The sequence below is a fragment of the Sceloporus undulatus genome, chromosome 3 (assembly GCF_019175285.1).
Source record: "Sceloporus undulatus isolate JIND9_A2432 ecotype Alabama chromosome 3, SceUnd_v1.1, whole genome shotgun sequence".
Lineage (NCBI taxonomy): Eukaryota > Metazoa > Chordata > Lepidosauria > Squamata > Phrynosomatidae > Sceloporus > Sceloporus undulatus.
In genome coordinates, this window is record NC_056524.1 from 114,573,760 (window position 1) to 114,645,848 (window position 72,089).

General features: G+C 40.5%; 1 protein-coding gene across 1 annotated transcript; it reads right to left on the reverse strand.

The window, feature by feature from the left end:
- Nucleotides 1-13,578: 13,578 nt before the first annotated feature.
- On the reverse strand, nucleotides 13,579-59,738 carry IPO5 (importin 5). The gene is made up of 26 exons (XM_042459146.1): nucleotides 59,578-59,738; nucleotides 53,698-53,778; nucleotides 51,253-51,445; nucleotides 49,494-49,596; nucleotides 48,528-48,624; nucleotides 46,267-46,371; nucleotides 44,540-44,662; nucleotides 44,320-44,440; nucleotides 40,831-40,918; nucleotides 38,937-39,043; nucleotides 36,789-36,913; nucleotides 36,619-36,708; nucleotides 36,175-36,348; nucleotides 35,863-36,081; nucleotides 35,404-35,487; nucleotides 34,034-34,166; nucleotides 33,826-33,947; nucleotides 33,013-33,109; nucleotides 31,813-31,985; nucleotides 30,242-30,353; nucleotides 29,710-29,765; nucleotides 26,845-26,967; nucleotides 21,675-21,894; nucleotides 20,127-20,355; nucleotides 18,859-19,000; nucleotides 13,579-14,316 (listed from the first exon to the last, which is right to left on the reverse strand). Exons 1-26 carry the CDS (start codon nucleotides 59,674-59,676, stop codon nucleotides 14,230-14,232), a joined length of 3,303 nt encoding a protein of 1,100 aa, XP_042315080.1. The 5' UTR covers nucleotides 59,677-59,738; the 3' UTR covers nucleotides 13,579-14,229.
- Nucleotides 59,739-72,089: the final 12,351 nt, after the last annotated feature.

Consider the following 72,089-nt stretch of genomic DNA (forward strand, 5'->3'; position numbering starts at 1 on the left):
AACCTCAGTTGGAACAAGTATCTTGATAGCAGGATGAGAAGGCCTTGGCCTTCTGCTCTTGTTTGTCCACTGGAGATATATAACTGTTTCTGAACATGAAGGCTCCATTTAGGTGTAATGGATAGCAGCCATTGAAAGACTTGTCTTCTATTAATTTATCTAATGGCGTCTAAATCAGTGGTTCTAATAATATCTTCTGGCAGTTAATTTCCTAAATTAATAAGACATTTATGTGAAGAAGTATTTTCATTTGACTAATGCATTGTAAATCAGCTGTACTGGGTAACCTCAAGGTCCAGTGGAACAAGGGTAAAAAAAGAAAAACCACACTTTCAAATCATTATAAGTGTCTGTCACATTCCCTCACTTTTCTTTAGTTGTCTCCCTGCCTCAGACAGAGTCCCCATATATTTTAGTCAGACTTATCCTGTTTTGGGAAAATGTTCCAACTTTTTATTTATTTCCTATATAATCCATACAGACCACCAATATTTTCAAAGGTGTCCAAATTTGTATGTAATACCACATTACTAAATATGATGAAAAGCCATAAAAAGTCTGCAAAGAGCTCCAAATAGTGTTTTCAAATTACTTGAGCAGATGACAAAATGACAAATGAGTGTTAATGTAAGTGAAGTACTGTATATGTAAAAGGATAGTTTAAGTGTTGTATATTGGGGTGAGTGGGGATATGGCTTTAAAGATAAATCTATGAAATGTGATCAGTGACTAACCAACAAAGATATTTTTAATTACGTTAGATAGAAGCTTGACACATTTTAATTCAGCTGTCCATGGTGCGGAAGAAAGCATACTTGGGAATTCATTCCATCTGTCTCTTGCCTTTCTCACCTTGAGCATATATGGGGCATTCACAACTGGTTCTGCCTGTGTGTGTGTATATATGCACATATTTGAGTGTGCATGGATGTGCAGTACCCTTTCTGGGGGGGAAAACCCTAATGCATTGATAATGTTTCAGCTTATTAAAAACAACAGGTACCAGAGACTTTAAAGATATTTGACATTTTTCATAGGGTGAGGGAGAGAGAATTTTTCTCAGAACCAGCCTGTCTTTAGTTACTCCAAATAGTTGATGTGAGGTGTAATGGAAGAGTAGTGTTGGTATTTACTGTCAAACAGAGGGAGAGGTGGTTATTTGAGAGAGAAATTAATCACAAGTAGCTTAAAAGCTTGGCTTGCTTTGGAATCTATACACCTTGAATATGGAGGGCAGGGGCACCATTTGCTATTGTACCTCCAACAGCAAAATGCCTTAGGCCAGTCATGCCTCCTTTCTTGTAATACTAGAATGATGAGTTCTTGTGACAATCATTTTAAGGTTATTTTTGGGACCAGTGTATTATATAATTGTAAGGCATTTTGTAGACTGCAAAGTCAAAAGGCAGCTAATACAGTCCGGATCAAAATAGGTGGTGATCATTCCATGGCATATCACAAGGAGGGAAAACACCACTCTGGGGTACATAACAGAAAACAGTGAAGATGACAACCAAGAAAATATTTTCTGTAGCTTCATTTTAGGTTGCTGTGTTGTTGCATACTCTAGAATCATCATCCCTACACATGTCACATACAAAATAACAGGTATGTCAAAAACTGGTATTCCTTGACAAAAGAAGATATTAAACTAAATAACAGTATGCTTTCTTATGTTTCTCACAATTGCCCCAGTGATTTAAGTGATTTGTAACACTGTTGTTAGTACTGTATTTTCTGAGCATTCTGCAATAAAAATTACTGTTTATCTCTAGCTGATGTACAAGTTCAAAGATTGTAATTACAACTTGTCCCAGAAAATTGATATTTCTTATTGCAAAGCAATAGAAATGTTATTTTGCAGCAAAGGTAGTGAAGATTAGAGACTGATTTTAAAAATGACATCAGATGTGTTCCATCTAGTAAAAATAGTACTAAACAAATAATTTGTTTTCATTTTATTATGAAATGTATAGCTTCTTGGATGAATTCGTGTTACTGAAAACCATTTTTCAAATGGGCAGATATCTGAAGATACTGCACTGTCTTTATCAGTGCAAAGTAGAGCTTTATAAGTTAGGGGACAGATATGTATGTAAAACAGACTGGCAATTTTATGATACAGAAAGATGTTATCTACATACTGTCCCAATTGCTTTAGCAGTTATTCATAAGATTAGCAGTTTGGGAGATGCCCGAGCATTTACAGATTATTTAAATAGCTACATGTTCTGTTTCTTAGGAAGGAGGCTAGCCTCAGAAGTGGAACAGCAAATCCCAATCTCTCACCCCAGTCAAGGGACATAGTATCCAAAGCCAATCCAGTTATTCTGGCACATGAGAGAGAGAATTTCACAAATGACTCTTTTTGCACCCCAGCAGCAAAAATATAACAATTTTCAATTCACTGACCTCCCTGGAGACCCCAAATCTGCTGATTGAGGTGACTGCCTCACTGACTAATAGTGTTAGAATAACAGTTTTCTTATTATACTATTAATTTGTACCTATGTGATACGATATCAGGAAAGTCTCTTTCCATACTTCCATAAGAAACCTCCACATAATATTGATAATACTATAGTATGGGGAGTATGTGTACAAACCTCCACATACTATTGGTAGTGCTTCTGAACACTTGCAATTCAACAGAACAGCACATTTAAGCAAGAGGGCCATCCACTGTCTATGTATCTGATTGATAATGGATGGGGAGCTCCACCAGATTTAATTATTATTATTCTCACAAGGCCTCTCAATCACAATTTGATACTGTCAGAAATCATTTCCTCATTCTGTTTTACTGGGTATGTTCTCTAGAACTCTCCATCTTTCATGAGTGGGCTGAGACAAAATAGATCTTCCTACATCCCTTCTTCCTTCACAATATTTCCTATTCGTCAGTGTCAAAGCCTTTTAAATATATTAACTACAGTGCAGAATGGCACACACTCAAACAGCTGCTTCACAGGAGTATGTACAAAGTGACTAAGGATGGCATCTCTCCTCTGAATGCCTTTCTTGAGTCGGTAATGGGCTGGATGAGAGAAAACAAACTCAGGTTGAATCCAGAGAAAACGGGGGTACTCGTGATAGGTACCCCAGGTCGAGAGAAAGAACTCTGTCATCCTGTCCTGGATGGGGTCACACTTCCTCTAAAGGATGGAGTTCGCAGCTTGGGAGTACTCCTGGATCCGTCTCTACAGTTGCCATCTCAAGTAGATGCGACGGTCAGGAGTGCTTGGTACCAACTTCGGTTGATACACCAACTGCGTCCCTACCTGTGGTCACTTCTCTCCAAGATAGAGGAGCCATTGCTGAGCACCCTTTGGGTTTGACCAGTCAAACAGTTACAAACCCACCTAACAGTTTCATCTAGCCCATATGTTACTAGCATGCTTGCAAGCATGTCATGAGGGATCTTGTCAAAGGCTTTACTGAAATCAAGATACACTATATCCACAGCATTCACTTCATCTACCAAGCTGGTAATTTTATATAAAAAAGAGAGACCAGATTAGTCTGGCATGACTTGTTTTTGAGAAACCCATGTAGACTTTTTATGATTATGATTCCTTTTTAAATGTACACAGTCTCTCTGTTTGATGATCTGCTCTAGAATCTGTCCTGGTATTGATGTCAGACTAACTGGGTGGTAATTGTTGGGATCCTCTCCCTCCCTACTGCCCCCCCCCCCCTCTTTTAAAGATGGGGACAGCATTTGCCCTCATCCAGTCTTCAAGGACTGGTGGGAAGGGGAAGCCAAGTATAGTCAGACACACATTCTAGAATTTAGGAAAACTGATTTCAGTAAACTTAGGGAAATACTGGGGGTGATCCCCTGGTCAGGAATAGAAAAACAGAAGGAAGTTCAGGATGGATGGGAGTTTCTTAAAAGTGAGATACTAATGGCACAAACTAAAACTGTCCCAATAAGAAGCAAGAATAGGAGGTGCCCAAAGAAACCAGAATGGGGAAAGCACAAAAGAGGAATTCAAGCATATAGCCAGTATATGCAGGGAGAAGGTAAGACAAGGTAAAGCACAGATTAAAAACAATAAAAAGGGCTTTGTTAGTTATGTCCATAGCAAAAGTAAGAACAAGGAAATGATAGGGTCGCTGCGTGGAGAAGATGGCCAAGTACAGGTAGCATACCTGCGGGGGATCCATTCCAGATCCCCCACGTGGATAATAAAAATACGCAACTTTAAGTCCCGTTCTTCTCAGTGGGTGCTTGCTCCTGCTCATGCCACTGCATGCATGTGCACCCATTCAGAAAGCCAGGGCTTGCCATCTGCGGAAGCTCAAGCAGTGGATGGCAAGCCTGCGCTTTGTCTTTAAAGCATCAATTTTAAGGAGGAAATTCTGTAAAGATGACAATTAGATTTTAGAAAAAATTTGAGCATAAGAATGCTTGGATTCTAGCTTTGTGAGGTAATGCAATGTATTGTACTGTATCTTATCTTTGTGTTTATCTAGTCTGATTTGAGCTGATAAGAATAATGTCTTTGGATGATTTTAGCTTTGTGATGTAATGTAGTTTTTTTGTAATGTATCTCATTTTTTTGTTTTACTTGTTTTCTTTTCTTTTCTTTTCTTTTGTAATGGCTTATGCTACACAAATAAATTTGCTTGCTTACTTAAAAAAAACAAGTCATGCCGGACTAATCTGGTCTCTTTTTGATAGTCACAGGCTTGATAGATGAAGGGAATGCTGTGGATGTAGCATATCATTTCAGTAAGGCCTTTGACAAAGTTCCCCATAATATTCTTGCAAAGAAGCTGGTAAACTGTGGCCTAGACAGTGCTACTGTTAGGCGGATTTGTAATTGGCTGACTGAATGAACCCAAAGGGTGCTCACCAATGGGTTCTCTTCATCTTGGGGAGAGGTGACTAGTGGAGTGCCACACGGATCTGTACTGGGCCCTGTGCTGTTCAGCATCTTTATCAATGACTTGGATGAAGGTATAGAGAGCATGCTGATTAAATTTGCAGATGATAACCAAAGTCAGAGGGGTTGCCAATTCCCCAGGGGACAGGATCAAAATTTAAAATTACTGTGACAGAGGGCTGGGCTAAAGCTAACAAGATGAATTTCACCAGGGAGAAATGGCAAGTCCTGCACCTAGGCAGAAAAAAAAATGAAATGCACAGACACCTGGGTAGACAACAGTGAAATAGAAGACACCTGGATAGACAACAGCTCATTTGAAAGGGATCTACGAGTCTTAGTAGACCACAAGTTAAACATGACTCAGTTGTGTGATGTGGCAGTCTAGAAAGGCAACACAATTCTTGGTGGCATGAACAGGAGCACATAGATCAAGGAAAGTGATAGTACCACTGTATTCTGCTTTGGTCAGGCCTCACCTGGAATACTGCATCCAGTTCTGGGCACTTCAAGAAGCATGTTGATAAGCTGGAGCATGTCCAGAGGTGAAAGGACTGGAAGCCATGCCCTATGAGGTGTGGCTTAGGGAGCTGGGAATGTTTAGCTTGATGAAAAGAAGGCTAAGAGGAAACATGATAGTCATGTTTAAATATTTGAGGGATGTCATGTCGAAGAGGGAAGAGGCTTTTTTCCCCATGGCTCAAGAGACTATGACAAGGTGCAATGGATTCAAACTACATGGAAAGGGATTCCACCTCAATCTTAGGAGGAACCTCTTGAAGGTCAGAGCTGTTTGACAGTGGAACACACTCCCATGGAGTGTGGTGGAGTCTCCTTCTTTGGAGGTTTTTAAACAAAGGCTGGATGGCCATCTGTTGGGGGTGCTTTGATTAGTATTCTGCTTGGCAGGGGGTTGCACTGGATGGCCCTTGAGGTTTCTTCCAATTCTATGATTCTATGATTTCCTCATCTCGTTTCACTCACTGGCATACAGCTTTCTGAAGCTCATGTCTGAGAGAACTAATGTACTAGTGTACATTACTGGTCAGAAAATTGCAGAGACCACGAAGAAGAAAGGCAGGTTGTTTATCTGTAACTCAATTTCTTTGAGTGGTCATCTGTGAATTCACACAAATGGGTTATTCTGTGCAGGTGTGTAATTCACAGAGACCACAAAGAAGAAATAACATTACATAGATTAGGTCAGGTCTGGGTAGACTTCAACTTTGCAGATCTATTTTGCTTTTAGAACTAGAACCCCACAGTCCAGTAAGGTAAGCAGGAACAAAACAATGGATATTATCACACCAGGGGAAAACTGGGAAGGAAAGGGGAGAAAACTGTCATCATGCGATTGTGCCCAAGCGTTTCATATGACGTTGTGTTCTATTCGGAATGCTTCTGTGAAGTACCCAGCATGCTCTAGCAACAAGTCATTCCCTGTGAAGTACTGTGAATTAGATTCCAATAGCTGGACTGAAGCGCAATTTAGAGTTTCTGAAAAGCAATTGCACTTCAATTGCACAATTAGAGAAGGAAACTAGGAGGTTAAAACTTTCCCTGCTGGCACAGCTTTACACACAAATGGACCAATGCCAAGGCAGGGAGAAATGGGAGCCCTGGGCATCTTCCCTGCTGGCATGGCTTCACACACAAGTAAACCTGTGCCAGGACAGGGAGAAAGGGGAGCCCTGGGCTTCTTCATTGCTGGTGCAGTTTTAATTGCCAATATACCCACACCAGGGCAGGGAAATTTTAAACTGTTATGGGCAGCTTTGCACATGCTCAATGATCAGTAACAATCTACTAATGCTTCATTTACAGATGTATGTGGAAAGCAATAACTCTATTATTTGGGTTTGTCGCATTCTTGTGCTAAAGCACAACTGTGTGAAAATATTGAGCCCTATAGTGCTACTGCTGCATTTTGTTTTCATTAACACGATAATTGCTGAATTGGCCCTGGTGTGATAATCTCCAATGACTCAGGGGAGAATAAGGAAGAAGTAAGGAATACATGGCTCTGAACAGAGGTTCAGCCCAGGAATTTACATCTGATAACAAAATTCGCAAGATGATTCACATATAAGCTTGTCCCTGGATTCCCCATAATCATTAATTTTCAGCAATCTAATTGAGGAACATAGGAAATATTTTAGTTGCTTACACTGTTAGACAACTGGAGAATCTTGACTACTTGCTAATCCAAAGCAAATCACACCAAGATCTGCCTTCAGGACTAGATAATTACTGAAACTCCTATTTCTCAATGTATTTTGTTCATCAAGTTATATGTGCTGCTCCTAATAAGTATTACCACTGAACCAAGGAACAGTCATGTACTGCTTTGAGCATAAGCAGATAAGGATTTGGCTTGCCAAGGGTAATACACCTCCACTCAATCATACCTTAAGCATCTGTCTGAATTGCAGAAGTTTCAAAGAAGCAGAAAAGGATGGATGGGGAGGTTAATGGTCTCATTCTGTCAGCTGTTGGTTAGTAACCTCTTTTTGCCCCTCATTATACCATCAGCATAGCCCACAGAGTTGTGAAATGTGTCTCATTGCACGCTTTTCTAAGAACACCAATGTCCTCATCTATAAGGGCCTTTAAATGGCATGAACCATTTAACCACACAGCTATTGTAATTCATGATTTGTGTGCCCACGTGCAGAAGATAACTTCTTCAGAAACAGAAAGTATTGAAAAGAATTATTGCCCACAAATATACAGAATACATTTCTGTCTCTTACCAGTTTGTGGTCTCTGACCAAATCTAGTTTTGTAATTTTCTATAACATTGGAAGCAGTCCCTGGGGGAAAAGCTGAATCAAGTGGTGCCAAGACATTAGCCTTCCTTTGATATTAGCACCATTTATTCACCCATGTGGTCCTGAGAATCCAGATACCTTTTCTCCCAATTTTACATGAGTTTTGTGTTAAGTAGTGGTTTGTAGCAGTTTTTAGAATTTAGGTTGTAATTGTGCCACTGCCACATCTTTTTGGAGATGAACTAACTCTTTTGTGTGACTTGATCTGAGGATATAACTTCTTATGTGTTGGGTGAAAGTGTGGACCATTGTCTGCAGGGAATTCCTTTACACTTTCAGTGAAAAATTAGATTATAGTTTAGAATGTTATTGCTTCATTTTTGCTTGAAACAGTATAGAATGAACATTGCAGAGACTGTGTATGTATATATGTATGTTAGTATGTGTGAGAGAAGGAAGGAAATTTTACTTCAGTGGTATCTGGTGCCTATCATGTCAGCAGGAGACATCCAAAGCAGTAAACCTATTTGGAATACAGAGTTGAGGCTGAACAGTCCCTTCAGGCTGATGGCAACCTGTGATCGACATCTGCTCTTGTGGAAAACTCCCTTTCTGGCTGCCATTGTGATTGCTAGGAGAGCTGGTGATTTCTACGATAGTTTGTGCCCTGTAGCTGGATCACCCGTACCTTCAGTTCCATCCAGAAAGGACTATGCTGACACCTGACATCATTTTCTTACCCAAGGTGGTGCTCTCCTTTCATTTGAACCAGGACATTGTGCTGCCTTCCCTGTTCCAAAACCCCACTTCAGACTGTGAGAGGCGGTGTCACCACCTTGATATATGGAAGGCTTTAGCCTTCTACGCAGACAGAACTGCAGCCTTCTGCACTTCTTCCAGACAATTTGTTTGCTACTGAATGTCAAGGAAAGGACTGCCTGTTTCCTTGCAACACTTCTCAAAGTGGGTGGCATTCACTATATGCTTATTTTATGAACTGGCTTTTATGAACCAGCATGGGTCCAAGATCATTCCACTAGGGTGGTTGTGGCCTCCTGTGCTTTCCTGCCTGGTGTTTTGATTTAGGACATTTACCGTGTGTCTCCTTGGTCTCAGTCTATGACTTTTATTTCACATTACAGGGTAGATTTGAGGTCTCGAGCCGATACTGTTTTTGAGAATGCTTTACTTTGTTGTCTTTTCTCACTCTCAGTGATGTCCCAGATTGTGAGGGAACACTCCCAAGGGCATGTCATTCACACTGTCAGCTTAAGGGTTTCCAGAGGGAACCGTGGCTGTCTCAGCCATCACAGTGTTATCAGGACAGTGTTTGCCTCCTCAGCCCACAAGTTCAACACCACACTAATAATTAGTGGAAAAGCCATATACCTTTGGACACTTTCAGTTGAAGAGGAAGGTATTGTCACATGAACCATTCCAGTGAGTCCTGAGTAGAATTGGTGACATTGCTTTTTTTGCAGGCTGATGTAGAACTTGGCATCTTCTCTTTACCTCTTGCTTTTGATGGAAAGTCTGTTCAAGTGTGTGCCCCAGCCTTCCAGAGACACATCTGTGGTGATATAAACTTGGCTGATGAGGGGGAAAGGGCATACCTGCTTTGACATTTACCAGATTGAGCCACAGAGGAACCACAACAGTAGGGGTCAGAACCAAAGGCAGTCTAGCAGGGTAGGAGTGTACAGTGGTGGATGTCATAAGGCCAGGCAGGACCTGGAATGATCGGGCAGACATTCTGCAAGAATGCTGACAACTTAGAAAGATGCACACCAAGGTCAAAAAGTTCTCCTCCAGAAAGTAAGCAGAAGTGGAGTCAAGGATGGCACCAATCAACTTCACTTGCTGAGATGGATTCAGATAGTACTTCTTGAAGCTGACAGTCCCAATGATTCAAGAAGATCGAGAGTGTAGAATATGCACTGATGTAATCTCCCCTTTGACCTGGCAATAAAGAGCCAGTCATCTATACAGGGAGATACCACAATGCCCTTATGTCTCTGTCTAGCAGTGACAACAGCCATGCATTTTATGAACATGCAAAACACCACAACCTGAAGGGGAGAATTTCCACCACAAACATCAGGAATTGTCTGATGGAGAACCTTTTACAGACTGAGTACCCAAACTGCAACCCAAAATCCACTTATTTATCACAAAGTGCCACATTCCTCTGGCATTCTAGTAACAAACTCTGGTGAACTCTGTGCTGAGGTGACAGAGCATGTGCCCACAGAGAGGGCTCTGAGTGCCACCTCTGGCACGCGTGCCATAGGTTCGCCACCAGTGCAATGGTTGAATCCCTATGAAGAAATAAGCACCTTTGAGGTGGAGCATAGCAAACCGTTCTCCTCTCTGCAAAGGGAGAAGATAGAAAATAAGAGTGATCATTCAAAAAATGCCTGGGTGGAATGAAGGCACTGACATGTCTTAAGTCCAAGATCAGATGAAGACTCCTGTCCTTCTGTTAATGATGAAATAGAGTGAGAAGAACCTCCAGTATATAGATGCTATAGGGATGGGCTTGATGGCTTACTTTCCAAGTAAGGTTGCAACTTCGCTCAAGAGACACAGATAATCTGTTGAGGGATGTTCCACAAAGTCAGTGGCATACCTGTTCTGAAAATTTTGAGAACCCAAGAGTTGGTGGTAATTGCATCTAAACATGGTAATAATAGGCTAGCCTATTGCTGAAAGTGAGAGAGTAGGAGAAGAGTCAAAGAAGCCTTTCGCCCTTGTCCTGGCCTTTTATCTTGAAGGAAAGATGGTATCTTGATGGTATCTTCCCAGAGGATGCAGAATTTATTTTATTGATTTATTTACAGTATTTATACCCCACCCTTCAGCCCAAAAGGCTCTCAGAGCGGCTTACAATTATTATTATTTTTAATTAGATGATTCCCTACCCTCAGGTTTACAATCTAAAAAGACACGACACAAAAGGAGAAGGGAATGGTGGTGGGGAAGGAGATCAGGTCCAGCAATTCTTCTCTCCCTCTGAAGCCTGGACCAAGGCAGATGGACTGGAGGGAGAGCTCTTCTTGTTAGTTCAGGCCAGGCCTGACGCAACTGGACCTGTATCTCTTCCCCCAAGGACGGATGGCACCAGATGGACTGGAGGGAGGGTTCTGCTTCTTAGCTCAGGCCAGGCCCAATGGAGCTGGGCCTGCATCTCTCCTTCCATGGCCGGACGGCACTAGATGGACTGGAGGGAGGGCTCTGCTTCTTAGAAGGCACTTGGAAGGCAGAAGTCCAAGTAGCAGTAGAACCAGCAGTCTCTTCTTCCCCCTGGGCCCAGATAGTCACTGCGGTCCTCCCATTCTCAGAAGACTGAGATGGATTATGAGATTGACAGGAGGCAAATGGACTGTAGGAATGCCTTGCTCCCGAGGGTGATCTCTGCCAATTAAAGCAAGGCCTGATGGATTTCTGCACTGTCGACCACATCTTCTGCATAAACTCATCTCTCATTTGCTCCCTTATTGAAGAAGCTAGGCTCATCAAATGGCATGCCCTTTATAGTAGACTTGGCTTGAGTGAGAGGCCAGACCAAAGCCACACATGATGCCTAAGTGCCACATCACCAGCAAGTGCCTTGGCAGAGCAGTCTGTGACATAGCAAGCAGAGTTGATTTGCTGCCTTGCCAGGGAATGGGGTCTTGGCCTGGAGAGCATTTGCCAAACATTTCTCTGTATCTGGGAACTTACTGAAAAGAGGCAAAACCCCTTCCTAAAGGTTTCATTGGTATGCTCCCATACATGTGGTATAGTTGGCAATGTGCAGAATAGAATTTCTTTGCCATCAGATCCAATTTCCGACCCTCTTTGTTACCAGGCATGGAATGGGACTTCTGCAGTGATTTAAATTGGGCAGCTCCCGCTACCACTGAAATTCATCTTGATAGAGGAGCACATCACATTCTGAAGTTGCCCTTGGAATCATTGGTATGGAGCTGATGCTCAATACTGAGGTCAAAGGCTTGTGTTTTGAGGTTCTGGAAGGCATTGAGAGGCTGCTTGGTAGCGAAATGGCTAGAGGTCGCTCTAGGCAGGGTGAAAAACACTGCTGTTGGTGGTATTATGGCTTGTTCATAAAAGAGCCTTCAACCAAGATTTTCTGGGCTTGGGCCACAAATGCCTTGCAGTGGGTGCATGGCCCCATGTTATGTCCTTTTCTGAGGCACAAGCACCAGAAATTACCATTGTGGCTGGAAGTTTAGCCCCACAATCATCACAGCTCCTTAAACAGGACAAAGACACCACTACCAATGGAAGAGACAAATCATGGTCAATGTGACAAGCCTGGTCAGTTACTAAGAATATGCCAGTAAAAGAAGCCAAAGCTATAGGAAGCTTGAAAGAATAGTCATCAAATGTAGCCAAGATCAATATAATGAATTTTTTTCTGGGGGGCAGGGGGGAAATGCTAACCAGAGAGGTTCCTTAGATGTTGCTGATGCAGAGGATGAAAAGGTGAATGCAGAGGACGAAAAGGATAGAGCTGAGGGTGGAATCATAGAATCGCAGAGTTGGAAGAGACCACTAGGGCCATCCACTAGGGTGGACAGTGATTACGTCAAAAGGGTGGATAGAGCTGAGGGTGGACAGCGATTACGCCAAAAAGCTTATTCTAGAAGGTTGTGTATGGTTTATTGCGCGGGAACAGACAACCCAATTATATGAGAGTCACAGAGACCTTAAAGAACTCATTTCCAACAGCTGTTGAAAGATGTAATGGATGAATGGAGAGTATCCCAGTCTGTACAGAATAGCTTGAATCCCAATGAAGATCACTGTCAAAATACATTGGGCTGATCCAATGCATTTATTACAGCAATGATGGTTTGATAAAACAATAGTTGCTTCTCAGAATTTATAATTTACCTGAGCTCTCACATAATTCTTATTGTTTATTATCTGCTCTTTTAGATTTTATAGCTTACATCTGTGAGACCCAGCCTCGAACAGAAAAAATAGAGGTGAAAAGACTGTTAAGGGGAGAGGAGACATTTCTTTCCAAGATACTAAAATACAAAAAAGTAAAATATAACAGCCATAAAACTAAACAATTGAGGAGATAAATGTAGGAACCATTAGACTCATTAATTAGACAACAAGGATATGAGAGAACACAGATGCTATCTTGTCTGAGGCTAGGAACAAAACTGGATAGAGGCAGCTCTTCATTTAAGAATCAATACAGGTTCTGTTATATGTCTGGGAAAAGGAGGGATAACATTATTCTGAAGGGCTCTTGGGAACAAGTTCATACTTGAGGCTTTAAAATAAACTTAGTATTGTAGGATATCTCTTCATTGGTCAGACTCTATTTCAAACATCTCTTCTTGATATGGAGCTATTGTTGTTCCTTTACTGCTGCCAACTTGGATTCAATTTCAATGTATTTACATGTTTCTAAAAAAAAAGTCAGTTTGTGAAGTGGTAATTTATAATAAAATCTTATACATGCTTTCTCATAAGTCCCATTACCCTTTAAGGCACCAGCTTCTAGTAAAGGTGCATAGGGTTGCCATGTTATCCATTTACTGTCAAGGAAAGCTCTCCTTTAATAGCACCAACTTCCAAGTAAGGGTGCATAGAATTGCCGTATTATTGTCAGAAAAAGCTCTCCCCTTCTTTTGGATAATACAAAATGAAGTACTCACACCAAAGCTCTCATAATTATAAAGCATCAACTGAAGCATTAGTCAAGGCTGCTGAGGTCACAATCCTGCTATAAAATATGCTCTTAAACCAATTAGAGATGAAGTACTGAATGTGTGCTTATTTTTAAAAACTGGAAAAATGAATGATTGCAGGCCAAGCATTTAAAGTCTGAAACACAGAATTTGGAAACACAGACTATTTTCACTAAAAACAAACAAGAGACCACACAGCACTGGACTTTTACACAAGCTTTGACTGAATTTTAATGTCATTTATTGAGGAGTGAATGAGATACTGTCAGACATGCCAAAGACACTTCACATTCAAGGGCTGCGAGCTCAATGGCTTTCTTCATCAAGTCACTACACAATCCGGTTTCAGAAAACTGAATGTGATATCGATGAAGTCTTCATGCTTGATGTTGCCATCACTTTATAGTCTCTTAATCTACTGGTTTGGTGGGCAGAAGGGTGTTCTCTACCCTACAAAAATACACTCCAATACATGTTAACACTAGAGGGTAAAAATGCCTGTAATCTGTTATAATGGGTTTCTACTGAATACCTGGTTTTAAAACTGTCTTAATTAGTTTATGCTTAATGAAAATTCAACTTGTTTCCCTTTCACCATCATGTGGTTGGCTCATACCATTAGAAAAATACTCTTCAGTGCTACAGCAGTGCTTACAGGGAGCTCCTTCAGTGCTGATGGGTAGAAACTCATTGCAACACCAATGAAACCGTTTCTTCCTTCCGCCACTGCCTGTAGGTTGCAGAATGGCCTACATGCACTACAGTTTTCTCTCTCAAAAACAAAACAAAGAAACCTAAACCGAAGGGTAAATGTTTATTTGGAGTTTTCTTGTGGATGATAATTAAGGCCCTTTACGCAGAGTTCAGGAGCTCCTGTATGGCTCCCTGCTGGTCTGCATTGAGCTGAGATATGCATTCTGTCCACAAGCCTCCAGAAGTCTAGGGAATAAAAAAGAAATAACAGGAATGTTAAACAGCTATGTTAATATCTCCCTATGTAAAGATTAGAAGGACAGGCTACTTACCTGTAACTGTAGTTCTTTAAGTGGTCATCTGTGAATTCACACAAATGGGTTATTCTGTGCCTGCACAAATAAGCTTCGTAACCTTCTGAAATTACTAGGGAAAACCTTTTGGTGGTAGCTCCACCCCACCTTATATATACTCCTAGCATTCCCGCTCTATCTCCAGTTCCATAAGGAAGCCACACAGCAGCATAAAAAGGGAGCATGAGCAGGACACAACCCTGAGGGGAGGATGGGCAGGATTTGTGTGAATTCACAGATGATCACTCAAAGAACTACAATTACAGATAAGCAACCTGTCCTTTTATGTGGTCTCTGTGAATGCACACAAATGGGTTAGACTAAAAAGCTTTGGTCAAAGGAGGAGGGAGTGTTGTGACCAGGTGAATATCTATAAGAGTGTTTATTAACCAATAATACAAACATGGAAAGAAATACTGTCATTTGAATCATGTGATATAACTGACAGATGGCAAAAAACAGTATAACAAACCTCAATGTAAGCCAGAAAGCAACACTGCCCTCCCAAAAGCTGCAGCCCGTCTGGCTCTGGTGTCCAGTCTATAGTGCGAGATGAAAGTCAGTGGCTGAGACCAGAGAGCAGCTTTGCAGACATCCTCCAAAGCTGTCTGCACTGAGAAAGGCAGAGGAAGTAGGTATCACCCTGGTGGAGTACGCTCGAATCCAAGTAGGAGGAGTTTCCCCAGAGAGTTCATAACAAAGGTGAATAGTGGCGATCACCCACTTTGAGAACCACTGAGCTGTCACAGGGAGTTCCAACTCTGAACCTGAGTAACAAAACAAAGTGTCTGAGACTGTCTCGAATTCCAAATCCTGTCCAAACAGAATGCGAGCACCTGTTGGTATCAGTAGTCGGGTTCAGTGCCAGAGTTGGTAAAACAACATCCTGGCTCATATGGAAGGAAGAGACCACTTTACGTAAAAATGTGATGTCAGGATGGAGCATTACTTTGTCCCTATGAAAGCAGAGGTAAGGCTGGTCAATACGGAGTACATGGAGTTTGCTGGCAAGTTGAGCCGAGGTGATGGCTATGAGAAATGCAGTCTTCCAAGAGAGCAATCGTAAATCAGTTGTGGCCATAGGTTCAAATGGCTTCCTAGGTAAGTAGGTAAGAACCAGCTCTAAACTCTATGTGGGGCTAGGGATAGAGGATGGTGGGTGGAGATAATTAAATCCTTTCTTGTCCAGCACATAATTAAAGGAAGGATGGCTGCAGAATTGGAAATGAGCACAAATGGCAGCAAGGTAGCACTTAATTGAAGAGACTGAGTCCAGAGTCTGCTAACGTCATGGGGAATTCCAACATATGGGGTACTCTAACCTGACGTGGAGAAAGTCCTTTCTCGATCAAGAAGGTCTTGAACTTCTGTCACTTCAGGTTGTAGGACTTCTGGGTGGAAGGCTTGTGAGCTACAAAGATGAACCTGTGGACAGGTTCTGTAAGAGCAGTCACAGACAAACCCTCCAAGCCACGAGACAGAGTGTCTCAATGGCCGGTTGCCGAACCTGATGGTGAGGAGGTTGGGCCGGGATGACAGGCAGAGGTAGTTCCTTTGAGACAGATGAAGCCATGGTATGAACCAAGGTTGTCTTGGCCACCATGGAGTAATGAGGATAGCATCAGTCCTCATCTTGGTGGTAACTTTGGTGATCAAAGGGAAGGTGTAGAACATCATTCTGTTCCATTTGAAAAGGAAGACATCTCCTTGAGAGCTCCAGGTTCAAATCCTGGAGCAGAAGCACGGACATTGTTGGCTGGTGTGCATTGCAAAGAGATGGATGTGAGGGGAGTCCTATCGACTGAATAGAGCTTGAACTGTCAGGATGGAGCATCCACTCGTGGGACAAGTAGATTGCTCTGCTGAGTTGGTCTGCTAGGTCCCCCCATGGAAGGCAAATTCCACATATGCTTGAGCCCCATTCACTTGATCATCTGAATGGGACGCTCCGCCCCTTGTGCCCTGCATGCTCAAAGCCGCGTATAACGCGGGCGCACTGTATAGCCCTGTCTTGTTGTCAAAGATTAGATAGGTATAATTCAGAGATGCACCTTCATCTCAGTGCTGACTATCAGCCCTGACAGTTTCCTCTTGGTACTACTGGTCGGTGTCAATGTCTTGGAAGTGTTCTTGGGGTTCTGGAGAGGCTGACAATCTCGAACCCGAAATGATGAGGCATCTGCCATCTCTGGGGAACAAGGAGTCAGATGGGAAGGTGGCAGAGAGGAGGGCAACTAATCCTCCAAAGCAGATCTGACATCTACTTCAACAATGTGGAGGGATGGGGCCGGAGATCTCGGTGGAGAAGTCTCAGAAACAAGAGATGCCTTCTGTTGTGATCCCTCAGCAGTCACCAAGGAGGTTGATTTTTGAGAGCATTTGTGCTCATGGGATGAGTCCAAAGAGCGTTTTTCTTTTCATGCTCACCAGTCTCGGTACGGGAAGAGTCCCGATTCTTCTTTGAGGAGTGGTGCCTGTGTGAAGACCCTTCAGACTCAGTGTGTTTGTGCTTGGTAAAATGTTTCCTCTTATCATCATGATCCCAGGCTGATTTAGATACTCCAGTTTTGGCTGCAGAGGCCTCAGAGTGGCCACCTTTGGAGGAAGGGTTTTTCTTTGAAGATTTAGAGGTTACCAAAATGGCAGTCTCCAGCTGTAACTCTTGCCAATAGAGAGCTGCTCAGAAGTGAGTCTTATGATTTTTGTGAGCTTGCAAGGTGAAGGCTTTGCAGTGGGAGCAAGCGGACATGTTATGGCCTTCTCCTAAACAGAGCCCTTTGAATGCATGTTCTGGCCTGGGATTTTACCTCCGCATTGCCAGCACCTTTTGAAAGAAACAGAGCATGTAGCCATGGAAGAATCCAGTCCAACAAGAGTAAGGCAATCTGTGGAACAGTTTGAGTCAAATCAAGATTATCAAAAAGGACAATGTGATTCCCAGTGTAGTTCCTTCAAGCTTCTAGAACAGAGGACGAAAGGAACTGGAGAAAGAGCGGGAACGCTAGGGGTATATATATATATGGGTGGGTGGAGCTACTGCAAAAGTGTTTTGCTTAGCGATTACAGAAGGTTCCGAAGTTCTTTGCACAGGTGCAGAATAAGCCATTTGTGTATATTCACAGAGACCATGAAGAAGAAATTATTTTATATGAAACTTGACTATCTTTTAAAGGTATGATAGTGGAGACAGAGAAATAAAAAGTTTAAAATAAATGTCTGAGCACAGAGACTTATATCTAAAATAAACATCATTCTTGACATTCTCCTAAAAGATTTACTGCCTTTGTTTATGGTGGTTGCTGTATACAAAGATTGGAAGAAATATCGTATTTTCCGGTGTATAAGACGACTGGGCATATAAGACGACTCCCAACATTTCCAGTTAAAATATAGAATATGGGATATACTTGCTGTATAAGACTACTCCTCTTCCAAAGCACACCAAATAATTTTTTAAAAAAACATCAGATTTGATTTCAATATGGTAATTTTAATTCAAATGCTTATGACATGCAGATACTTAGCAGGAAAACTTGTTGTATACAAAGCCTGCTTGGATTGGTCAGCTCTCCCTGCCTGCCCAGCTCTCCCTGTCTCCAAGACTATCAGAGCGGTAGCACAAACACAGCTCTTTTTTTTATACCCTGGGCGTCCCAGACGCCTGCACCTTGTTCTGCCCGTCACATGTGGTGACTGCAGATTCTCCAGTCCAGCTTGGAAGTTTCAGCACCTGCCCTATAAGATGACACCCGGTGTATAAGACGACCCCTGAGTTTTGAGAAGATTTTCCTGGGTTAAAAAGTAGTCTTATACACCAGAAAATACAGTAATTCAGGTTTTAACAAATGAAAACCAGGAAAAACCTAGTGTCCTATAGTGGGGAACTTTATCATCTTCTGGAATTTGTTGAAGCTCAACTTCTTAGATTTCTTGCCTACCCTCTTCTCATGCAACACAATTCAAATGCTTGAAATTCTGCCACCATATCATGCCTACACACACACACAGAGTCTTTACCCTGCTATTAACTAAATCTTTAATGAAGTTATATAATGTTGTTCACCCCAAATTTCTGTCATAACAAACCTAGGAATAGCAATAGCAGCTTCATTTATAACCTTCATACCGCACTGAGCAGGATCTAAGCGGTTTAGAACTGTAAACTAACTGCCCCAACAAGCTGGGTATGCATTTTAGTGACCTGGGAAGGATGCAAGGTTGAGTCGACCCTGAGCCCCTGTCAGGAATTGAATTCACAACCTTTTGGTTTTTGAGTGAGTGGTTGCAGTACTGCCATTTAACCACTGTGCCATCAGGGGTCCTATTTGCTCATGTCTTCTTCCATGTAACAACACTCCTCTTTTAAGAGGAAATGGTTTTATATTCTGTGAAGCAACAAAATATTTTCTGTATTAAAATCTGAATTTGCATTTACCTGTACTTGCCGAACTACATTAGCCAGTCGCTTGGTGCATGGATCTTCGTGCTTGATTGCTTCATTAATTTCACCATCCGCAATTATACTGAATATTTTGGGCAGGTTAGAATTGTTGGGGCCCAGGACAATGGGATTATTACTGTTGAAATGGTAATCAAAAAAAGAAAAAGAAAAAAAAAAAACCAAGAAAAAGAAAAGAAAAGAATGTCAGCTGTCTTAACACTGAAGAGATGCAAGGTTACAAAACATGTTAATTTTAATGAAGATTTTCTGGTCAAATGTATAGGGTATTCTTATGCAAGTTCATAACAGAATAGGATATTGATGAACTGCTTTACCCAAAACTGGATAGAAGATTGCACAATTTTGCATTACAAATCTATAATAAATAATAGAATACAGTCAGCCCTCCCCATAGGCGGGCTTGTCTTCCATGGCTTTGAGCTCACATGGAAGGCAGGCCCCGGCAGAAGTAATTGGAAGCATACCCGCACCATGTGTCCTGTGCGCCACCGCGAGTGCACACCCCATTATTTTCTATGAGGTTTGACAACAGCATCAGACATTGAAGATAACAGATATGGTGGAAGTGCTATGGGTTTATCCTTCTGACATGAATGTTAACTTTCAATGTGTTATAGTATATTAAGATTTGTTACTCTAAATTTTCCACCTATCCTAAATGAGATGAAATGAAACGTCCTGCAACTAACAACTCACATTCATCTTCTTTAGGGGGGATATGTTTTGGAAATATATTTAGGATGTAGATATCTGGACACTTTAAAGCAGTATTCTTCAACTTATTTCACAATGGATAGGGGACAGATATGGAAACAGAACCACTCTAGGAAAATATCTGGAGCATAAACTAATTAGGGCAGTAGTATGGAAGGAACTATTAGGGCAGTTGGAGGGAATCCGGATGTTCATGGATTACTATCCCTATCATTTTCTGGCTAGCAGGGGCTAATGAAAAGATGGGTTTGAAGACTTCTGGAGACTCACAATTCTCCTAGCAATAGATTGGGAGAAATAGCTTGAACAACTCATGAATTCTAATGTAAATACGTATTGAAGTCACAATCACACATGACTGTATATTTACATTTCTTTGTGCTAGCGGAATACTGTAAACACAGTCCTAAAAGTTAGGTTATCAGAATAAACAGTAGTCCAAATATTGCAGCACAAACATCTAAAAAAAAGGAGCAGGAAGCAAGTCTAACGAATACATTATACCGCAAGATGCATTTTCTTCTTACCTTTCTATTAAGTCACACAAATAATTGAAAGTATGAGCAGCTTCTTCTTTGTCTTCATGCACTGGAAGCCATGATAACCAGTGTGGTAGTACTTCTTCAACATTTATACAGTCAGGCTTGAACTTCATGATCTTTCCAACTGCTGAAATGCAGTTTTCTGTGGCATTGATATTCTCTTTGGTTTTGGAATCAGTTGATTGAATAACTCTCACCAGCAATGGAAACGCTTCTAAGAATTCAATGGGGTGAGGAGAGACATTAAGATACAATGTTTCAATAATTTTCTTCAAAAAGTGCTGGATAATAGTCTATAAACCCCATATGAGTGGAATTAGGCTGACAGACAATATTCTGCCATATGAGTCAGCCTGGGTATTGGAATCTTCAGATCTCTTGCTACCATTTGAAATCTAACAGATAAATAAACAAATGAACTATAAAGCAGGACCAGTAGAACTTGCAACAATATGTTACAGTATGAGGTGCTTCTTTCCACCCCATCAAGTCCTCTTCCAGAATATTTCTCAAAGCCAGCAGTTAGCAAGTTACATTCACCAAGCGTCATCGGTACTCATTGGGCTATTTTGGGTCCCACTTTTAGAACTTTTCCCTTAAAAATCATTTGTATTTCTGTAAGTTTTGGGATTCTTGAAAGCCTGCTGAAACCTCCGCTCTTGTATGCAGGTGGTGCTGTTTGGGCTAATATTTATTCAGACAGTGAGTTATGTGTGTAAAACTGAATGTATATTGTAAAAGAGAATACTGTAATTTAGGCAATGTTAATCTGAAGGACAAAAATGCAATACAGCAAGGGTTAACCTACATAAATTTCTGTACATGTGGTATGTCTTTACTTAGAAAACTCACAAATACAAAAATGTTAATATAAAATGGATAAAATATCTTAAAGATAAACAGCATACAGATTTTTTTTCTCCTTGAAATACATCTATAATGACTTTGTGACTAGCACTTTCTTCACCACACTGAAGTAATAGGTTAACCTCCAGGCTGTTCTTAGGTTAGCAGTACGATTAAGACAAAGCAATAGATTTCAAGTTTTATCCTCAGGAAATGTTTATTCTCACTATTCTTCCTTAAAAACCTTTGTTGTGTTATGAAATTTTTGCACACTGCAGGTATACATTTAGGAATGTGGATGCCATTCATGTTAAATGCTAACCAGGTCTGATGTCCAGGATTTCCCAGAGCATCCAGAGAATTATTACTCTACAGCTAGAGAAAAGGGGAAATCCATGCAGATTAAGGACCTATATGGGTACAGGAAAAAAAGCTTCACTGCCTGACAAACACTAACAAATACAGTAGAAAATGATAATTTGAACTTCTGAAGTCCAATTTACATTTTTTTTCACCCTAATATTCACTACCCCTGACCCCAGCTGTCTGTATGAATTCAGGCATTCTCATTATTAGAATGATCTATTTGCTTTTCACGCTAACAGCAGGCAAAACTCATACCTTTCAAAAGTATCACAATTAAAGCTATAGCTGGATCTCATTTAGAAACAGCTTGAGCACACATACCTGTACAGAAAGGCCGATAGTTGTCACCTCCAAATTGTGCCATAACTCCAATACCATATGCAGCCGCTTGCCTGACTTCTGGGCTGTTATCACATATAGACTGTAGCATTGGTCTCAAAAAGTATTCTGCATATTTGAATGAGGATGGGCTGCAGTGCTCTATGACATCATCAAAAATGCATAAACCCCATTGCCTGTCTGGCCATGGCCTATGGGGACACTGAAAATAATAAATAAATATGTATTGTTTTTTATTTATTTGAATGTATCCCCTTCAGTTCCTCTTCATTACTAAATTAGAATAAGCTGTCTCATTTCCTGTCACCTACTATTCTTTAGAATTCTTTATCATTATATCTAGCCTAAAATTTACTTTTAATATTTGTGCAGCATTGCAGTTGAACTAGTGTGCTATAGTGGTTTGAGAACAGGAGAACTTTGGGGATCATGGATTAATTCCCCACTCAAGAATAAAAACCTTCTGGGTGACCTTGGACAAATCACACTCTCTTGGCCTCAATGATAATGGCAAACCCCTCTGAAGAAACTTGCCAAGAAATTCCTATGATAGATTTGCCTTAGGGTTGCCATAAGTCAAAAGTGACTTGTAGACACACAACAATAATGCACTGCGGTGTGCATATACGTGTGTGTGCGTGCACATATGTATATTTATATATATTCTGAAGAACAGGTTGCTTCTCTGTAACTGGGTCTTCGAGTGGTCATCTATACCATCATAGAAATGGGTTTTGCACCTGTGCAGAAACTCTATTCAGAAAGGTCTACAGCCAAGTAGCTTGGCAAGAAAACCCCACCTCTCCCACTTACTGTGAATATCCAAGCCCACTAAGCTATTGGCCCCTCAGTTCTAAAGTCCGCTGTGAAAGCACAGGGACCCGAAAGAGAGGAGGTAGGGCAGCTTTGTGTGAGAACACAGATGACCACTCAAAGAACTATAATTACAGGTAAGCCACCTGTTTTTCTTCTTCATGGTTTCTATGCCTCACACAAATGAGTGACTTTAAAGTTTATCAGAAGTTGATGCCAGGTCACTGGAAAATGGAAGAGAGAACTATCGGTCCAAAGCCTGCATCTGTCTTGTTTCTACAGTCAAGTCTACAGTGCTGAATAAAGGTAGAAAGCTGTGACCACATAGTGGCTTTGCATGTCTGGTAAGGGAATGCCACGAAGGAAAACAGACAGTGATGCCGTCACTCTAGAGGAGTGTACTCACAAACACAGAAGAACTGGTCTTTTAGCCATTTCATAAGACAATCAGATTATTTGGACAATCTACTTTGCAAACCTCTGGAAAGACACCTATTGTTCTTTTCGTGGTCCACTATACCAAATGAACAGCCTATTAGAAAGGCAAAACGAGGCAGTGTATTTAATACAGAAAGCCAATGCTCAGTGCATATCCAATGAATGCATCAATTTCTCTATGGGTATGGATGGTTAAGAGTAATACTTTGGCAACAAAATGTCCTGATTATGACACAACTTTCAGCAGGAAATAAATGTCAGGTTTTAGGGCAACCTTACCATGGTGCAGCATGAGGAATAATTCAGCTGAGTGTAAGGCCATTAATTCAGATGCTCACCTAGCTGATGTGATGGCTACCAAAACCTCAAACTTCAAAATAAATAACATGTTATCCACAGATTCCAAGGGCTTGAAGGGGTGATGAATCAACTGCAAAAGCACCAAAGACAGCAATTAAGGTGGAGCTGGTGGAGACAAAGGTGAGGCAATCTCTTAGGGAATTTCTTGATGACAGTATTTGAGAATAATGGGGCAAAGATAGGATACTATTGATAGGCCATTATGGCTGCCAAATACTTTCAGGGAGGACAAAGATACCCTGGGCACAGAATTGTAGAGGAAAGTGCAAGACAATTGAGGCTTGAACCAGTGTAGAGGGCTCCAATCTAGATGTAAGGAAAGAGCAAAATAGTTTCCATTTATACTTGTAAGAACATTTAGTTGAGTCTTTCCTGGCAACTCTGCAATCTGTGATGATATTCTGCCAGGTGGAGCAATGGCAGTATAGCTTGGGTGCCAGTGATGGATGTGGGCTGTCTAAAGAAAAGAATAGCTGAAGTGTCGTTCAGAGTGGAGAGTCAAAAGTGAGACATACAGTAGATGAAGAGGAAGATTTCTTAAAAGATATCAGTTGATATTGTTGTTGCCTGAAAAAGTATTTCAGAAAAGTAGAGGAATGTTGTGAAGACTGGATAGACAATGACAATGGTGATTTGTGCCTGGAAAAACTCCACAAAGGCCATTTATTTAGCAGTCAGGTCTTGTAAAGGTGGTCCAGTGAGTTGTCCACTTTATCACTAAACCTGTTACTATCAAAGGGGAGAGCCTCTAGTCTCCTATGGGTACCCTCAGATTGATCAGTAGAGCAGAATAAGGCACAATGGCATAGAGCTACTGCCCCAGACATTACATCTGATGCACAATCCACTGTGAATTGAGCTGAGTGGATTTGTTGCATGGCCATGGATTGTACCTCCTGGTAAAAGGTCACTGTTGTGCTCCTTTGGTCTTCAGGAAGAGTCAGGATGAACAATACCATCATGTCCCACAAAAGCTTTTGGTAGGTTGATATGCAAGCTTGCACATTGCCATCCTTCATCATCAAGGATGATGAAGAGCTTGATTCTCCTTCCATCTTTGTTCACTGGTACAAAATGTGTCTTTCCACTTGTCAAAGCCTGAGAAGCAATTGACTACTATTGAGTTGGTAATGTGTGATGCTGAAGTATGCAAATGAACTAGTTGAAACACTGGGTCATTCATAGGAGCTAGAGGAGTCTTGATGTCAATTCCAAGTGTCCTCACAATCCTCCAGCCCAAATAGCTTCCAGTATCCTCGACTTCTCCTGGCAGAGACTTGGTGAGAGGAAAAGGAGAACCTGGAGCTGAGATTTCAGTGTCATCGTTGTCAGACTCTTCTGCAGAAAGATGTCACTGTCATCCAGAATGGGCCAGAGTGGTTAACAATGCGGAAGAGACAGAGGTGATAGGTACTAAGGTCAAAGGCACTGAGATTATGGGTATTATCAGTATCAACTGTGGCTGTTGCTGAATAGGAGGATACAAAAGTACACTTTGTATTGGGGGTAGAGCTGTAGTAAGCACCATGAGAGAAATGTCCTACATGGTGGAGAAGGTGGAGGCCTGGAGATTATTGCAGTGGCTCTAGGTGGTGGTGATGGAACCTGATGATGTAGTGTTGCTAGGTGGAGGAATGGAGATGGTGGAGGTAATAAAAACTGAGGCTGCGATGGAGAATGGTGCCTCGAAGGGGTTAGAAGCCCAATTCCGACAAGGTGATAACTGCAACTGCAGTACCTATAGGGGGAGTGATGGTGTTCCTTTGGTAGATGACCCTGGTAGTATCCTTTTGGTGATATTGATCCCTATATAATGAAGAATAAGAGCAACAGGAGGCAGGGCGCTCCTTCTACAGGTCTTCCAATCTATACCAATTGATATAGGAGACTGAAGTGAATGAAGAGTCCTTGCCATACCTATAAACCCCAAGAAAGAAGAATATGATTGTTCTCACAGAAAAGGACAATGAGCTTGATGGGGTGGTGATGGCTATGATGTACAGTACTGACCGGTGTATGGCACTCGAGCAAAGATTCCTTGGGCTGGGGTTGAAGTTGGAACTGCCATCAAAACTGAAGGAATTTGAGAGGAAGGCATTGCTAACGCAGATATAGGAGCTGTCAGAACTGTGGACACAGGCGTACTTGATGCTGTAGTTGGCATAGTGTATGATTTAGAGGCTGCCCATTTCCTGGAAGACTTCAAATGTGACCTTTTCAAAACCCTTTCTCCTCCTGTTGCAAAGCAGATGAAACTTGCTGAGCAGGGTATCAGTCTGCATGACAGATGGTGTTGAAGACAATTCCATTTGAGTGGAGGGAAGGGTTGGTACCAAAGCAGTGTCGAGTATCAAGGCCAACTTCTGGGTCTTTGATTTTGAGGTCAGAACAGAGGGCAGATAAAATTGATTAATTTGAGGCTGCATAGTCTGCCATCTATAGGGACTTCTCCTAACAATGTATCTTGAGGCAATGAACTCAGTTCTTCAGGGCTTGCAGAGTAAAAGTCCTGCAAATGGAGCAACGCTCAATGACATGCCCCTCCCCTAGACAGAACAAGGACTCTGAGTTGCTGTCAAAAAGAGACATTTTCCTACTGCAAATAGAACATAAATGAAAGAGTGAGGTAGGGGCCACAGAAATGTAGAAATAACAATGAACAACAAATGGGGAAAAGTGGGCAGGATGGAGGTGAGGAAGGACTTGAGGTAAAGTTTTTTTTTTAAAAAAAACATAGAGAAAATAGGATGAGAGAAAGAGAAATAATGGGAGGAAGACACTACTCAGTAGGAAACAATCAGCTGTTCCACAGGAGGATGGAAAGAAACTGAGGGAGCAATTGTTTGCGAGGCTTGGACATGTGTGATAGGTGGGAGTGGGCAAAGTATTCCTGCCAAGCTACTCAGCTCTAGAATTTTCCAAATGGTGTCTCTGCGCAGGCACAAAATCCATTTGTGTGAGGCACAGAAACAGCAAAGAGGAAGCTGAGGTTTGTAGGCCCATCACCCCATTGTGAGGCAATGTGACAATCTATTTGCTTTTCAAAAGATCTGAAAAACCATATCACAATGGACATGCTGAAACATATTTACAAAGAAAAAATAAAACTTCTTTACTCCACACTATGCTGTGCACTTGCAATTGTTGTCCAGTTATAACCCTTCTGAAATTGTATATTTCTCTATGCAAAAATATTCCTCTGAAGCCTACTAGAAAAGTGTTTCTTGAACTCTATAGTCCTCCAGATGTTCAAGACTTCAACTGCTACAGCATGTCTGTTGGACATGCTGGCTGAGTCTTCTGGGAGTCAACATTCAAAACCTCTGAAAGAAGGAAACATTGGGGAGCATTCTACAAGAATATCAAGTTGAAATAGAGTTACATAAATCAGAGCCAACTAGCTATTGTAATTTTATATGGTTCCTGTGCTCAATAGATCTTTTACATGGAAGCATCCTATACTCATCTTCCCAGTGGTGATATTAACATGGGGTATTTTTGTCCCACTTCAGATTAGTCTAAAGGAATAAAGGATACTTACAATTAAATTGACAATTTGTGGTAGCAGCTGTTCAAACCATGGTAACACCTTTGCTTTGTAACTGCTGAATATTGAGTGCAAAATATCTGATACTTTAGTCAGGATGTAGACATCACTGTCATGCTAATAAAGAAAAGAAGTGGCAAATAATTTTGACTTTTGTAAAAGATAATGATATTACAAATGTTTGTATTTTCATATTTGTATTTTCCACTCTCCTAGGAATGAGATCTTACTGTATTTCTCATGATATTATGAGTGGACTGGTGGGTGGGCGGACAAGCAGAAGAGTTCCGGCTTCAAAATTATAATGAATTACATAGTGAGTAATACTATGTAAAGTGTCTGGACACAATGAGCCAGAATTGCTGACTCTTCTGGTTTACATTCAATGGCAAGCATGCTGATTTGCCTATATCTTCTGCTTGTGCGATATCACTCCTTTCATGTGAGTGGATAACACAAACTAGAAATTCACAATTTCATGTTATACCCCAACCAAGGTTTTTGGTTTACTTCTTCCAAACAAGCTAGAATTCTGATTTATTCTGACATTAGAGTGTACAGTCGGCCCTCCATTTTCACGGTCTTGAGACTCATGGTTTCAATTATTCGCGAGGTCAAGGCCACTAATGCAAGCATTCCTCCTCCCTTTCTCTGCCTGCTCTCTCCTTGGGAAGGGTCTTGGAGGGGCCACGGCACCTCTTGCCTTCTCTTTCGCATCATCCCCCTGGGCTGCCCAAGGAGAAGATTGGGAGAAGGGGCAGGAAACCATTTAAAGAGACAGGAGGTTGGGAAAAAAGGAGCACACACTCCTGCTCCTCTTCCCCCGTTCACCCTTCCCTTTAATTGGCTTCTAAATGGGGGGGGGGGGGGGGGGTGAGTTATTCACGATTTTTCCATATTTGCAGGGGTCTCATTCCCCTAACCCCCATAAATTTGGAGGGGGAACTGTATATAATTTCTATTTCATTTTTTAACTATTTTGTGCAAAGAGAAGATGGAACTATTCTGGCTTATTATTACATGAAAACACACGTAGGTAGTCAATGCTGTTTTATTTCCTTTCCCAACCTCAGCAGACCTACTTTTGTTTTCTAAAGAGATGGGAATATTTCTGGTGCTTTTTTCCTTAGTGCAATTCAACATGGCAGTTTGATTTTCAATACCCCCCCTTCCCTTTCACTCTACCACCAAGATTTCTCCAAGCAGGCAGAAATGTCAAACCACAACAGAATATGCTTCAACCTGATAAAGAGTGGCTATCTATGACATACTTCAAAACTCTCTCCCTCTGTGTGTATACACAGTGAGTAATGAATCAAGTGACCTTATATCTAATCACACTGCAGTAACTGTCATTTCCTCAGCCTCTGCATTTTTTAAAGCCCAAAGCTGGAAAGAGAGTACAGGGAAAACAAAAGAACTAGAGGATAACTATTGCCTAACAATTATGCATATTCTTGAACTGGCAAGGCAATGAAGTTTAGACACTGCTGATATAGTAATGTTAATTAAAACTTTACCAATTACAGGGGTACCCTGGGTTACGAAATTAATTCGTTCCGCCACCGCTTTCGTAACCCGAAAATCTTCGTAAGGCGAAAAAGCCATAGGCGCTAATGGGGAAAAGCCGCGATTTCGTGTGAAATAGCGCCGAAAAGCACCAAAAAATTTTTCGTAACCCGAAATAACCTTCGTAACCCGGAACAGTTTTTTTGAATGGATTTTTTTCGTAACCCGGAAATTTCGTAAGGCGGCGCATTCGTATCCCGGGGTACCAGTGTACTGTTTTATCTCCCTTGCTAATGGAGCCAATTATGCTACCTTTTAGCAAATACAGGTTTTGCCAACTCTGAGCATCAGTTTTCAAACTCCAAATGCAACAGGAAGAATTTAAGCTACAGCCAAACTAATCTTGCAGTAGGCATTTCTAAAATGTGAAGCATGGAATACAGGTTTTATTCTCAGGAATTTTGCTAACTCAATCTGGTCACAGAGTAAGTGAACACTGATCATGGCATGCTATTGTGACTATGGCAGTGTGTGCAGTCACAGGTCAAAGCATCAGTATTGCTTCCAACAGTCTACCCTATATATATATATATATATATATATATATATATATAATTAAAAAATCAAAGTTATACCTGTGACTGCACCCCCCCATAGTGCATACTGTATACCCAACCTGCAACCAAGCTACAATGCTACAGACTGCGTAAGCCATTTGTATGCCTGCAGAGTATCAAGTATGCAACTCACTCATGGATCTGCACAAAACAGGAAGTAGATACCAAGTCAATCTCAATATGTGAAAGAAGCTTTTTAAAAAGATTTTGTGCCATAAACTATTTCTGCAACTTAAAGAAATGTTTAAAACTGGCTGGATCACTATGTGTCTGACAATGAAATCCTGGGAACAGTGGCTGTTTCAGGATCCTGAATGTATCTTCCATTAAACCTAGCTTGACATCTATCCACTGAACCTTCCACACATCAGTGAACATTAACAAAAGTATAAGGTGGAAGATAGTAGTGCTTATTTTGGTTTGCAATTCAAATCCTGTTCTTCCTGAGTAGAGAGCCCATCATTTATTAGAATTAAGTAAAATGTATCAGCTCATGGAATTTCGATTACCCTTCCCATCAACCATTTTATATTTAAAACAAAGAAAAAGCTCCAAACAGAAAACAATCAGTGGGATGATATGTGTGAATTGTTTCTCTCAAATACCATATTACATGAGAATTCAGAGTCAGGCCTAAAGAGCTGCAGTCAGATTGCTCACCAGCATATCAGACTATTGTATAATACACCTGGTTTACAAGACCTTTCTACTTTCAACAAGCCACAGGACTTACTTCATCTTGCAGAGACTCTTCAACTTGCTCATCATAGTCTTCATCTTGCCTTTTCACTAATTAAAAAATAAATTGTTAATGTATTAGCATAGCTTTTTTCACTAATGTTCAGACTTGCTGCAAGAAGGAAGATGTAGAAGAGGAGCAAAGGAGAATTATTTGGTAGTGAAACTCAGGGGGTACATAAGTTGCTGTAATGTTGCCATTTTATATAAAAGACACCATGTCATTACCCACTTTATATAATGGGACTTGACCATCCATGGAAATTTGTATCTACTGAAGGGAGGAGGGGGCTGGGGCCAAAGGCCAGAGGATACAGAGGGCCCATTGTATTTACAGGCTAGAATTAAAATTGCATTCATATTTGTTTTGATACTTGTATTTTGACATTTCATGTTTCTAAAGATTTTTTAAAATAAATATTCAGAAACCTTAGATTTTTGATGAGTTATATATCAAAATACCCATATCAGTAAAATTAAGCTATCTTGACTTTTGGGTGCTATTAAACTATCTTAAACTAGTTTACCTTGTCTTAATTCTTGATTTTTAAAGTGCTCTTCTAGTTTTCCTTTTAATATTCCTCCAAGTTCTTCAAAGTATTCATTGTTAAGGCATCCATCTCCCATAACTTCAATACACTAATGAAATAAAGATATAGTCAACTTGAAAATAAATCCTACTCAGACTGTTTCAAGAATAACAATTTCCAGAACACTCTAAGCCCAACTATAGAAAGACCAGTTCTATAAACTCTGCAGTTACACAAATTTATATAGGCCTCATAACTACAAATATACACAAGTAACAACCTATTTCTAGCTCTAGCCCAATCTCAGAGTGTCTACCTTTTATGTCAACAATTAAATCAAGATGGGAAACACAGAGATCAGGGACCACCATATATATCGTGCTAAATTTGACAGTCTGGCCATGCTCTTTCCGCAAGCAGTTCAAACAAGGGTGCATTTTATCACCCTATCTGTTTAAATTATGCATGGAACATACAGATAATGAGATGAGACTCAGAGGAAGGAGGTGTGAACATGGGAAGAAGGGGAATAAATCACTTGTTGAAGACAGAGATGACACCATAAGAATAGCAGAAGACAACATCACAATCACTGGTGAAAGTTAAGGAGAAAGTGGAAAAGTAGGATTACAGCAGATTATTAAGAAAATAAAAATAATGACCGCAAAAGATTCACATAACTTAAGATCCTCAAATATCATTATATATAACTGAATGTCAGTCAGGATTGTCCATGCCGTATTATTTCCAGTTTCTATGTATAGATTTGAAAGTTACATAGTGAAGAAAACACATGGGAAGAGAATCAACTCTTTTGGGATGTGGTGCTAAAGGAAAGTTAAATCAATATAATGATAGTTTTTTGTGGGATTTTTGGGCTATGTGGCCATGTTCTAGAAGAGTTTCTTCCTGACGTTTCGCCAGCATCTGTGGCTGGCATCTTCAGAGAATGCTTGCCTGGAAAGGAGTTGGGTATATATATTGTGTGACCTAGAAAGGCAGGAGTGATTTGCATGTGTAAGATCTTGCAAAGTATGTAAACACAACAAGAGCCTAAAGTTCTTTTACTGGAATTATTCTAATTTAAGTAACCTTTTGGTAATCCATCAGGTTAGCATCTGAACTTTGACATTCATGTGACAATCTAATGTGTTTCAGCTGAAAATTGAAACTACAGAAACTCAATCAGCATGGCAATCACAGGTCTGGAGAGTAAACCTATCACTAGATGTAGTATAACACTATTGTGATGGCTGAATTAATTATTTTTAGGATCAAGAATGAGCAGTGGTTATTGCATCTGTTGCTCTTGCATGTTGCAAGAGATGCAATAACAAACTATGGTTATGAACTAAAACCAAAAACTTATAATCTTCTCTGCTCCTACATGTGTGTGGAAAGGGAGGAAAAGTGTATATTTGAATTATAGATGACTGGATTCTCACTGCTGATTTCTGTTTCAGTTCATCCAAACCTAAAAGCAATGTATGTCTCTTTGAAAAACATGAATATTTATATTCTTGCTTAGCAAAAACAGGACACAAAAATGTAGTTAATATGAAAATTACCTTGGCAAAAGAATTCATTATTTCTGATAGTACATCTGAATCTGGTTCTGTTCCTATAGCCTTGATTAGGGCATCACACATAAAATGCCACATCTGGGTCAGGTATTCTGGGCCACGAACTCTTGCACATTCCAGGAGCAAAGGCATTGATTCTGCAGCTGCTACACGAACACGTTATATTCATTAAGGTAAATGACCATAAAACCTTTTCCCCAAAATGAAAGTGTAAGATCTCTACCCATAGTTTTCATCTAAAAGTGTGATCAAAGTCCAACCCACTATTTCATCCATTTAGAACTCCAGTATGAGATTTAGTATATATTTGTAAAATAAGAAATGCATGTTCCTGGATTTGGACCATTTGGAAAAATGTAAGCAGACCACAGTTTAACACACACACATCTCCTTTAAGAAGAAGATAAAATAGCCTGATCTCTCAAATCTTAGCACTGGTTGGGTCTGTCTGTGTGTGTTTCATATTGCCAGTTGTTTTTATGGCATTTTTGTCAGCTGACACACCAGTTTGCTTCCCATTTCTTTTCCATGTGGTCACCAAGTGGGGCAAGGAGGAGGGAGGGGGAAGCAGTAAAGCAAAGATGGAAGGGCTAGAGAAAGCAATTACAATGGATTTCAAAGAGGTTTAAAGTTTTCTTTCTTTCTTTTTTTTTTTTTTGCAAGAAATAGAAAAAAGGAGAAAAAGTTGGGAGACTAAAGCGGTGCAAGGAGGAAAAATGTGTGCCCAGGGAGAAGGAATGCATGAAGACTGGCCTTTGTGACCAGGGTTTTCCTTGCCTTCTCCTCATCCTCAAAAAGACTTATTTGTTCTTGCCTCTGGAAAAAAGGTGGGTCAATCACAATCAAGATATTTCTACCCTCTCCACAGAAAAATGTTAGCTCATCAACTGTTAGTTTGATTGAACAATGCTGGTTTGGATGCAAAAGATGTGCCTTCACATCATTTTAACTAAAATATTATGCCATCCAATATATAGTATATATAGATATGTATGGGAGAGTTACACACTCAAAAACCTTAGAAAGGGAACAGGGGGCATTCTAACAGCCTTCGTTGTGTCAGTCATATCTTGCAAGCTCTTTCTAATAGCTTCTTTCCAGGATAACAAATTTTCAAGTGTTGTGAAGGTTGTGACATAAAAAAAAATTGCTGGGAGATCATGATGGCATCTTGCTAAAGGATATCATCGTGAAAATAGAATTTCAACAAAGGAACCATCAATTTCACAACTTGTTCTGTGTATTCCACAAATCCTTCCTTCAGTTCTTTGGCATAGCAAACCTAAAGGACAGAAATGCAAGTACTTAAATGAAGTCTATTGCTAAATTGTTACACAGGAATATGCAAAGAAATCAGAACTGCTAAAAGAAAAATTGTGTAACTCCTTGTTAGCTGTGATATTCTTGATGATTAAATGCACTTTCACCTCTTGTTGTCAAAGATGCTACTATTTAAACAATCCTTAGAATGGTGGTGTTCCAAGTATGATTAGAATGCAATGGTGAATATCCACTGAATTCCACCAATAAAACTGGGAATGGAAAATTAATCCTGTAGAAGGCTAGTTACTCAACCTCGGGCAGATTTTTCCCATCAATGAGGATTACCAAGGAGGATGGGAAGAATGTCCCAGTTATAGTGGTGGAAGCTGTGGAATCTAGTAAAAGTAGAAACAAACAAATAGTTAAAATGCAATTAAACTATCAAATCAGAAACCTTCACATTTATTAAGAAAAAAAGATAAAGATCCATAGCCACCCTTCCCCCCCCCCATGAGTGTGGGCCTGCTTGCTCATACTTTTTCCTAAAAGCAGTCTTTCAAACTTTTCTGGCAAAAGAAGAACCAGACAGCCATTCTACTCATCTCCTAGCTGTCCCCATGTTGCTTGTCTAAGAGAAAGATTCAGTTCATGAACTGCAGTTTACTTGGCTTCCATGGCTTCAGTGCTGCTGAATACTGATTTCTACTCCGAGCATGTGATCAAAAGAGCACTCACCAACATCTGACATGCAGTTGCTTTTTCTTCAAGGCCTGCAGTCTTAATACCAAAACTCTGTTGGTCTCCTAGATTTACAAACTCCCAACCATCGTCATCACTCATGTTCTCCATATCTTGTGCTAGTGAGGAAAAAATTAATAGTTCTAACACAGTTGTTTCATACTTCTCCAGTGAAATTATGAATTAATTAAATATTAAAACTTACTGTCAAGGAGAGCCACTTCAGGCTTGATTGATGCAGTTTTCATTAAAGGACCCATAACAACAGGAAGATATTGCTGGAATTCTTTTCCAAGGATCTTGCACATTCTTGCCCATGCAGAAATCATATATGATATCTGTAAATTAATAATATCATGTTCACCTTCCTTTTCTCTAGTATACAAAGTTGTATTACCCCTTGAGCTGACTGAAAATCAAGGTCATTTAAAAATTAATATGTGCTCACAATGATGTGGAAGTCTTTGTCATGAAATCATCTGTACAGGCAACAGTTGAACAAAACTTGACATTCATGCAGCACTTTGAATAAAAGTACTTCATAAAATGTTCTTGTTGCAGTTCTTACACCAACTCTGTAAACTAGGGTTAATGTCCCAATATTCACCGCAGGAGCAACTTGTCTGAGGACACTTAACAAGTTCATGATTGAAGTAAAAAAATGGAAAGCAGAAATTTAATAGTTCAGTTTGAGCCACCATGCTAAACATCTCAACAACCGAATATAAAGCCACAAATATGTGGTTTGAATATTGCAATGATTAAAGAAGGCAGTAAAGTTACTACAGAACAGATTTTTGCCACAATAACATTGGACATTCCTACTCTGGATCTCCCAAGTGAAAGTCTGTTGTGCATATCCACATTATACCTGAAAGTGAGAAATGCAACTACAAAAATGCTGCTGTGACAGTATATGTGAAAGTGGTATCACTGAGGAAAGGTCTTTAAATTTCCATCCACCACAGTTAACAGGCTGGATGGCCATATGTCAGGGATGCTTTGATTAAAATTTCCTGCATGGCAGGGGGTTGGACTGTATGGCTCTTGTGGTCTCTTCCAACTCTCTGATTCTAAGTTTTAGTTAGTACAGTAAAAAATTAGCATTAGTGTAGCCCCTCTCAATCATTTTAGCTATTTCCAATACAATGATTTATTGGAAATAAAATGATTGGGATCACTAATAGATCCCATTTAAAACATGTAGTTACAAATCCCCCCCTGCCCAAAGTATAGATTTGCTGGGAGTAGTGGTTTCAGTGTTAGACCAGGACAATGTGAGACTAGGGTTTGAATCCCGCTCAACCGTGGAAACGATTAGGTGACCTTGGGCAAATCACACTCTCTCAGTCTCAAAGGAAGGCAAGGGGAACAGCCCTCTGAAGAAATTTTGCCAAGAAAACCTGTGATTGGTTTGCCTTAGGGCTGCCATAAATCAGAAATGACTTGATAAACAAGAGTAGTTTCGCTATGTAAATATTGAGCACATCAATTGGCTCTATGGGATATTCTAAGAAAGAAGATTGTAATGGGCATTATCAACAATCTAAAATTAGAATCAATTATTTAGCTTACCTGAGGGTCATCATCTTCCAAGTCATTGAAGTCAGTTTGTGTCTTCAACAAGAGCTGCATCACATCAGAGGCATCTTGCATGAACTAGAAATAAAAGCATCCAGTGAAGTTATGAGAGTTTTTAATTTTTGTTTCATTTGGCTTATACTAAGGCTTCTGATATCTTAAATTACAATCCATTACTGGAATTTAATCCCCAAGGCATTTCACAAGTTTGAATTTGGGTCCTGGGTCCAGAAAAGGTCCTTGTCCCTCATCTTCTCTAAGCTAACACAAAGGTACAATTAAGACATCACAGTTAAATGCAGAGCTATCAACAAGGCCTTCTTGTAAGAAAATGTTTTATTGTTTGAGATCTTGTCGGCTACTGGGAGTCCCTGGACTGAAAAGTAAGGAAACAAGCTAAATAATGTGAAAAATATGTAGCTATCAAGCCAAAGGATGGAAATTGAAACATACCTTCTCTTTACCAACAGCAAGACCAATTAAGCTGATACATTCTATGGTTTTTCCTCTTAAGAGTCTAAGTTCCTTCTGCACAGCATTCTCAACGATGTGTTTGAGAGAAGGCATAAATAAATCATAGTATGGAACAAACTTTTCCTCTGCTGTATCAGCAACTGATGCAATAGACGTAACAACCTGCTCCAAAACCAACTTGGTGCCTTTTTCAATCAGCTGTGTAAGGGGAATAAAAATATATATTTAAGAAACTTATTTAAATCTCCCTGAAACAGCGTTTTAAGTCAAATTAATCCCAGAATGGCTTACCTCCTGCAATTTTAATACCATAATGGAATGAAGGTGCTTCACTAGGTTATCTAAATAAGGAATAAGCAGTGATTTTGGACAGTCTTCAGTAAAGTTGATCAGAGCAGCAGCTGCATGAGCCTGAACACGTTGGTTTCCTTGATCCTCCATGGTCTGGAGAATAGGTGGAATTACCTAAAACACAGATATCATTGATGCTTGACTCAATATTTGATATTTGCTGATTTAACTTGTTTTCCTATGATGTTTTTAACTTGTTGTTTTAACCTCTAGACTGTACACCATAGGCAGGTGTATAATATATCCTTGATTTTATTTGGTTTTTGTACAGTGCCATGTACATTTACGGCACTTTATAAAGCTAAGAAGAAGAAGAAGAAGAAGAAGAAGTGGAAGATTTTAAAATGAACTTGTTCAATGCACTTTATAAAGCTTTCTACTTGCCTTTTCATGGAATTTTTTCTGGAAGCCTGGTGCAAAATCTGTAGCCATCTGACCAATTGCATTACAAGCTGCATATCTTACTCGTGGATGCTGAAATATTTAGCTTCAATTAGTAAGTTCACTGAACAACTGAGCATAAACTTTATAGGAACCAAATATTTTAAACTTACAGGATCCTGAAGGAAAAGCAAAACTAAATTCACGATCTCATTCAGAATCCCTTCCATTTGTTGGTGACAGCCTTCGCCAATAGCTGAAAGAGCCATCAAGCCGGCATGTCTGCATTTCCAGTCAGCTGTGTTGAGATACATTAAATGGAAACATTATTAGACAAGAAAACATATACAGAAAATAAGAATATACAGTCTCACTGTGTCCTAGTCTAGCACTGGCTTTTGCGACTTTAATTATTTGCAGTTTTGATTAATATGTTCTCTCTAGAAATCTCTAGGTTCTCCAGCAGAGAATCTAGAAGTTCCTAGAGAAAACGCTTCTCTAGGCATTTGTAGGTCCTCCAGCATGATTCTATGATCAACATTGGTAAATGTTGACCACAGAGTTGCCTGGGAGGACCTGGAGATCCCTAGAGAGGTGTTCTCTCAGGTAAAAAGAATAGTGGTTTTTTATTTGCAGTTTTTCCACATTCACGGAGGTCCTTCACCCCAAACTGCAGTGGATGTGGAAGGACCACTTTATTTTTATTCAGAATATGAATCTATTCAAGCAGTTATAACTCTTTTCCCTGATTCTAGGCTGTGAAAATACTTTCCTTATTTGAACTGCAGACTAAAGTTTAAGATTTTGTTTAGTAAACTGTTACTAGAGAACTATTGGCTATTATGTACAAGATGGGGAACTGAATTTTTAAAAACACTGGAATCACAGCACTGTGATGGGTCTGACTCAAATTATTATTATCTGGTTATTAAGTGAGAAAAATTACATCCACAGGATCCTACTGAGTTTTTATTTTAGATTAACTCTGATAATAGTACTGTAATTTACATAATTTAAAAGGCAAATGTCTGATGAAACAGGAATGCCTTTTCTCATGACTGAAGGCCATGAGACGGAGTTTCAGAACCTTGGTGTCACTACCGAGGGTCTGTCACCTGTCCAAGCCAGCCAATCTTCTGAAGGTGAAAGAATGTGGTCAAAGGCCAACAATAATGAATGTAATAATCACAAAAAATGTATCAGGAAAGTCATTTGGCTCTAATCTAGGGCCACAGCTTCTTGACAATACTCTTAAATGGACACATGAATGAAAAAGAACACTAGTTCATTGCCCAATACACAAAAAGGATACATCCATGTTTGTCCAAGAACATAAGTTACATTTTTGTATTCCGGTCTACTCTGTCCCATGATTATAGGTGCTTGCTATAAAATGGATAGACAGCATATGCCTGACAAATCAAAATCTTGTGTTGGAATTTACATCCATATTATAACAAAGGTATGGAGGTCAGGCTAGAGCAAAGGGGTGAAATCTTACCATTCCAATTATAGACAAACAAGGATGAAACTAATACTCAGATAGAGAATAGGAGTGAGGAAGTGCAGCCTGTGGACACCTGCTCCCACCCACAGGCTTTTCCTGGATCCCCAGAGCCTTGGACCCCTTTCAATGTGTCCATTCCAGAAATCCAAATCAGAATAACTTCCAGTTTGATTGTCACGTGATTTGAGGACTCTGTGACCTGCCTCAGGTCCACAAAGGCAAAAAGCAGTTCTGATGTCCACTGAAGCTGCCCATCCCTTGTACAGAGTTTCTCCCTTCCCATACAGGATTAAATGACTTAGGTTATCAAGTGCAGTCAGAAAAACCTCTTTACTTGCGGAACACAATAATTATTAATGAATCTTTTTTTTTAACTTACAGAGAAGAAAAACTGATGGTCACATAATATACCATTGACTGTGTTTTGTGTACAAACAAGGGACTTTTCAGCTCTCCCTTTCAGTAGCAATACCCTACAGCTCAACAGCTAACTTTGAAGTCAAAACTACTTCTGTCAAACACTGCAAAGGTACATGGGATTTTCTTCATCCCAGCTGGTTGAAAAATCAATTAAATTAAATCAACAGAAGTACTTAGCTTATAAATTTACATATAAATACATAGGTATATATTTTTCTTTTCCATTTCATGTGTTAATTTGTACGGTTTTATATATTTGTATGTCATGCAGAGTTAAAATAAAATAAAATTATTAAAAAAAATATTTTTCTATATACAATCATTTATTTTAACAGCTCAATCCCCAAAATATATGTTGAAACACCTACTGAAAGGTCAAAATAACATAACTTACGATTCTGAAGCATTTGCATAATATGTTCTTTTATCATAGGCAGAACAAGTTTTCCACCAAGGCCACATGCCATTCTGTCCAATGCACTCTCACCAGCAACAGCATTGCTAAAATGTGGGCAAATTTTAAAAAAGATCTATGAATCAACAAGCTAATGTAGTCAATAAATTTAGTACTCAGTTGTGTTTCTGAAAGCATTCTTAAGTGTTCAAATCTCATAGAGAAATAGTCCGTAAACCTTTTAAAGTAGTTAAAAGACAATTTTCCAAAGGTATTCTGATCTTAACATTCATTTGCTTATGTTTCATGTTAAGCCTGCCCATCACCGTATCATACATGAGTTTGTCCCAGTGTTCAAAATTCAAACTCAGTATGTGAACAAATTGTTTTTTTAAACGTGCTATTCATTTTTTGTTTCCTAGCATACATATAATTTAGAAGTACAGTGTGTTCGCACCAACTGTAGGCTTGCCATCTGCAGTTTGAGCTTCCGCGGATGGCAATATCCATTTTTCAATGGGTATGTGCACATGTGGTGGTGCATGTTAGCGCACGCCCATTGAAAGGAACAGGAATTAAGTGCCAAGGTGTGTGCTCGGTTCACAACTGTTGTCGAAGCGAACACAAGCATAGTTTATGTATGCGGACAAGACGCTCAGAAGGTCTGTGAAGAATCTGAGTTGCGCGGCAAATTTCCTCTCACACAGGAATGAATCTCAGTACAGCGAGGTTTCTCTCAAGAAGAGGGTTCTGTAATCTTTGTTACAAAACTATATACAAAGATTACACAGAGTATAAGACATCCGTCTAGAATACTCATTAACAAGTTACTTTACAAACCAACCGACCATAACAACCACCATAGAGGCAGTTACCCTAACACCGACTGTCATAACTCTGACTCTCATTGACAGTTTAAAGTTGACAGTTGCAGCAGTATTCCACGATGCACTGTTTCAAAAATGCAGGCACATGTAACAACCACTGGTACTGTAATAAGTTCTGCTACAGCTCCACCTAGTGGTCATATCCATGTCATTTTATCAGACCTGTTTACATCATGGTCCTGACATTAAGGCCCTGTATTTTTTGCTACCTGCACATGAGTGGGGTGGTGGTGGTGGTGGTTACCAGACAGCAAGGGACAACTGTAATCACCAAAGGAGCAAACTATTTTCTAAACAACAAGATTCTAAAAGCAGTGAAGTGATTCTGGCTGTATCAATAAATCTAGATGAACTATCCTTTACAGACTGATGAACAAATGGAAAACTAAAACTAATTACCAATGTACATATTCTTCATACTCTTCTGATATTTCAGCCATTCTTTTACAACTCTAGTGCAAAACTGTGTTCCCCACAAGAAACAATGCCATCCTCTTTAGAATTTTTGTATTGCAGCTTTCATTTTGTGAGGAAGGAGTCCTCCTTCCTAAGGATCTGGATTTTTTAAATAAGAAAAATGCGTCACAGCATTGTTTGTTCCTATTTTCATCAGCCTTAATCTCATAGCTATTTGTATATCATGATGGTGCCCATTTAAAAATACAAGCATTGTATTCTTGTATAAGAATATAAACTTACTAATCTCTGCAAGGAGATATCATTTTTGCTGAGAAACTTCAGTGTGGGCATTGTGCACACATGCACCTATTTCCACAATGGCAAAAAATTTGAAATATATCACTACTATTAAGGAAATTGCATTAGTTCAGCAGCAGTTGCACATATGCTTGGTCCAGTTAAGGGTGGGTCTATAGAATCCTAAGGCATATGGATAGCCCATCTATAGGTATCAAATAAGACAGCTTGAAATGCAAAATAACTCTTGAAAGTTATGAACTATTTAATCTGTTTGTTCCTATAAAAACTTGTAAAGCAATCTTGTTCACCTGTCAAAGTCATCATCTTCCAACTCATCAGTGTTTGCCCAGTCTTCATCTTCTTCTAGGTCAACCATCATTGTTAACATCTGAGGAACTAAAGAAATTGAACAATGTCAGTTTACAGAAAATTGCCAAAGCAGCACATGAATGCTAATAAACCTTCCAATAATTTCAGATCCCAAGACAGCTCTGGAAGCAACATGACACCAGAATATATTTCATTCTGCCACAGCAGGTATAGTTATATATTTATAGGAATTACAGATCACTGAATAGAATACAGTTGCAAGCAGGCAGCCCAAGATCTAGCTTTTATATATTCTTAGATAAACATATGTGAAACATTTGTTTCAAGTTTTTAAGAAAGCATGGAAGAGGCAACAAATATATCAAACATGATTTTCCTTGGCCCAGGAGCTGTTATACCATATGACTTTTGCCTTCATTCTAAGTCACTCTGAAGTCCAAGGCACAGGAAGTGCTTTTTCTTCTCATAAATTTAAATAGGAGTAATTTGAGACTATTATACATCGAGTATTTGCAGGAGGGAAATAATGTGCTCTACAGCCTCAGAAGCACATACCAAAAAAGTCTATTTTTATGTTTCTAAGGCTTATGGTGCCCATTTTAAATTCATGATTGAAACTCTTGTTTATTTTTCTAAGACTTTAGTTAAACTTACTGACAGAAAGATTCCACCTAGAATTTACAGCTGAACAGTTCTCAAATGTTCCTTTACTAGATCTTTTAAAAAAATAATGTAATATTTTCTTCTTGAACTTGTTTTGCAATTGTTTAGTATCAGTGCATGTTTAAAAAATGTTAGCCTAGCAGCAGCCAATCCAAGACCAGAATGACTGTTGCTTCAGTTTTCTCAGAATTTTACTCATCTTGATATTTAATACAATTAATTATCCCAACTGCTCTACATAAACACTGATTTTTTAAACTACTAATTCTATAGAAATATAGCATATGTTGTTATAAATAAGAATGAAAAGCGGAATATTTTGTGATCAGAAGGTTGTTGGATTCCTCACAAGCTGCTTGGTAAGGTAAAAAAGGCCATCTGCCCTCTCGATCCCTGTCCATCTTGGCTGGCCATCCAGGGAGGTGAGGCAACCTTGAAGTTGCTACAATCTATAATCAATGCTTCCCTCAGGGAAGGTTGTTTTCCATCAAGTTTGAAATTAGCAGTGGTGAAACCCATTCTAAAGAAACCTTCCCTTGATCCCCTGGACAAAAACAATTATCGGCCAGAATCTCTTCTTCCCTTTTTGGGTAGGTTGATAGAGAGGGCGGTTGCAAACCTGCTCCAAACAGTCTTGGATGACACCGATTATCTTGATCCATTTCAAACTGGCTTCAGGTTGGGATACAGAGTGGAGACTGCCCTGGTCGCCTTGGTTGATGATCTCCGTCTGTGCATTGACAGGGGAAGTGTGGCCCTGTTGGTGCTCTTGGATATCTCAGCGGCCTTTGATACCATAGACCATGGTATCCTTCTGGAACGCCTGAGAGAGTTGGGAATCGCTGGCTCTGCTTTGCAGTGGCTACATTCCTACCTCTCGGGCAGATTCCAGATGGTGATGCTGGGGGGCAGCTGCTCCTCTATGAGAGAGCTAACATCTGGCATCCCTCAGGGCGCTATTCTGTTCCCCATGCTGTTTAACATTTACCTGAAGCCGCTGGGTGAGATTATCCAGAGACATGGGGCAGGGTGTTATCAGTACGCTGATGACAACCAAATTTACTTCTCTATGTCTCGGACTGTTTCAGTAGCCAAGGAGGGCATCTCCCCCCGAATGACTGCCTGAAGTCGGTAATGGATTGGATGAGGGAAAATAGACTTAAGTTGAATCCAAATAAAACTGAGGTACTCGTGATAGGTAACCCCAATCCGGGTACGGAGATAAGTTTGCCAGTTCTAGATGGGGTCACACTTCCCCTGAAAGACTGCGTCCACAGCTTGGGGTGCTCCTGGATTCGTCGCTTCAACTGTCTTCTCGGATTGATGTGACAGCCAGGAGTGCCTGTTATCAGCTTCAGCTGATACACCAGTTGTGCCCCTACCTGGAGCAGCGGGACCTAGAAATGGTCGTACATGCTCTAGTAACCTCGCGTCTTGATTACTGCAATGCGCTCTACATGGGGCAACCTTTGTGCCACATCCGGAAGCTCCAATTGATACAAAACATGGCAGCCAGACTGGTCGCCGGAAAATCCAAGTTTGACCATATTACACCTATTTTAAAATAATTACATTGGCTGCCTATTAGCTTCCGGGCACAGTACAAGGTGTTGGTTATCACCTATAAAGCCCTACATGGCCTGGGCCTAGTCTACTTGAAGGAACACCTCCTCCCATACAATCCTTCCCATACATGCCGATCCTCCGGGAAAAGCCTTTTACAATCTAGAAAGATCAGATTGGCGGTGACCTCCTGGAGGTCCTTCTCTGCCACCACTCCAAAAACTTGGAGTGACCTGCCGGAAGAGATTCGCCAATTATCCTCACTCGAGGCTTTCAAAAAGGAGGAGGATTCAGTTGGTTCTGGATATTATCAATTGGGGAAAACCTTTCTCTTCCGGCAGGCCTTCCCTGATTGATAATGTCCAGAACCAACTGAATCCTCCTCCTTTTCTTATTTTTCTTATTTGTGGTTTGTTTATTAATTTTGTCATATTGTTATGTATTTTTAACCATGTTTTATTGTTTAATTTTATACTTGGGAGGGAGGATTGGGCTGGGGTCTTGTGGGGCTTGCTGTTTTTATTGTTGTATATTATATAAACTTTGCTGTTACCCGCCTTGATCCTCAAAACGGAAGAGCCGGGATATAAATAAATATTATTATTATTATTTCCTGTATCAGATCTATCATTTTTTCATTTTCAACAACAGTGTTTCCAATAGTGGCCCATTTAAACTAAGATCTACCATATATACTCGACTATAAGTCGACCTCATGTATAACTTGAGGGCAGGTTTTGGAGCTATAATTATGGATTTTGACATGATTCGTGGATAGGTTGAGAGTAAAATTTAGGGCCATGTAACAAAGGATGTAAAGGATGAAGCAAAGGAAAACAATGCCAAAGAACTTACAAAATTCCAGGAGACATTACTGTTTGTGTTCATATTAAAAGTTGGACTGAGAATAGAGAGAAGTCAGTGCTTCCAGGACAGATTACTCTCTTGCTTTTCACTAGGGGAAGGTTCATTTTTATATAAATAAGAGTTAAAGTACAATACTATATTGAACCATGGATAAATCGACTCAGGTTTTTGGGGTCACCTTTTTGACTAAAATTTCTAGACTTATACATGAGTATATACAGTAAAACCAAACCATAAGATGATGCAAAGAGTGGGGTTTCAACTTGGTCTCAGAAAACCCATGATCGAGCCACTTTTTCCTCTCTGTCTGCACCATCCCTACATAAGTATCTCTCAATATTATCTATGAAAACTAATACAATTATTTTACTCACTAGCTTGTGCAACAATGTTGATATGCCTTCTCAGCATCGCAGCAGCAGTTTCTGATAATGTAACTATTACTTCCAGGGCCAGCTGACGTTGCATGTTACTGAGACTAGTGTCAGCACACAGCTGAAATCACAAAATATTTAAACAGAACATTAACAAAACAAATAGTAAAAAGAACACCAAATAATACACTGAAATGTGGAAAGAGAGCATCAGACATACCTTCAAACTCAGTTGTAATGTTGGTTCTAAATGTGGACGTAAATATTTTGGAACCGTATCTGCGATCTCTACAAGAGACTTTAGGACTGAATCATCATTTTGATAACAGGAGTCATTCACTGCCTAAAATATGAGAATTTGGTTAAGACCTCTTCACCTACAATTGCACACTCATAACCAAGCTCTTCTGTGTTATGAAAATACTGTTCAATATTTCAAGATACTATGAACATGACAAAAATCTAACCCTAAGATCAGAAAACATACTGGAGAACTCCAAAGCTGAATGTTTCACTTAACCTATGCACATAATTCTGGTGGGCACTTAATCACAGTGCTACCTGTTCAACTTGCCCAAGTTTCTCTTTACCCATTCCTTAGGCATTATATAGCAGATGCCACATTTGTTAAACATTTATCCTACTTATAGTGAAAGCCCACATTTCTCCACAACATCTTTTCAAGATGCTTTAATACTGCAAATATATTAATTCTATATTAATGAAAATTTGTTGATTTCTATTTTAAAAAATGTGTTGAAAAACTAGACCAACAATGACCACAGTTTGCAATATACAGTAAAAACTACATTGTGGTTGAGTCTTTACTGAAATATTAGTCTTCTGGATTTGCAGACATTATACTTAATAGAAATATGTTAAATAAATAAAAATAAATAAATTGCAAGCATGAAATTTTTTGTAGATATTTTCATATAAATTTAATGTCAACTGAGTAAAAGTATTGTGAGAACTTATTTTGTTTTCCTACTTTTCACAACCCTTTTAACTTTACGGTGGCTTTTTTGCAGTTCACATGAAAAAAACTACCATGGCATTCTTAAGAAAAATGATTTAAAATGAATATTTGTTATAGACTGCTGCTAACACATAAAGAGGAAACTAAGGCCCTGTGCAGACCATCCATTAAGGCCTGCCTGGGGGCGGAGTAAAGGGGTGGAATCAGGGGGTGGCATCCACGTGATGCATGTCCTGACTCTGCCCCCAGGGCACTGTGATGCCATGTGCCATTCCACACAGTGCATGGCATCACAGCACTCTTCTGGTGCTGTGTCCACACAATGCAGCGCCAAAGGAGTGCCTTAAAGCCATGGCTATTGCTCCCTGGAAAGGCCAAATTGGGGCCACGGCATGCAGTTGCCATGGCTCCGATCTGGTGCACCTGAAGATGGCTGCAGGCCGTCCCTTAGGGCTGGTCTGCACAGTTCCTAAATGAACTAGCTAGTATGTTTAATATTCAGATCCCAATCTTTACAGAAGTTTGCCAACAAGGCAAAGTACTGGCAATTGTACAGCTTAATTCCTTATTTATTTTCTGTCAAGGTTCTTTCCAAAAATTATTGATAGTACTTGAATGGAACAGCGCTGCATGCACTTGATTTTTGTTAACTGCCCTTGAGTCGATCTCCACTCATGGCAACCCTGTGAATGAGACATCTCCAGGACTCCCACACTTGTTCTCGTGCCATAAAGTTTAAATGCATAAAGCAAAATATTTGTACTTTGTGTACCTTATAGTGTTTTTTTAGACAACTTATTCTATTTGAAAGGCAAAGAGTAGCTTTTATTAATGGCAACATCTGTCGTGATGTTCACACTAGAAATTCATACATTACTGATGCAGAAAACAGCAATACTCAAAACACTTTACATGTCACATCTTTGTCTATAGCAATATACTTGAGAAAACTTTCTGAAAGAGACTACCTGCAAGATTCCAGGAAGCAAGTCTGCAAAATGTTTAAGAAGGGGAAGATTTTGCTCATTAGCAAGAACAAATGCCGCTGCAGCCCTAGCCGATAGTGTCCTGATCTAGAATAAAAATTAAATACTAACATTAGTATATCACTGTGCACCTTAAACATTTTGAACTGCATATACAGGGTATATGTTAAATTTACCCTAACTTTGCATTGCTACCCCCATTCCTAAATCATACTCATTCTACAGACAGAGAAACAGAACATTTGATCTTTTTAAATGGTGGAAATCACATGCCTTGATTATTTTCTAGGTAGTGCCTCATCATATCTTTGTGTGTATGTGTGCCTTTAAGTAGTATGTTAACTTATGATGCCCTTATAATTTTCATAGGGTTTTCTTAGACAAGCAATACTCAGAGGTGCTTTTGCCAGTTTCTTCTTCTGAAATATAGCCTAGAACACCTGGTATTCATTGGCAGTTTCCTGTCCAAATTCTAACAAGGGCTGAGCCTGCTTTGCTTCCAAGACCTGGTGCTAGACAAATACAGCCTCTAGTTGGCCTCTAAAACAAGCTCCCATCAAAAATCTTGTTTTAGTGCTACACACAGTGCAGGGCTGGGGGTGGAGAAAAATTATGTCTGACAATGGGTCTTGGAAGGTGGTGGAAAATGGACTCATTGTGGTTGCCTATACCTGTCTTAAAATCATATGAAGTAAAATAAAAGTACCTCTTCCTAGTCTTCCTTTTTCCTGTATCTTGTAGGAATGATGGTGTACTGCAGAAATCGTAGTTACCCCCAAAAATCCAATATGGATCAAGACTGCCCCCATCACAAAGCAATATTTAGCTTCCCAAATCTCAGTTGGCTTGGGAAGGAAAATTCCATCCTGTGGACCTGTACATACAAATCCATGTACATATTCCTGCATGGCAAAGCGTTGGACTGGATGGCTATTGTGGTCTCTTCCAACTCTATGATTCTATGAGCTATATAATAGAACTTCGCCCAAAGTCTGAACTAGAGAAGTAACTAAAGAATATGGTTTTCAATTAACATATATTAGGTTCAACAATCAATAAAAACAGCCAACTGAACAAAAGGCAACATTTTGCAGTGTTACAGAAAGTCAGTGTATTAGACAAAAAACTGTTACAGTCGGCCCTCCTTATCCACAGATTTTTTATACATGGATTCAAGCATCCATGGCTTGAAAATGTTCAAAAAAAGTATAAACTCCAAGTATCACATCTTGATTTTCCCATTTTATATAAGGGACACCATTTTGCTATGTCATTGTACTTAATGGGACTTGAGCATCCACAGATTTTGTTATTCACGGAGGTTCCTGGAACCAAACCCCAGCGGATAAAAAGGGGCCCACTGTATTTGTCTGTAGCAGAAGGTCATTAGAAAGGAAAATAAACCTGCCTCCTTTGGCAAGGACTTCCACAGTAGACACTGAGAAAACACCTTTGGCAAACATCTGATGGCAACAGATATGATGGCAAGACAAAAAGGAGACCATTTTCCACAGACCTTGTACTGAAGAATGAAGTATTTCAGGAAACCTGGCCCAAAGCTATGCGGGGCTTTACAAGTCATAGCAAGCACTTTGAATCATTCCCAGAAACAGAATGTCAGCCAATGAAACTGTTGTATGAGATTCACATGCTCCCTAGAGCTGGCCCAAGGCTGAAACATTGTGACCCCATTTCTTAATATTCTTTCAAGTCAGTCCCACAAAGGATAAGTTGAATAGTTGAAACAACCAGGGCATGTGCCAGTCTTCAAGGAGAATGAACCGCCATCCAAGACATGCTGAATCCTTGTTCTCTCATTTGCCCTTCTGCTGACTTTTGATTTGCCTCAATAATGTTTCAATTTGTCTGCCCTCTCCCGCTCTCTAACCAATATCAGATACTGATTCGGAGACAGCTAAGCATGATTAATATATCAAATCCTGGATGTCCGTGCTTAGCCATTTCATGTAGACACTGAATAAAACGAAGGACACTGGAGGACAATATGGAATTTAGGGGGACAATGTGGATGCTAAACAGCAGTTTTCCACAATCATCTTCTGAAACTGCCCGTACTATAAAAGAATGTCTTGAAATCCATCCCAGATGGGTGGCCCAGTAGATTGTGGTCAATAGTATTGACTTCAAGTTTTCATTTCAGGCATTCAGACATTAAACAAAGATTTCTGGTATACATTCAATCTGAAATGCCATCAGGCAAGATCCAGTTAGTTTCAAATTACCGTTGGATTCTCCTGGTCCTGCATACACTGTACCAACATTCGTTTGATGACTTCCAAATAATGCTGCTGCTGATTTCCAAAAATACCAGGGAAGTTCCTAAATGGGCAGTGCAAATAATGTACATTTTAAGCATCCTTAAAAGTACGCACATTAAAAACAGTGAACAAACATGCTATTTACATATAAAGTAATATAAAATACTGCATTTCAAAGAAAACAATGACTAATCTTTCTGTATTTACTCTGTCAGCTTGTCTGAATCACTTACACTGAACAAGCTGAAAGAGGACTTAGGGTCATGGGATAGGGTACACACTAATTTAATACAAGACAATAGTGAATTACTCAGTGGCGTCACTAGGGAGTGCAGACCGCACTGGGTGATACTCTAAAAGTGGGGTGACACCCGGTGAACAGCCCCCCACCTCCCAGATGCACGACATGGTGTCAGGGAGGGAGAAGGCCGAGTGTCCCCCATCCCTGCCCGGCGCGCTTTATTTGCAAGTAAAGCCATGCAGGACAGGAAGGGAGAGGGCCAGGCGACCTTGCCCCTGCCCACCTCCCTCCCTGGCCCACCTGGCTTTACTTGCAACAGGTTGGGAGATGGTCCGATGCACCCCCTGCCTTGTGCGGTTTTACCTGTGAGTAAAACCACACGGGACAGGTAGTCAGGCGTGCCCCTTTTGGCTCCGCCCCAAAAATCCCACCCCCCCAGCACCGAGTGACACCCCAGTATAGGATGCCACTGTAATTACTAAAGCACCCACAAACTGCTAATCCACCATTATTCATTTCACTGAGAGATTCTTGAGAAGTTCACCTGGAACACAAGGTTCCCTTTAAACAAAGTCTGAAGACAGGTTTTAAAACTGGATTTTTAAGCATCAGTAACATGAAACAATTTGATCATCTTAACGCTCCTACGTAAAATACACCAATCTGCTCATTTAGGAACAATACTATACCAGAAGATATGTAGTGCAGCTTCACGCAGTCCCACATTTTGAGAGCTGACTGAGTCAAACAAGAACTTCAGGCCTTCAGGCCACTGGTTATTGCCTTCCTCATCTAGAACAAAAAGAAGTCCAACACTTTGAAAAGATTCCTTGTTAACTTAAAATGAAAAGGAAATAACACTATTTAAACAAACCATTAAAATAACTACTATTATTCTACAATTAAGGGAAAAACTTGCTAGGTTTTATAGCAACTTTTTATTTGTTTTGGACTTTCAGTTGCCAGAATTTTTTTTAAAAAAATTCTATCTTAAGAGAATTTGCAGAATTTCATCCTAGATCCAATTTTTGCCCACCTGTTGAGTAAACTGAATGAACCAATGAGGACTCAGTAAGCCAATTTATATATTCCATTGATTAAACAAGTCTACAGGGATTAACCATGGTATTTATCCCTTATGCCCACCCCTCAGATTTCTACACAACCTTAGGACCTGAATAATCCTGCTGTATTCTGAGGGTCAAATCTGAAGTCCTCAGTATTACAGCAGGTGAAAGAATGTATGTAAAAAGTCCAGGTACAGTAGTAGGCATGAAGTGTGTTGCTTACTATCCTGAAGAACTGAAGCCAAACATTGATAGGTAAAGATCTTGGAACTCTATTGCTGCAGAAGACTTAAGGGCTGTGCAGACCACCCCTAAGGGGTAGCCTACAGCTGCCTTCAGCTGCGCTGGATCGGGGCCATAGCAACCGCGTGCCACGGCCCCAATCTGGCCCTTCCAGGATGCAAAAAGAAGCCATAAAAAGTGGCTCCGTTTTGCGCCCTGGAAAGGGTGCAATAGCCACGGCTTTAAGGTGCTCCTTTGGTGCTGCGTCGTATGGATGCAGTGGATGAGTAGCACTGTGACACCATGTGCCGTGTGCATTGGCGTGCAGCATCACCCTGGGGGCAGAGTCGGAGCATGCGTCATGTGGACGCCACGCCCTGATTCTGCTTCCAGGCTGGCCTTAATGGCTGCTCTGCACAGCACCTTACTCTACAAATAAAAATGAATCGTTTACAGAAATGGCATGCCCATTAAAGTTATGGAAAAGCTCCATAAGGAGCATGATGTGCTTACTGCAATATACACAGTGCTCTGGATTGATACAGTCAAATACAAATATAATTTTTCTAAAAATGTAAATTGAAATTTTAAATTGTCTTTTTAGAATAATTTTTCAGCGTGTTATACTTTTGTTTCAACTACAGAACGGAACTCAACAGGTGAGCAAAAAATTATCAAAATAGCAATAGTCAACAATATAGAAATGTAGCAGCTCCCTTTGAGATCTGTCCAAAAGACCCTCCTTTATATAGCATTCTGAAACGATGTCCTTCTCTGTAGCTGCACTCACTTCTAGAATAAACCACTTGGGCTTCTCCTTCTTACTTTATTCATTTAAAACAAATTTATTTCTTTTTTCTAGGTAAACCCTCTCCAAGATGGTTCACAGAATAAAATTTAAAAAGGCAGTAAAGTTGTTAATTTAAACAACTTTTTACTATCAATTGGAAACTTTTCTCCTTCAAAGGTTTTCTATAGGAGGATAAGATTGGACAAATAAGGCCACTATTTCTGAACTATATTGCCTCTGCAGGTTTTTTCTCCTTCAAAATATCCCTTTTCTTATTTGCATTTTATCATTTATTGCAAAGTTATGCTACACACTGCCTTCAGCATCTTAAGAAAGAGTAGCTAAGAAATATAAATAAATATCACATACCTATTAGATTCCTGGCCAATTCAGCTACAATGTCACAGATTTTTCTCCTCATACTGGACTGTGTTTCTAACTGAATAATCAAAAGCAGTTCACTTTTGATGGCAGTCTGAACTTCAGGGGGTAATGCTGGATAAACTTCATCAAAGGAAGCTGACAGAAGTCTCCGTAAGAGCACAGCAGCCATTTGTCTTGCCTAGTAAACAGGTATAAATTATAATGTTTGTTGGGGAAAACAATTCTAGGACAATATCGTGTCGTTCTGTTCTTTGTTATTTCCCACATAACTATGCACAAAATATAAATGCTAAACCAAGGTGCTGACCCTGCCACATCCTTTTTGGCATCCTTAGTCATATAGCTAGTTCTCTTCAACTATTTATCTTAATGGTTGGTACAGGTACTAAACAAAGCACCTGACTACTGCAGAAGAAGCTGACACTTAGAAGCATATAGTAAAGACATTGATAAACTTAAGAGCTTGATGAACGTCTGCAATATGTTAATATTTACAAAGAAGCATCCTTCATGAAAGATTCATAACCCAGCCTAATGATAATATGAAAAAATAAGGTGAATGAAGTACAGACTAAGTATTGTTTTAAAGTGTATTGTTTAGTGCTTTAATGTCTTTTAGAGTGCATATTTTAAATATGGTTTTAATGTGGCTTTTTCTCATTTTTTAAAATTATAATCTTTTAAATTTCTTTGTAGGCCGCCTTGAGTCCCAGTCTTGGGGGAAAGGCAGGATATAAATAAATAATATTAATGTGAATAATAATAATAAGTATCTACTAAATATATATATAAAAAGTGAATTAGTATTTTAATTATTATGTTTACTAACTAGTAGTCTTTCAAGGAAAGGAAATAAAATTGCACACATTTTCCACCCAATATTAACCAATGGAAATATACCAATAGTGAATATATCAGTATATCTAGAACTACAAATGAAATATGCCAGCTGTGCCGGTACAACATAATGTTCAGTTATTTCAGCTCAGAACCTGATAAGGCTTTAATTCTGTCAGGACCAGTTCGGGGGGTAATTCACTTTCTGTGCATTCAAAATACAGGAGTATAATAAATATTTGAAACATATTGTAGGAAATGTTGTGGTGAATGAAAGCAACAGGAAAAAAGGAGATGGCTTATATGCAGATCATGTGAGAAGCCAAACTATAAGACCAGTGCCTAAAGACCACAGAAGCAGGAAATGTGGAAGACTGGACAACCATGTCCTTTTTTTGTGTTGATCACCATAAAAGTGACATGCAATACAGAGTTGTATGTACTGTTATAACAGAAACAACTGAGGATTGTTAGAAGATAAGATGGCTTCACCTGCATACATACCATTATAGTCAATGACTGATGGTGATACTGAGATGAGTTGGTGTTAATTAATCACTTCTTGGCCTTTTGACTAAGATCAAGTGCAGTTGGTGTTAATTATGTACAATATGGTATATCACTCAATGTATGAACATTCTCAGTAAGTTATTACGACTTGATCATTTGCTTATGTTTCTTGACAACAGTTGCTAAATTAGTGAGGGAAAGTTATGACCTAATATACAATCAGTAAGGCAGAGAGGATTGGCTAGCAAAACCCTTTAAGAGGATTAAACACCGTAATGAGGGAATTCCAAGACACCATGAGCAGAGATGCACGTTAGCTATGTTAGACTGCTTTCCACTGAAAACTCCTGCAAATGTCCCCAATGAAAACGTCTACACTGCTGCCTTTCTGAGTTAGAAGAGCTAATTAACAGTAGAATGCTGAGCAGAATCTCTCTGGAAATGCAATAGCTTCAATAACACAACTAGCTTTGATACTAGCTTTGCATCTATGAACAGGAAAGTTTTTTTTTTCCTGGAGCTTGACTACTGTTCCTTTTAAATAGTTCCTCCATTCAGAGTTGCTCCATCAGCTTTTCATTCCTTCTGCCCTCCCTCATATCACCTGATGCCACCCAGAAATGTCTTCCTACCTTGAAAACAGATTTTCACAGGACATGTGGGCTGCATAGAAATAAAGATGGGAAAGCTCTATTCCATTTACAGAATGAAAGCTATGGTCCGGGCTAATGGGGTTATTCAAGCCATGGCTTGAGATCTTGGTTCTACATGCAAAATGGCAAAACTGATTTGCTATTAAACCAGAAAAGGGAGTTTATCATCTATGTGTTTAAAGTGATGAGGGAATACACAAGAACTTCCTTTAACACTGAACATTAGCTAATTCTATAGAAATAGTTGCCAATTATTTGTTCTTTAACATATTCATAATTACAGTACAATTTAATTCTTCTCAGATGCTAATTCTAGCTGACAAGTTTAAACAGAATTTGAAATGACATTAGTACAGCATAAAACACTTCTGTAATGTTGGTATTATTTTTTTGTTGCAGATAATTAGATGTTTCTTGGAGAAAAAAATACCTCTTCAGCAACAGCAGTATTTCTGATAGCTTGCAGGAGGAATGTAATCTTAGATTGGCCTGGTATGTTCTCATATGTTTCCTGTGAAAGAAAGAAAAAAAAAAACATAAGAAAGGTTACCACTATAAAAGAAAAAAACAGCCCATTTGCTATGTACTATGTAAACCATTTTTTAAAAAGCAGAAGAAGAGCTGGACCAGATCAAAGGCCTATTTGGTCAAGTATTGTGTTCCCATGACTGGCAAAACATAAACCTATGATCAGCCCATATGATTAATCATCCTGTCTCACTATCATTGCTCAGTGACTGATATTCAGAGGCATGCTGCTTTTCATCCTAGAGGTAACGTATCATGACTACACAGAAACTAGATTAAACCAAAAAGAGAACAAACAAAATCCAAAGCAAAAACTGTATTCATATTAGGGTTATTTTATTTATACACGTAGTTCTATCTAAGCCAATATTGTGCATCAAAATCAAACTTAAGAAACTACACTTGTCCCTCCATATTCGCTAGGGTTAGGGGCACAAGACCCCTGTGAATATGGGAAAAAAGCAAATGACAAAACCACCATGTTTTAACCTGAGAAGACACCTCTCCAAGAATCTCTAGGTCATCCAGTGCAACTTTGTGGTCAACATCCGACAGACACTAACCATAAAAATGCACCAGAGAAGCTACAAATGCCAAGTAGAGTGTTCTCTCTAGGAATCTTTAGGTCTTTCAGTGCAACTTTTAGTTAAAGTTGACCACAGAGTTGCACTGGAGGACCTAGATATTCCTAGAGAGAACCTATTAATCAAATCCATGAATAATCACATCCACAAATATCAAAGCCGCAAATATGGAGGGATGAGTGTATTATGAACAGGGAAGCATCATGGAGAAAAGCTTTTAAATTTTCTGAAACAATGAGAGGCTCAGGGTTTCCTCTATTTCAGAAAGTAAAGACATCCTAAATTATTTCATTTCAACAAAATGTCTGCTGAGAGAACACATGGAGATGTATGGCAAGTAACAATGAAAAACATATTAATATTTTTATGTTTCTTTATTTAATACTGGTTAATTCTATTTCAGGGCAGGTTAACAATTCAGTTTAAAGTCGTACTTACACTTAAAACTTAATTTTAAATAAAATTTGAAAGCTAGTTTCACCCTTTACAAAGTAAAAATAACATACTAATACCTCTATAGAAGAGACCGCTGCTTCTTATGTTCTTAATTCTGAAGCTGATCTGTCACCTAATTCTAGGTAATATAAAGGACTCCTGCAGCTCTTTAAAGCAGGAATCAACCGTAGCTTTCCATTTTTCCTTCTGAAGCATTCACTGCCTTCCATTTCTCTTAACACTATGATGAGTAAAAAAACTGAGTTCTTAAGCATCTGAAAGTGGCTAGAATGAATAATTTCAAATACTGCTTACTTAATCACAAAACTTACTGAATACTTCACTTGTTTTGTAACACTGGGGTGAATAGGTAAAATAAAGATTTTCCAGCTGCTTTGAAGGCAGGAGGTTTAGATGATGCACACTTCGAAAGTGGCGGGAAACTGGACCGAGGCTGCACTTTGGGGCTAAAAACAGGAGCAAAAGAAGCTGGGATAATCTGACTCAAGATGGAAAATGTGCATCTTTGTGCCTGCATATAAACATCCCAATGCAAGTGCAGGGCTGGAGCAAAGCAAAGAAATGAAAGTGCAACAACACCAATGGATGCAATTACAATATACACAAACCAGAATACCCAACAGGGAGGAATAGAGTGAAGGAGGGCATCTGGGCAGATGTAGGAGGCACTTGGTTGCAGGCAGTGTGTTTGCACAACAGTGTGTATGTATGGTGGGGACGCAACAACAAAAATTATCCAGTGGCAATGCTTGATGTTACATCAGGAAGTCAAGCCATGTGTATTCAACTCGCCTTGGGAGAGGATTTTGTGGAGAGCGGGGTTTGCACCTGCTTTTGGAAAAAGCATGATTGAGCTGCTTTTTCCTACCCATCTGTTCTGCCCCATAAGCAATAGCTCTTTTTAAAAAAAATTGTTCATGTTGATGTGCAAACTTCTGAAATTTAATGCAACTCTTTCAAGGCAAATGCTGCCAACCCTCCTAGGTATGAGTGACTGACATGATCTAATTCTGCCTGTGTCTACATGGTTCACTAAAGACAGTAAAAACTACTGACTCTTCTTCTATTGTGGGTAATTTTTATTGATTTATTTTTCATTCATACTTAGCAACAGCAAGCATGGTGGTTTCCTAGGCAAGTCTGCTACTCAGTGCTGCCCAGCAAAACAGGAGTGAAAGGAATTCATTAGCTTCCTTTCTGATGTTGGTGCATGGTGCCACAGACAGCACCACATAAGCGCACAGGTGCTGAGTGGATAGCCCTGCTGACTCCTAAGGCAATTATACACTTGTCCCAATTAGTGCTGGCAGCAGTATCCCTACCTCTCAGGGTCAAAAAAAAGAAGAGGAAAGAATCACCTTGCCCTGGTTGCTTCAAATTACCCTGCCTTGGTTGCCAGTAAACATATCCAGGGGTAGCCACGTTGGCCATATAGCAAACAAATCCACCACATAGTGAAACCTTCATTGAGCCAAACAAAATGCACATTTTGTATAATGCACAATGTGTAATGTGTATAATGTGTGTTTTGGGTGGCCCAATAAAGGTATCACTGTTTGGTGGATTTCGGATGATGCTGTACTTTGCTTGCTAGTGGTTTCACCCGGCTAACTGTTGCTGTTTGTACTAATTCAAGACCTTTATGAATCTATACTTCCTAGATTACAGCCCACTGAGGGTGCTCTCCTCAAATGTACAAGCTTAGAGCTACAAGGCAGTAAAGGAAGCTACTATAAGCGTTCAAGGAAAAGAAGTTGAAACTCTTCTTTACTCTGTGCCAAGCATTTGAGATACACAGGTATATTTCCTTTGATGATGGGGAAATACAGCTGATCAACAAAACACTCACACTACCATCATACACTAGACACTGAACACTTTCACAACTGGGCAATATGCTCATTAGTCCTTACTTTACTTGCATTCAAGTGATGTAAACTTCATATGACACACCAATTAATCATAGCTGTTGTCATAGAGGTCTTAACTAAGACTTTGTCATAATACCCATGATTCAAAAGGGGGAAATACTATAACTACATCTTTCACTTGCCTCTTCTATCATCTATGTTTCAGAATAGATACATGCTTGCTATGCTGCTTCCTAGCACTTAAACTGACTGCAATTTTCATCTGGAATGTGGACCCTCTCAGACTGTATAGATTTACACTGGGGTATCGAGAGCAGCTTTTTATACAATTGCTCATAATGAAAGAATGTGCTGAACTCTGCTGACCGCTCAAATGATGCAAACGATAAAAGCCTCAGGACAGCTACCCAATGAGAAAATGCTAAACCAGTCACTGGCATTTATTTCAATGGAATCGAGATTCCCCACTAGGTTTTTATAATAAAGAATGTAAATCACTCATATGGGTGGGGAAGAAAAGCATTATCCTAACTTACTAATTACAGAGCAATCCTGTAGTTCACAATTTCTGCTAATAATGAGAAGCATACAATAGATAGATAGATAGATAGAGAGAGAGAGAGAGAGAGAGGTTTCATTCAGAACTACATTAAACACTGAAGGCGTTTGACGGATTAAAAACACAAAGTATGAGACACAAAATTATCTGCCAATTTAACGAACCAAGATCGCTTAAGTTTTCAAAAGCACCATCCATTCCTTTCACTATAATATAGAAAAAATCACTTTTTAAAAATGCTGACTGTTTACCATGCAGGAAACAGACTGTCCCTATTAAATCCAATCCAGGATGTTGACAGATTAACACCCACCTCTGGAAAACACAGCATTTTGAAGTACAGCATACTGTATATGTAAAGAAATCACTACTAAAACAGTCAGTGTGATGGTTTTTAAAGCACAACAAAATATATATCAGTACAGCTGGCCCTCCACATTTGTGGCTTTCACTTTTAAGGCTTTGATTATTTGTGGTTTTGATTAATCTCTAGGAATCTCTAGGTCCTCCAGCACAACTCTGTCAGAAGGTGACCATAGAGTTGCACTGGAGAACCTAGAAATGCCCAGAGAAACCACCTCTCTAGGCATTTGTAGGTCCTCCAGCATGATTCTATCATCAACATCTGGCAGATATTGACCACAGAGTTGCACCGGAGGACCTGGAGATTCCTAGAGAGGCGTTCTCTCAAGTAAAAAGAACAGTGCTTTTTTATTTGTGCTTTTCCCACATTCACAGGAGGTCCTTCACACCTATACCCAGCAAATGTGAAGGAACCACTGTATACACATATATATATGTGTCACACACACATACACACATATATGTATCTCAACAGCATATATGCAGACACGTCAGTACCAAAACAGCCAGTGAGTAGGGTTTGTGTTGTTTTTAGCCTGCCAGCGTAACAGTTTTCCACACCTACACACTCATGTATCTAGTGCACATAATTTATCATAACTACTCAAACTACAGTCCAAAGATCTTTGAATTATCCTCTAATTTTTTAACCCCTCCCCCTCAAAGTAAATTCAATGGGAAAGAGGATGTACCTCCTGAGCATCTCCCAGGAAGAAAAGGGAGCACAGCCCTCCCCTTCCACTTTGCAACACACTCAAGGGAGGCCACAAGGGCACCAACACCGGGCGTCTATTTCCCCAGAAACAGGTTAGGGTTGGGGAGCAGAGGTTAAAAGGTGACCACGGACCCTGAGACGCAGGCCAAAATAAAGCTGCTTTGGGCCACTTTGGAGGCATGCTGTTTAAATGACACACACATCTTAAGAGGCCAGAAGCTGTGCCAAAGCTGCGTCCAGTCCTTAGGCCTGGAGTGTGGCTTTGGCGTGGCTTCTGGCCTCTTAGGACTCATGCATCATTTAAACAGCCTACCACTAAAGTGACCTGAAACAGCGTTATTTTGGCTTGTCTGTTTGGACCCCATGGGGATGTCATACTGAGGATGGAGCAAGCTTGTTTTCTGCTGCTCCAGAGAACAAGACCCAGAACAATGGATGCAAGCTCCAAGAAAAGAGATTCCACCTCAACATTAGGAAGAACTTCCTGACAGTAAGGGCTGGTGGACAGAGAAATAGCTGCCACAGTGGAGTCTCCTTCCCTGGAGGTCTTTAAGCAGAGGCTGGAGGGCCATCTGTCAATGGCGATGCTTTGATTGGGAGTTCCTGCATGGCAGAATGGGGTTGGACTGGATGGCCCTTGCAGTCTCTTCCAACTCTACGATTCCATGATTGTCTGCTAGATATATAGCTCTGGGGCCACAACAACAACAAAACTACAATTCCCAGGATTCCCTAGCACCAAAGCCACCAAGGCAGTTAAAAAGGACTCAAAACTGATTTGCACAGGCTGGAAAAATAATAACACGGTCTGGGACAGCTTTAACTCTTTGTCTGGCTCAAGGAATTCTGGGAGCTGGGAGTATGTTGTGGGGCCCAGAGCAGCAGCAGCAGCAACAACAAACTACAACTCCCAGAATCCCATTGCTTTGAGCCAGGGCAGTTAACGGCTCTTTAACGGCCGCCGGGCGCTCGCAGAAGGGACCACGTGGGTGGCTTGGTGGGGCGGCGCGTGAGGACATTGTGGGGGGGGGGGAATCCCCAGCCAAGCGAGGGAGCGCGCGCGTGAGGACTGGACTGACGGGAGGGAATCCCCAGTTGGGGAGGCGCGCGCTCTCTCTCTCGCTGACAGGGCCGAGCAGGCCGGGCAGCATGGGCACCGGCGCGCGCGAGGGTTGCCGCCCGGCTGGCGGCGGCTGAGCAGCACGCGCGCACCCGAACCCTCCTCTGTAGTCACCTCGGCCTGTTTGCGGACCACATTGTCTGGGTTGAGGAGGTTGCCGAGGAGGAGGTAGAACTGCTGCTGCTCCTGCTCCGCTGCCACTGCTGCCGCCATGGCCGCCAAAGAGAGAGAGAGAGAGAGAGAGAGGCCAGCCGGGCAGGGAGGGGGGAGGAGGAGGAGGAGGAGGCGGGACTCCCAGGCCGCGCACCGCCGCCTCGCTCTCACCCTCCCAGCAAGACTGACACCCTCCTCCTCCTCCCGCAGACGCCGGCCTCCGCCGCTCCCATTGGCTGCCCGCGGAAAGGCTGCTGCTCCCTCATTGGCTGTCTCCGCCCCGTCTTTGTGATTGGGCGGGAGGCCCCCATTGTGAAGTCACTTCCCATCTCCCCCCACCGCCCTTCTCACTCCTGTGGTCACAAGGCGGGATCAAGGGGGCGGGGCTGAGGCTCCATTGGAGGGCGGGCTCTTCCTGACTGGGAGGGTGAGGGAGAGAAAACGCGGGAGATTGTAAGGCGACTCTCTCGCTGGCGCTCAAGTGGGTCAGGGCGCGCATGCGCAGTGTGGCTGCGTTCCTCCCTCATGCAGGAGGCGGTTATAAATAAGCCCCTGAACGGCCCCTTTTTCTCAGTCGCCCTGAGGGAGATCTGGGTCCAGGACAGGAGTGACCCAGTTACTCTGAGAAGGAGGGAGCTGTGGTCACCTTGCCTGCGTCCACAGGGCATAAATAAATCCTGTTTGGGACCGATTTTTAAAACTGTCATGGCTCTGTGCTATGGAATTCTGGGAATTGTAGTTTGTTGGAGTCCCAAACAGGATTTATTTATGCCCTGTTAATGCACCCTTTATCACAACCACACTATTTCCTACTTGAACTAACTCTGGCGAAGAAAGAGATAATAGAAACAATTAGGGAACTGATTAAATAAATAATTTTGATATCCTCTCATGTTGTTGTTGTTATGTGCCTTCAAGTCTTTTCCATCTTCTTCCATCTTGGCAAGATTGGTTCTCACAAGGTTTGCCCTTGCCTTCCCCTGAGGCTGAGAGAGTGTGACTCATCCAAGGCCACCCAGTGGGTTTCCACAGCCGAGTCAGGGAGTAAACCTTGGCTCCTAGAGTCATAGTCCAATATTCAAACCACTGTGCCACACTGACTATATTCTGTCATAGAATATACACTCATCCCTCCATATTCATGGCTTTGACTTTTGTGGATTTGATTATTCACAGATTTGATTCATATGTTCTCTCTAGGAATAGCTAGGTCCTCCAGTGCAACTCTATGGTCAACTTTAACTAAACGTTGCACTGAAAGACCTAGTGATTCCTAGGGAGAATACTCTACTAGGCATTTGTAGCTCCTTCAGTGCACTTCTATGGTCAGTGTCTGTCGGATGTTGACCACAGAGTTGCACTGGAGGACCTAGAGATTCCTAGAGAGGTGTCCTCTCAGGGAAAAACATGGTGTTTTTGTTATTTGCGTTTTTTCCATATTCACGGGGGTCCTGTGCCCCTAACCCTAGCGAATATGGAGGGACAAGTGTACTAATGAGAGCTCCGGAATATATTAATGAATATATATTAATGACAATATAATTAATATAATGACAATACGCAGCTTCAGCCATTCACTTATGGAACTGGAATGATGTATTTCCCTCAAAAGATTGCAATCCTTGATAATATGCTTAAGGACAATCTATATACCATCAGCCAAAGCAGCTGAAAATGCCCTTACAGATAAAAAGTGTTGAGTAAGAACTACGTTTGTAAGAACTACAAATGCATGTAAGGAAACTTGGTGTCTTACACTCAGGGGACAGGACAAAAATCACTGAATAATATTACCCAGCTGATCATTCTGCATCAAGGAGACAGGTATAAAGTAAAAGAAATGCTGAAGTCAGTGACTGCTGTGGCTTCACTTTCATTCTGGGTTTTAGGGGCCTTTCCTACTGAACAACAATGGCACTGTGATTCCACTTTAACTGCCATGGCAACATCTTATGGGATTTGCATTCGAGCGAGGGGAATTTGGGATTCTCAGTCAGAGAGTTTTGCTCCGTCCAAAAACTACAAGCCCCAGGATCCCATAGGATTCAGCCATGGCAATCAAATCATAGTACTGTACTGGAATCATAGTACTGTCCTGTAATGGTGTAGAGTGAAAATGTCCTGTCTTTTAATGTTAAAGGAACTATCCAGGGTGCTAGATCTCATTGTGGGATGGGTTTCATTACCTTGGATAGCTCCTTTACAATTTATATTAAAGACTAGAACTGGTTCACTGCCCCATTGACATGGGAACCACTAACTCCCATATCTGTCTTGCTGTGTCTACTGTGGAGTAAGTCCATGAAAATGTTACTTTTCAGACCCATTTTTCATTCCCTTGTTCGGTTGCCATTTCCATATCATTTCAAAAATAATTTTCAAAAGTTTTTTGGGGGTAATTTTTCTTCAAAAGGCCATTTTACATATGAGTAAAACAATAAATGTGACATTCTGATTCATGTTTAAGAAAGTCTTAAAGGCTTTCCCAAGAAAAAAGGCAAAAAAAAGAAAAAAAAGAAGATTAATGGGACTTCACCATATTGCTACTTTTGTCTTCTTTTGTAAAATGATATGAAATTTTATTTTAGGAGCAGTATGAGTTTAGGATGCGTAAACATATGTTGACTGAGGTGTTTATCACACGTGAGACTGGAGCTCTAAACTGAAGCGCTTCCGTAGCAGAGTCACTTCGAATCCAAGGCAGTTCACGTGAAGAACGAAATTGTGGTAATTACAGGGTCAAAGCAGAGTGAGTGCACATTGTATTACCACACCAGTACATACCATGTGGATTCAATGATTTGAATCAGCACCCTTTCACAATTCACAGTGGAGGTCTGAACGCATCACGACATTTTACGCTTCCGGGGTGAAGAAGGGGGCTGCTTCCTGATTCCAGTTTCACGTGAATGCTAGCCTCATGTGAATGACAGCTTCATGTTTCCTCTTCCTTTCTATTTTATCCTCCCTGAAACATCCAAATGGGCCATCCTTCCTAGCCCCCCAAACCCTGCCAGCATCTCCATTCCTCCCTGAAACATCTAGCACTCTTTCAATGAGGTCTGGAGTCCATTTTTGCATTCAAACCAGCACCCACTGCCCACCCTCAGCTCTGTCCATGTTAAAACGTGAATACATTCATTCCCCAGTAGCTCTCTGCCCTTTCCCCAGTGGCATTTCCCCGTTGGCAGCAATGGAAGCAGATGGAGTACCAGAAGCAAATAGAACAAAATTGCAGCGCTGCATCATGGGAAATGTGGGACCTTGGAGGTTTGGGGGGGGTACCAGGACGGAAGCAAAGTTGCATTCCACACCAGACCAATTCAGAGTGAAATTGAAGTGAGCTTAGAAACAATTTTTGTGAATCCGCTTGTTACCAAATTCACCAAAATGAGGAGTCACTTTGGATTGATTGCAGAATCGCCTCAGAACGACCCCCCCATAGAAAGCAATAATGTGTGATAATACATCACGGTATTGTGTGAATTCGCATTGTTGGACCCACAGTCGCGGCAGAACAGAGCTGCAAAAAACCCCATGTGATCAACACCTATGTGATCTAGATCCCAAAAGCACATGCTTTTTCAAATGAATTTTTTTTAAAAAGGATATGCTTTGAAGCTCTCTTGCTTGTGAGAGTGGTGGGAACAAGCAAGGTTTTCCCTAAACATTTTGATACCTATGCTGGCCTCTACGGGAAGATTTGGCCCTTCAGGTAACCTTCAAATGGACTCAAAATGCATGGACCCAAGATGTATGGAGCTATATTAAGTCATGAGTAACACCTTGAAGTGTGCCTAGAAACTTACTAATAATCAGTAAAGTTGATGTAACTATTTCTGATAAACCGTTTGGCTGCAGCGTTTTGAACCCACTGAAATTTCTGAATGCCTTTCAAAGGTAGCCCCAGCAATAATTCAGATTCTATATAAATTCAACTTAAATAATAATAATAATAATAATAATAATAGGATTTATTTATATACCGCCCAATCACTGGGAATCCGAGCGGTTTACAACAGAGAGGATAATAGACGGTTCCCTGCCTGGACCAAAGCAGATGGACCAGAGGGAGGGCTCTTCTTCTTCAGGCTAGCCCTGATGGAGCTGGGCCAGCCTATTCTCTGCCTCACTAACAACAACAACAGCAACAACAACAAAAAGTGTAAATATGGCAAGATTAGACATTTCCAGGAACTGAAGAAGCTACAACTGTGCAAATGTATTTCTGGCTACAGCAGAATCCTGAGTCTCCAAGCAGAATCCATGGATGCATCCAAACTGTAAACCTGAGTCTTTGGGATGTAATCCTGTGTAGCACAAGTTGTATCACTGTTCTCTGATCTGCCTTTGAACTGACCAAGTGTATTTAGTTTTGTCTAGATTAAGCTTGAATGCTTTTGGCTTCATCTATTTTGTTACTTTGTTAATAATAATATTTATTTTTAACCCGTCTCTCCCTTTGGATCGAAGAGGGTTCCAAAAATAATAAAAATACAATTACAAATACAATAAATCATAAATAATCCACAATACCCAACCCACTATCAAGATAAAATAACCCCTGAATTATAAATTATAAAAAGCATTCAAAATACAATTACAAGTTAAAATTGACTAAAATGTTAAAAGGATAGGCGGATGATGGGATAGCTATGGGTGTAAGGGCAGTCACTATTATTATTATTATTATTAACATGAAACAGAGTTGAGTATTATCCACATATTGGTGGTACCATATCTCTAAATTCCAAGCTACCTCTTCCAATGATTTTATGGATATGTTAAATCGAATGGGGGAGAAGAGAAATCGCCAAGGATCTTCATGTGCTAACTGTCATAATGTTGGACAGGAATCTCTGAACACCACCTTTTTGAGTTTCTCTCCCTAGCAACAGTGCCCCACATATCCATTACAGAGAGACAGCCTAGAAGGATATCACAATTGATGATATTGAAAATCATTGAGGAAAATCACTACAGAACTAAGAAGGATTTGTTTCTTGCCATAGATCACTCATTAAGGCAACAGCAGTCATCTCTTTTCTGTAAACATGCCTGAAAGCAGATTAAGCTGGATCTAGATAAGGAGTCTTACTCAGGAATCCCTGAAGCTGAGGTGCTGCCACATACATACCTTGCTGAGGAAAGGAGAATTGGAGATTGGATGGTATTTATCAAATATTATACTGTCCAGGGAAAGTTTTCTCAGCAAAGGTTTTACCACTGCCTCTTTTAAGTATAACACCGAAGATAGCTGTTTACCATTCCTTTAACGTACTTGGCCATTTCCCCGGCTGCTGTTTTTGATATGTCAGAAAGGGTTCTGTTTGAGCAGGCTCAGCAGATGTATCTTTGGCAGGAGAATGTCCAAGAATAATGGGTTCTTTTTTTATCTATATGACCTGAAAATCTGCATAGGATCCTTGTAGAGATGAGAGAATAGTCTAGCATATATTATATCCATATTCTCAGGCTATATATCCTAGACCATAGTTTCTCTCATCTCTACAAGGATTCTCAGGACATATAGATCAAAAAGTATCCATTATTCTTGGACAAGCTGCATCTCCTGAGCCTGTGTTAGACACAACCGTTTAGTGACCTACATGATTTGAAAATGTAATAGGCACTTGATAATTTGGGATAGTGTTGCTGGATAACTGTAGTTACTATGGTGGCAGAAAACAATTTGCTGACAGCACCATCAGAAAGCATGGCTCCAAATGGTCCAGTGCTCTTTGAAGTGAAATCTGCTGACTGGTACCATACCAGTCAACTGCAGACTAATGGCACTGGAGACTGGTCCATGGCAGGTTTCCAGGAAGTTATGTGAATATGAGCCAACTTGGTGTAGTGGATTGAGTGTTGGACTACAACCCTCTGGACAGGGTTTAATCCATGCTCGACCATGAAATCTACAGTGTAACTTTAGAGTAGTAACATACTCTCAGTCTCAGGGGAAGGAAATGACAAACCTTCTCTGAACAAAGCTTGCCAGGATAATCCCATGATAGATGGGCCTTAGGGTCGTCGTAAGTCAGAAATGCCACAAAACAACATCAAATGTGAATGTGATGTTAATACAGTATGAATGTGGTACTTGCCCTGTAAAAAGTACATTTTCTGCCATGGGCATCTGCCTTCAGATACGCACACAGATCAGGTAAACTGTAAGAGAGGGCACCTGATGGGATGGAAGGAATCACAACAGAGCAATACAGCTCTGCTCCTCCTATCTTCCTTGTTCATACATGAAGAACCAGCAGGCAGACTTGAGAGAGATTATCCTGTCCCCATTTCTTCCAGCCAGGGATCTGTAATACAGGCCAGGTTATCACACTAATCCAGGATCTGGTCCTGCATGACAATTGCTTTGTATTTCACCACCCTAACATTCAGCATTCATTGTATTTGGCAGAAAAACTCTTCTCCCACAGTTTCCCATAAATTTGACATTTGCCCATGAACCATTAGCTATTTATGTGCTTCTGCCAATGGATCCTTTTCTCTATAATTCAGGGGTGGGAAATACTGTAGGTAGCCTTCCACATGTTGTTGGACTGCTGCTTCCATCATTTCTTCCTCACATTTTGCTATGATGGCTAAGGGAGTTGCCGTCCAACATGTATATGGCTGCATGATTCTGATCCTTGTTTTAGAGAATTCAGTTGTTCGGCGTTACAGATACATTGCTGGAATTGTAAAATTGCTACATTGGTCACATCTTTTCAACTAAGGCCTGAAACAGACTGGTGCTATTCACCGGCCTAGGGCCGATTTTAGGGTTCGGGAGAGTGGAGTGTCCGCACTGCGTTGTCTGGGTGCCAATTTGGCGCACACACATTCACACGGCATGCACACCAATGACATGCCTCGTGCACCACATCCAAACAGTGCGGCGCACAAGGGACACCACCATGCTACTGAAGGGTGCTAATGGTGGCTTGGCAGTGGCTAAGTAAGGAGCTGCGTTTCGTGGCTCCTTTTCCTGGGCACAACATTGCTGTGACATGCGGTCACCGCTGCTACAACCCGCAGGAGAAAGGGGAGGCATCTCACTGCCATTTTCAGCTTGTTTGTATCCCCCCTTAGTAAAAAGAGAGAATTTTAACTACCTGTGGCTTTCTGGCAAAGATCAATTTGATTTACACAGAAAATATTTAATGCTAAAGCTCAAGTAACATTAGCTGAAAAATAAAAATAAAATACTGTATGTTAAAAGAAAAACCTTTAGAAATGTCATGTTGATGGGTCTGTATTCCAGGGTATCCTGTACTTCAAATGAAAATCAAAAGTTTCCAAAGGTCTGATCTGGATGGATGGGGGAAGGCATTCTTTACCATACCATGTGACATCCTTGACTTTTCTCATTGATTGTCAAAGCAAGCTTTACAAACAAGAAGGTAATGCTTTACAACAGACATGTAGCACCCTACATTAAAAGTCATCTATAAGTAGCAATGTACAAATAATACAATTACATTCTGTTTTTGTATTGCTGCAATTGCACTCTGTACTGTATCGCTGGTCAATGACCGAATAAAATTTTTAAGTAAGTAAAAGTCATCTAGCACATGAGAACTGTAATTCTCACAGCCAGTTATGCATGCTGTGGAGAACACTTCAGAGAACTTTTACTGGTGATGGAGAAATTGTCAAATGATTTCAGCACTCTTTAATGGATAATAGGCATAGATTTATTGCTTTCCTACATTTTTAAACATTTCCATAAGAGTCTCTGTGAAAGAACCACATCAAAGGAATTTTCTTGACTTATTTTAAGAGTACAAGCTTGCTCCATGTACTGTTTTCTTAGAAATCAACACAGACTTTGCAAATGAAGTACATATGCAGAGGTTCTTGACAAAAGTTGATAGCTGGAATGGAGGCTCAAACAGTTTGCAATATATGGTCAGGACAGGCAAAAGAGCCATACAAATATTTATCTTCTACAGTCCCTAACCTTTGAGCACACTTGTAGTCCAAAATTTTGGAAGGGTGATGGACATATACTCCTGATGTGCATGGCACAGGATAGGAAATACCATGCTAAACAATTTCTACCAAGAACCATTTGGAAATAACATCTGTCTTTTTAAAGATTAAATTATGATACTTCTGCCACTTGTCATAATTTGACAGGTTTTTTTATGCAGAAACATTGTCTTTGAGTCTCAGGCATTCCATCCAATGTAGTCAAGCACTGCAATCAAGAGGATAATATTATCTTTCAGACATTACAGTTTTCACATCCTTCTGACCAGGATGAAAGTGCTCTTTACACCTTCAGATCTAGATTTCCCTGCAACAGGATAAAATGCACTGCGGCTATTTATGATACCAAGTGACAGGAAGTTATTAAAAATACTGTATGCTGTCTGTCATGAATTCTATTGGTCTTAACTGTGTTATGCAGATGAGAGACTGTGTAATTCCCCCCTCCCTCTTCGTGGTAATTATCAGGTAAAATTGTGTCTCCTTCAGACTCTTACCTTATCTGAGCAGCCTGTAGAGTAGCGGTTTTAGTCTTTGATCTTCCAGATGTTCACATGTCTGCCTCCCAAAATCTTTAGACAGCATGACCAATGGTCAGGGAATCTGGGAGCTGATATACAAAACATCTGAAAGACCAAAAGCTGAGAACCACAGCTGAACAGTTTGTCCTAACATGAATCCATCAGACACTTATTTGTTGAAACTAAATTTTAGCTTTATTGTTTTTAGATTTCTACTAAACTTTTGGACCTGAACATCTTAAATTCCAGATATAATCAGGATCTTTTCAAATATATGAGATCTGCTAGTGTGATTGTGTGAGCCATGTTGCACCCCACCGAAGCTGGATGGCCACTTGAAAAGCAACACAGAGCTCTGTGCAGGCTGGAGAATTCTCTCTCTCCCCCCCCACCAGACGCAGGCAAATGAGACAACAGGCAGATATCTCTCAAGGAGGTAGTTTACTTTTTGTAAACCACCTCCTTGATCCTGGATGAAACGGATTATCTAGACCCATTTCAAACTGGCTTTCGGGCAGGCTACGGGGTTGAGACTGCCATGGTTGCCTTGGTCGATGACCTCCATCTGGGCATTGACAGGGGAAGCGTGTCCCTGTTGGTGCTCTTAGACATCTCAGCGGCTTTCGATACCATAGACCATGGTATCCTTCTGGAGCGCCTGGTAGAAGTGGGAATCGAGGGCACTGCGCTCCAGTGGTTCTGGTCCTACCTCTCTGGGAGGTTCCAGATGGTGCAGCTGGGAGACGTGTGCTCCGACAAGAGACCCCTAACATCTGGGGTCCCTCAAGGAGCCATTTTGTCTCCCATGCTTTTTAACATTTACATGAAACCGCTGGGAGAGATCATCCAGAGACATGGGGCGCGGGGTTATCAGTACGCTGATGACACCCAAATAATTTTCTCTATGTCTCCGACTGATGCAGTGACTGAGGATGGCATCTCTTCTCTCGTGGCCTGTCTGGAGTCGGTAATGGGCTGGATGAGGGAAAACAGACTCAGCTTGAATCCAGAGAAAACGGAAGTACTCGTGATAGGCTCTCCTGGCCCAGGGATGGCGGTGGTTCCACCTGTCCTGAAAGGGATCACGCTTCCCGTGAAGGACTCTTTACGCAGTCTGGGGGTGCTCCTTGACTCGTCGCTCCACCTTACATCTCAGGTGGATGTGATGGTCAGGAGCACCTGTTATCAGTTTCGGCTGATACGCCAGCTGCATCCCTACCTGAGCCGGGGGGGACCTAGAAACAGTGGTACACGCTCTGGTAACCTCTCGGTTGGATTTCTGCAATGCACTCTACATGGGGCAACCCTTGTACCATACCCGGAAGCTGCAATTAGTGCAAAATATGGCAGCAAGACTGGTCACTAACATACATAGGACCAGTCATATAACACCGGTCTTAAAAGACCTACATTGGCTGCCTATTCGCTTCCGGGCAATACAAGGTGTTGGTTATAACCTATAAAGCCCTAAATGGCTTGGGCCCAGAGTACTTAAAGGACCGCCTCTCTCTGTACAATCCGCCCCGCACACTCAGATCTACTGGGCAGCATCTGTTAAGAGTTCCGGAGGCTAGATTGGTTAATACCACTAGAAGGGCCTTTTCCACTTCGGCCCCTACCCTCTGGAACTCGCTGCCCATTGAGCTCCGTTCATCAACCTCCCTGGCCCAATTTAAGAAGGGGCTGAAAACGTTCTTCTTCAAGCAGGCTTACCCCTGATTTCTTGCCCTGAGAGCCTTCTCTCCTCCCCCTCTGTTAGTAGTTTATGATTTGGCACAAGTCCTTTTATTGTTTTATTGTTTTAATCACATTGTTTTTAATCTGTATTGTCTGTATATTATATTGTTGTTAACCGCCCTGATGTTTCAAAGGGCGGTATATAAATAAAGTTTTTATTATTTATTTATTTTTATTATTGTTCCTTTGTATACAAGCTTGTCCCGACTCACAAAGCTACTCACAATACACCAGACACCACAACACCCATGCTGTACATTGAGACTCCTTCCTTATATACATGTGCATCTCCCATATACTTTGCCCAGCCTCTTCCTGGTGTGTACCCTCTATACAGTTTCCCCATGCAGGGTGACTTTGCAATTTTCTGCCTATCATGATGTCACCTCCTGTGACTCAGCACAGCCCAAATGTCAACTCATCATGGCAGCTTGGTGACTCCAGGTAACCTTGTCACCTTTCACCTACATCTGGACATTTTCCCAGGATCCACTTCTCAACAAGATCATATCATATTATGCTCGTGCATGGCCTACATGTTGATTCTTGAGAGCAGTTTCTAAATATAGATGCATACATCCTTCTCTGTTAAAAGAAACAAAACTGTAGTCAAGGCCAGCCCATTTTGCTGGGCTACAGCCGAGGCCTGCCAAGGAGATACTGGTATTGTCTTCACTTGAAGACCAGATGAACTCTGTGCCCAATCAGTGAGTCTAAGTATGCACCACACCTTTTCATGGAGGAGTGGTTGGACAATTCACTGTATAGTTAAACAGGTGATCTGTACTGTGGACTTTTCAGAAGTGCAGCTGAATTACAGCTGGCTCTGAAGAAAGAACAAAACAAAATTAAACAGTTTAGACAGAACAAATGACAGAATGTAGTAATATGAGAAAAGAAAGGAGTGTTGTGTCAGCAGACAGATTATTTAGCTTGTGCAAGCTATACTCCAAGCCAGAATGGTATAGTGATCTGAATGTTGGTATAGGGACATTTGGAGCCCAGGGTTATATTCCCTCCTTGACCATAGAAACCCACTAGGTGACCTTGGGCGAGTCATGCTTTCTCACCCTCAAAAAAGGCAAAGGCAGACTCCCTCTGAACAAATTCTGCCAAGGATCCCTGTAACAGATTTGCCTTAGGGTCACCATAAGTCAGAAATGACTTGAAGGCACACAACAACAAAGCTATACTGCAGATAATATATTCTTTTAGGTTTATTGCCATTTATTGTATATCCTGATTCTTAGAAATAACTGGCAAGTGTGGTCTGATTCAGGTACTTCTCACTTGGAATTATTTGGAACCTGGTTTTGGATAGACTGTCTTAGCTTCTGCTCATTTAAGGAAGAAAAGGACAGTATCTCCTGAGATCTTTTCTGTCAGGGTGGCTTGGTGTGCTGTATTTTGTCAATTGCAATATGATTATGCAAAGATAATGCTAATTCAAATCTGAAGATTTCAAGACAGCTGTTTTAATGGAAGAAATGGATTGAATGTCTGATTCACACTTTGGACCAGTTGAATTTTTACCATTTTCATTACTGCAATCTACTTACCAGTCAGCCACAGGTGCTCGTGGCAGTATTTACAAGTGCAACACTTGTCACTGTCTGTGTATATGGATCAACAATTCTAAATGCCTCAGCTACCCCTGCTGTATTGGAAACATCAATCATATATGCAGGGAATTAGGGAACCAACAAGTCCAGTGTATAAATATTGGTAGAAAAGCACTAAACGTTATCTTACTGAAGTCAGAAGTGAGTGAAATAAAGAGTTTCATTGTTCTGTGCAAATTAGCTAATGGAAAATTGCCCTAGCTTCAGTTTTGAAAATCAATTTAATTCTAGCAAATATTGATGTATTGGGTACATTGAACACAATACCCTATTTAGAAAGAAATAGTCCAGTTCAACAGAATGCTGGCAATGTAATACAGAATATGTTTCTTTGGGTTGTACGATATGGTAATGTTCAGTGGTTACTCCTTTTTTTTGTTGGATGTCATACAATGTATTAATTTTGCATTGGAAAAAATTGTACATGCATGTGTTCTTTTAAATTATATTCCTGCAATGTGGAATTTAATTAAGGGCCAACGTTGTTGGCTCCTGTGTGTTTTTCCCATTGCAAAAAGACGTATCATTGTTCTTTGGTTTGCATAATACGAACATTTACTAATGAGGTGCCCTTTCATGGATGCTGTGTAACTCC

Bases quoted from the DNA above. Each gene is read 5' to 3' on its own strand.
- IPO5 (XM_042459146.1), bottom strand. From the start codon at position 59,676: ATGGCGGCAGCAGTGGCAGCGGAGCAGGAGCAGCAGCAGTTCTACCTC. The intron at 40,919-44,319 runs GTGAGTAAAATA...CAATTTCTTTAG, and splicing joins CAACATTGTTGCACAAGCTA to TTCCTCAGATGTTAACAATG. The intron at 36,349-36,618 runs GCAAGTAGAAAG...TCTGTGTTTTAG, and splicing joins AGAAAAAATTCCATGAAAAG to GTAATTCCACCTATTCTCCA.